Genomic DNA, 57,997 nt, shown 5'->3' with positions numbered 1-57,997 from the left:
TCCTTCTCTGGAGTCTCACTCTTCAGGCAGGGCTTGGAGATCAAATCTGTAGAGAAAGAGCTGGCGCTGGCACCAAATCCAATTCTGCACGTGGCACAGGAGAAGACAGGAATTGTGTTGGAGGCAAAAATGGTCATAACTCACTTTCCCAGATAGGAGAGAGCAGGCAGAGGATGCTTCTGGGCCCAGGTACTCTCTGCAACGGTATACGTGTAACTCGGAGGGAGGGGCCGTTCTCCTGGTTCATTTGCTCATTCATTTATTTATTCATTTAACCCTTCAATCTGGGAGTTTACTTATTTATTTGCTTGTTCACTGAAAACCAAGCAGCCAACCCCCAGTGAATATTTCTGTAGCTTCTCCTGTGTGCCTGGCCCTATGCCCAGACCCAGGGATGCGAGTGCCAACCCATATGCCCTTCTGGACATTGCAGGGGTTCTGCTACACATGTCTCTGTGTGAGCCCGGCCACCGTGACTCTGGCCAGTGCCCTGCAGGTCAGGGGTGAAGCTCTGACAGAGGAGGAAATCTGGTCCCTCTTGTTCCTGGCTGTGGAGCAGCTCCTAGAAGACATTTGTGATGGTAAGAGAGGGTGTTTGGGGCAGCTGAATCATGGGGAGTTGAATGTGAAGCTTCTGAAAGACATTTCTGGCTGCAGCTTCTTAATCAGTTATCAGTCTGGGGTGTTAGACCAAGTAGGCAAATGACACCCACCCATCAAGCCACAGGCCTGTCTCCTGGGCCCAGGGCATAGAGTAGAGATGAAAGAAAGGCCTTGCTTCTGCCTTGACGTTGCACCTTCCCAGGCATGATGGTTACAGAGAGAGTGGCTGCAGCTTTATGGGCCTCTCCCAACACCCGAGCAGCCTGGGAACAAGGAGGCAGGAGGCAGGGGGCAGCCACCTGGACAGCAGACACCTGCAGGCTGTCCCTTGTCAGATGATGTATCAGCTTGTGTCCTGTCAGGAGAACCCACACTCTTGGTGGTCTAAAGGGAAGAGGTGGGGATTAATATAAAACATTATTGAACTCCAACAGAAGAGTGACTGTAAGACACAAGACAACTTTACATGGTTCTCTAGGACTGAGGGCAGTAATCAGAGAAGGACAAACTTTGAATGGAAGCCCCCTTCCCAAGATGGGGTTCAGACCTGTTGGAGTTGCTGTGCTTGCAGCCAGCAGTGGCAGTGTCGCTGCTTAGCCCCGCCATGGGTGGTAGGCAGTCGTCACTGGGCTAGCGAGGCGCAGGAATCCTCCGCAGGGGCGTGGTGATCCTCTGGGGTCGCACGTAGGCAAGCTACAGCTTAGGGAGCTAGTGCGGCCAGGAGGCCTGGAGCCCGCTGCGTCTGTGTAGACGGGGCCGCGAGAAGGTGATCTCATGGCCAGGCCGGCTGCGAAGTGGCCGAGGGGCGGTGCGTGCCCGACGTGCGTGTGGAAGAGCGTCCCCGGGCGTCTTCAAGTGCACAGCGGGGACAGCCCGAGAAACCGCCGCAGAACCCCTCCTGCAGTGCCTCTCCAGCGCCCTCTATTGAGAAAGCTGAGTGTCGCGCTCGCTGTAAAGCAATGATGCTAAAAGGAGCAGGTGTTGAAAGATGAATTTGGAACTGCTAGGCATTAAACTGGTAGCTGGAGCAAACACTGGGTGCTCACATTCAGATGTCAACTGAGACGTCAAGTGTGCTTGGGGGAATGCCAGCCTGGAGTGAACGCTTCCCACGTGTGGGATCACACGTGCACAGTCAGGGTGGCAGTCCCACTGTGGGCAGATGAGGGGAGGATGTGCACTTGTACCTTCAGCTTCAGCTTCCCCCTCAAGTCTGCTCCCTTTCCTGCCCTGAAGGCTCTGATGAGCATCTACAGTGCACCAAGAAGACCAGGAGCTTGGTCCCTAGCTTGGCCCCAGAGAATTCTGACTTGGGCTAACTTTCAGGTGGACCTGACCTCTGTACCTTGAGACTCTTGGGCCACTGATGGATTTGGATGCAGGTGCTAGTTTCCCCACCTCTGCCACCATTGCCCTGCTGCATAACATATGCTCCTGTGTGCCCATGAATCAGGGTTCAAGTCAATTTGTTCCAGTCCGTGTTTCCCTTAAGTCTTGCTCACAGTTCATTCCAGAGGGAGGTGATGCAAGGCCCCTGGCAGGCACAGCTCCCCTGCAGAGAGGGCAACCCCACCTCTGCACCCCCATTACTGCCCTGGTTTCAGATTCCTTGGACTATGTCGTCTGTCCCTGTGCAGCCCTGCTTTCTGCAGCTGGAAGTCTTTCTTTCCAGGACCAGGTTTCTCACATAGAGGCTGCTCCTTTCCAAGGCCCCTGAACTGCTATAAGGACAAAGCGACGATGAGCAAGCCTGGTGTTTCTCAGGTGAGGTGTGTGGCATCTCCGCAGCACCCTCCAGCCTGTCCCTGGGACAGGCTTGGTTAGGGCCTCACGCTTGTCCTGATGGTGGCATCCCCAGCTCCCAGCTCAGCCCCGAGGAGCACTGAGGCAGAATAGGTTTAAAGAATTTTATTCCCAGGCTTTCTTGCCAGCAAGTTATTAGCTCTTAGATGAGGACAGGTCAACTTCTCTGAGGCCCAGTTTTTATATCCTTAAAGTGGTTAATATATCCAAATCTACCAGCTTACTAAAAATATTCAAAAAGAAGTGCTGGAAAAGCTGTGGGTAAATAGTCTGGGACACTGGTACTGCTGGAAGCATGTAGCAAAAACCCTAAAGATGACCCAAGGAGGCCCAAACCAGGAGGTTATTCTAAGGCATGAGTAAAGATTGATTTAGCTGCAGCAATGTTCATTGTTATATTGTTGACATTAGTGATAAATGGGAAACACAATAAATGTGCAGTGAGAGTGCACATGAAATAAGACAGCATTAAAATGAGGCTGTAGGAACTTGTTTAGTGACTTGAAATTAAATACATGTATGTACAATACAATCCTATTGGATAGACACACACACACACACACAATTCTAAAAATATAAATACCAAGGTGTCTACAGCGGTTATTCCTGGATGGCAGTGACAGTGGTGGTTTTAGCTTTTCCATGAATGTGTTTTGCTTCTTAATAGCAAAAGGTCTGTGGACATTATTTTCAAATTTAAAAAGAAGAAAATTTAAGGAGAGAATAATGTAAGGCAGGCAAAAAACCCTGGGCTGGGCTGAGTGGGCATTTAATCACAAGTTCTCTTTCTTCTTCCTTGTGCTTTCATGGAAAAAGTACAGGTCTGGAAATTCTGCTTCTCTCATTAGCCATCTGGAACAGGGGCTGCTTTTCCTTTGGGCTCAGGAAATAGGCCTTGGTGACGGCCGGGGATGGTTTGTCTGGGTGCATGTGTCTCCAAGTCAGATCACAACAGTGAAGGCATCAGAGTCCCGGTCCCAGTGGCCCTGCCTCCATTACCTACAGGCAGGTGCCCCAGGACTCCAGGCCCATACACCCTTTCCTACCCTACCAGGATCCCAGGGCTGAATCACTGGACTCCTGTGTTAGACACAGACATGAGTACCTCTCAGATTCCCTCTGTTTGGGTATCTCTGCCATGCTCCACCCACATCAAATTGCCTCCTACACTCCTGGACTCAGCTAAGATGCCGCATCCTGAGCCATGGGATTTGACATTCTGAGCAATCACTAGAGGAGCCTGCTGATGCAACCTGGAAGTGTAGGAGACCTAGTTTCCTAGGGGTGAATGGTGAACCTTAACCAATGGCAAATGAGAGTTGGGAGGGAACTGAGAAGATTAATTTTCTCTTCTTCCTTTCCTCATGGACTTCTTTGAGATGGGCAAGTCTTGAGTGCTAGGAAGCCATGTCTGCTGCACTTCCTGTTGTGCTCTGTGGCTAGTTGCAAGGAGGTGGCCAGCATAGTGACTTCACACATCACATCTGTCCTTGCCTCCTTTCCTCTTTTCTCTTCACCCTCATTGCCCCTGGCTTATAGCTCCTCAGTGAAGTGTCAGTACTTAATTTTTGCCTCAGGCTCTGCTTTCCATAAGACCTGAGCTAAGACATATCTTGAATGCTTCTGGGGTGCTTCCCCATCTCTTCCAGCATCACTGGTGAGGAACAGACATCACCCTCCCTACTGCAAGTTGGCCTCCACTGAGCATCTTGTGAAGGTCTAATCACTCCTCTACATAGAGTATCCTAAGCTGAGCTGAGCAGGAGAGTAACATCCTCCTCCCTCCTGCACATGTTCCTCCATGCAGAGAAGTACGGGCTCTAAGAATTCCAATGCTAAAGGAATAGGCCAAGTTAAGAACTGGGGAGGTATGTTGCTAAAAGTCTAGGTCAAGGATGAGTTAGAGCTGGAAGAGCTTTAAAAAAATTTTTTTTAAATCCAATATTTACTGAATTGTGAGCCATTGCTAACATTGCTGAAAATCCAAGACTCCTTTGTCTGGATCTCTCTCTCAGATCCACCTTGAGATTGAAGCCTGGAGCAGGACTACACTAAATGCCAGAGGGTACCAGGAAGACAAGGGGGATGCAGGGAGATGGCAAAAGGTGGGGCAGAGGAAGGAGCAGGGTCAGAGTGCAAACATGGACCCCTGGGGGCCACCCCCCCACACCCCCCCACACAGGCAAAGACCAGGGATGTAGGTCTCTGTGCACCTGGTGGCCACGAGGACATTACAAAAAGACCAGGCATCCACGAGACATTTCAGTCCTTCTGGTCATGAAGCATCTGCTGACTAGGGCTGGGCCATGATTGCTGACTCTGCCTTCAGGGCACATTAGCCCTGAGCCAAGGTGGCTTTGATGGTGACTACCAGCTTCAGAAACTTGCTTTCTGTGTCCACATAGCCACGATCCACATCAGTGTGGGGAGAGACTGAGTCCTGAATGAACCTAACAGCCATTTTTGTTGGTGGCTTAACTTGCTATGGTTCTGAAGCATGGCATATGACAGTGTGGTTTATGGGGCAAAGCACCAGCCCTGAACCCTGTTTATTAGGCCAGGAGGCAGGGTTACCTGGCCATTCTCTCTCTTATAGCATTCCTACCACACAGTTCTGTTAATTGCTATTCTCCATTCATTTCAGTCCCTTCTCTTCATCCAGCTTCACCCTGGCCCTGTGGGAGGTGGGATGAACAATCAGAAAAATGGTCTCAGGAGAGGAGAGGCTATGCTCAGAATCCTCCTCCAGCCTTGGGCCCCATTCTGAATTTTGAAGGGTGTACCCTGACTCCTTTCCTCAGGCCAACATCAAGCTCTAACCAGCATGGTGAGACATTTCCACACTGCTTAGAGGGTTAGTCCCAGTGCAGGTGGAAAGTGTGTGCAGAAATCATGCTGCCATCATCCCACCCCATGTGCACAGCAGACATCACCAATTGATCATGGTGTTCTTTCCCACTGAGCCAAGAGTTGCCTTCAAAACCCTTCTCACACCTTCTCCAGGTGCATTTACAGTGGGTTGGATTTGGGACTGGGATGAAGCTTGTTGTCACTTTGGCCTTGGGTCTCATTTTAGGACACGTTTGACAGAGCCCTTGGGATCCAGGTAAATTCCAAGGTGTGGATGGTGCCTCTGAAAGGACTCAGGACACTTGTCCAACATCAGCTCTAGGGTCATTTCTCTGGAAATGAGGATGCAGCTTGTGAACTTCCCTGTAGGTGTCTGGTCCCATTCATCAGAGAGGTGATTGGCTAGTTTAGGGGTAAAATTGAAGACAAAGAAGAGAGCTAGTTGACACCTGTGACACATGTCTTTGACCTAAGAGATATAACTCAAACCCCTTGTATAAAACTCAGTAGATTGCTCAGGTGACCTTGCATACCATGTTTTGCTAATTCAGTATATCCTTTCCAATGTCCCAAAAGTCATTTCCTGAAGATAGGTCTTAAGGGGAATAAATGTACCTTGTCAGCTATAATAGAAGCCCCACAGTAATAATACACTGACATTTACTGAGGACTTGGTAGATCCACAGGTGATGTAGGCAAGGGGTCAGGGCAGGGGCTCTGGCAATTGGGTTCAAGTTTAGGCTACAGGTCTTATTTGGGCAAGTTCCATCAGTTGCCTTTGCTTGGCCTCCTCAATAAAATAAGATAATTAAAACACTTACCTCAAGGGACTGTGGTGAGGACTAAATAAGTTAATATTAGTAAAAGACTTAGAGCAAGGCTTGGCATATTATAAACACTTTATATGTCCAATAATAATTATTATTATTACCATTTCCAGGTTTTTACTCAGCCCTCATGAGTCTTCAGAGAGAATACTCACTTTAAAGATGAGGAAAGTGAGACTCAGAAAAGTCAGATAATGCCCTTGCATTACACCACATTGCTTTCTGACAATGTATGATGCTTCTAAATCAGGCTGAGCCATAGTGTGTTGTATACAGATGGCTTTACAGATGGCTTTGGCTACAAACCACAGAAAGCCTAAAGTATAGTAGCTGGAACCACAGGTACAGTTATTATTTACTTAACAAGAAGTCTGGGGATTGGAAATGTCATCAAGGATCCAGGCTATATGTTTACATTCTACCCTCCTTAGCTTTGTTCTTATGCTTGTGGCCTCATGGTCACAAGATGGTTGCTGTGTTCAAAGCAAGAATAAGGAGGAAAGGGTGGAACCAGCTACATGTGTTCCTATTGTTAGTAAAGTAAAAGTTTTCTAAGAACACCCAACAGTGTCTGCCACACATGGAAATGGAACTGTGTTTTGTTTGTGGGACCACAGAATAACAGAGGTGACTGATATCTAATCACATGCTTTTTCTCTTGCACAGATGCACTTCTGTTCATTAAGAATGACCCTCTACTGGTCAGAAGGATTTCATGTTCCACCAGATCAGGTCTGTTAACAAGATACTCAAAGTCTTACTAGTTCATGCCTTTGGATTTGGTGGTTTTCCCTATGACAGGTACCACATCTATTGAGCTGTGTGCCACCATCCTGCCATTCTAGGTTCTTGGAAGACATTTCCAACTAATTACAGAATTCCTCCTATTAAGTCCAGAAACAACCTTAGACTCTTACTCAACATGGCACTCCAGGCAGCTACAATTTGGAATTGGCAAGCAACATGAAACTTAACTGCTTACCTCTGCTCAGACCAAGTAGCAAGCTAGTGGATTTTATAGTTACAGAAGGCACAGATGTTCAAAACAGGCTTCAAAGCAGACCTTCCTGAAGTGAGATGCTTCCCTGAAAATGGTTCTGTGCTCAATCGATTTGGGAAAATTCTCCCTACAATATCTTCCTCTCAAAGAGTTTTCAGAATAGTTTGTTTAAGACTCTTAGAAGGCTTAAATCATAGAAAACTTAAAACTTTATCATAGCATTTTACAAAAATGATTTGCTGTATGAATGCAGGACTTTCTGTAGCCTGGTTACAAGTGAAGACAAGAACTCCCAACTGATGCTCCATGGCAAGAAATGGCAGAGCAGCCCTAATGGGAAATGACTTACAGGGTGGGTGGGCATGAGAAAAAGCTTGAGTTTGAGTCAGAATTTGAGGCTTTCCCCATATAAATTGTGGCCATTTAAATGCATGAAGGAAGCACTTAATAAAATATCTATTATTTCTCTTGTTTGATGTGTACGTGACTTAAAGTTCAACCAATGATTATTGACCTTGTGCTGACCTCTGGAGGTTCTGAAGTGAAAAGGCCACAGTTCTGATGTTCCTGGAGCTCACATTCTAGGGGAAAGGCCCAATGAGACCCTGGTAAATAATTTGAGAAAATGACAGGCTGCCCAGAAGAATGTGAGCTAAAGGCTGATCCCTGGTTTGATCTGGGCATGTGGCATAGGTAGAAATCCATTTTGCCAAGCTCCTGTTTTCCATAAATATTCCAAGCACATGTTTGGACTCTCCAGGCAACGAAGGACATCCCAGATTAGAATGCAGCAAACTTCTCCCAACTGGCACAAAGATAATTGCTCTGCATCTCAGTGACATATCTTAGATCCTGTCCCTAAACTCTCCAGGAGCAGGCATTTGTCTAGATGCAATGAGAACTACTAGACAAATGGTTTCCATTATTTCCCACTGCACACCTGCCTGACAAGGCACTGTGCTCAGTGGTAGCAGCACACAGGCTTCTCACGCAGCCCCTCTGTTCTCCAGCCTCCGCCACTTCATGAGTGTCTGCACTCCCTTCTGCTGACCATGTGTGAAGACCAGCCTCGCAGGTGACTGCCATTGCGGTTGGTTCTGGAAATGTGTTGGGCTCACTGGGAAGAAGGGGCTGTATACGGGGCCTCTGCCAGTCTCCATGTCAGGCGGCTGGTTGGCTTGGTTCTGGGCACCATCTCAGGTCAGTATAGATCTGTGCTTTCCAACCCAAGAGTCACTAGCCATGTGGGCTGTTGACATTTAAATTAGCTAAATATAGTTAATTGAAATGAAATAAAATAAGCAATGCAATTCCTCAGTCACACCTATCACATTCCAAGTGCTCAGTAGACACTTGTAGCTGGTGATGACTGTACTGTTTGGGGCAGATCTAGAACATCCCCATCACTGCGGTCCTGCTGGCCAGCACTGGCAAAGACCCAGATTTCTAAAGTGGCTTAGACCCTTGGGATCTTTGAAAGAGCCTCTTTACATGAAAATGATCATGTTTTTAACCCGAGTCAGTTCACCTATGAAAATTCAACTATAGCTTTCCCTGATTGCACTTACACAGTCCCTGGCTGCTCACTCCCCTCTGCCACGTTGTACCTGCAGAGCATCCCCTTGTTGTGCCTGTCACACTGTACTGCTTGCTGCCCTGTACATTCCCCACTGCCTAACGAGAGGCCTGGCCCATAGTAGGCCTTTTAATTAGATTGGGTTTCCCTGAAGCAAAGCCAGAGACAGGATGCTTATGCATGTTATTTATTGGGGAAGTGCTCCCTGGAGGCAGGAATTGATGATGGAGGACAGGATGGGGGACAAGCTGAGCAAAGAGGTAGTGTCAGATGGAGACAGCCTCAGCCTGATCCCATGGGGATGCCTGGGGCAGGCATTGCACCAGCATTGGCCCCTCAAGGCCAGGGCGGCCCTGGGACTAGGGTGAGTCATGTGGGGTGCCTGGGGTACAGATGCCAGGAGGCCTGCAAGTTAGAGGAAGCAGAGGGAGGTGAGGCCAGAGCCTGGCTGCATGGCTGCTGCACTTGTCCAGAGGGTAGGTCGGGGAACTGAGACCAAGGCTAGTGCAGGGGCCTGTAGGTGAAGTGGAGGAGAGAGCTGGGGTGGGGGAGCTGTCCACAGTCATCAGAAAAGGCCTGTCCCCCTGTCCTCTTTCTTGGATCCCTTCTCCCTTGGTGTGGAAACATGTTACTCCCATTCATTGAGCTAGAGAATTTGGTGGGCAAGAAGGCATCTATTTATTTGAATGACACTAGAGCCTACCATCCACTGATATATTGTTGTCCCCTGATAAACACTATGGTGATCTGCAGTGTCAGGGACCCACAAAGTAGATTTGGATCACTTATTTGACATTCACTGGGGCACTGGACTATGTGAGCTACAGTGATAAACAAAGAACACAGCAAGGCTGGGGAGACAGATGAAGAAGGAAACATGATATAAGGTGGTGTCAGGGAGGGAGCATGAGTACTGTGATGGGGGAAGGTGACTAGAGGACACATATCTGTCTAGAGGGCAGTAGTGCAGAGATTTGGAAGTAGGGAACTCATAGCTCTTGGGTCTTGGCAGCACAGAGGAGCTTACCAGGGGGACCCTAGACAGTAGGGGGCACATGAGCAAAGGCACAGATGGGCATATACAGGTAGTGGGTAGGGATGAATTACCTCTATGGTGCATATGGGTAAAGGGTACAGAACATGTTCTGGTTGCTAGAGAATGCATCGGTGGGCTCTCACTGTGCAGAATGGACACTTCTACCCTGACTTAAACTGACAGCCATGTATGTGTTTATATAAATACCCCTGCTCACCTTTGGGATGTGGATGTATTATGCACTTGCCCTTCAGGTAGAAAGGAGAGTTGTGGAAGAAAGCTCCTCTGTGCAGCAGGACAGAAGGTACGTGAGTTTTGGGCGAGCTGTGAGAGCCTAGCACACGGGCCCTGGAGGGTCTGCCCCCCTGCAGGGTTGGTTCTGCACCCTGACCAGTCCCTGGATGCCCCTGTGGCACCCCTTCTATTTTCTGCCCTGTGGGGGCCAGGTGTCCACTCTGCAGTGGCAGAGAAAGCCTGTGCAGGCTCCACTCTTCCAAAAAGCCCTTGAAGAGAAGGGGCTGGGCTTAGGACTTGTCTCTGTCCTGAGGAAAGCTTCATTTGGACACAGTTTAATGGAGTTACTTATATCAAGCATAAACTCTTTTTATTGAGTTTTAACTGTCTAAGTTGACAAAACAAATGTACACAAATAAAATAAAAGAGAAAATTTTCTCTGATTAGTTTCTAGGTGGTATGAAGGAAATGCAATTTATAAAAGATTGTTTTTGTTGTTCTAGCTGTGTGTTAAAATAATGGCATTTAGAATAATCTTCAAACCTACTGTTCTCTCCTTTTCAACTGAATCTAAGGGTTTTTTATTTCTTTTTATCAATGTTATTATTTGTTGTCCCTAAAACAAGGTACCCTTTGCCATTAGGTCTTATTTCCCTCCTAAACCCTCTCCCAGCTGTCTGTAACCAACATTTCCATTTTCATTTTTTATATGAGGAAACAGACTCAAAGAGAGTAAGTAATTCTTCCAAGGTCACACAGCTAGTAAGTTATGATGTTGATATCCAGACTGCAGGCTGCTTGATTCAAGAAAGCCATGCCCTTTGCCTCTGCCTGTGCCCTCCACTTTGCTTTTTGGTTAGTTTCAGAGAGAAGCACAGAGCCCCAGAACCCCCTGGAGCCAAACCTGAGTGCCCCAGCACACAGTTGTTGCAGCCTCCCTGTTAACAGGTAAGTCACAAGGTGTTCAGAACTGTGAACTTGGTGTGAGATATTGGCATGGGGGTTGCTGTATCCTATTTCTTTGCTGATTACTGATGACAAGCTTCTTGCTTCTCCAGAAGAAGGTGACCCTATTCTATTGGCGGTGACAAAGCCACATTTAAACAGATATGAAGCCAAGGTGATGAGGGGCCTTATGGTAGCTGTGTGTTAGGGTGTGCCATCTCCTCTGGGATCCAAGTTCAGGCTCAGTTGTGGAATAGCAACATGTTTCCATATTGTTGGGATTATCTATTGCCCCATGAGGCTGTGTAACAAACAACCACTAAACACAGTGGCTAAAAACAATGATTTATTTAGCTCTTGATTCTGTGAGTTGGGATTTTTTGGCTGTTCTCTGCTGGGAGGTTCTGTATGGCTGGACGCCCTTGTGGCTCTGTTATCAGCTGCAGCTCAGTTAGGCAGCTTTGTGTCCAGGGAGTGGCTGGCTATTGTCTGGGGGAGTCCTGGCTCTTCACCAGCAGACTAGCCTGGGATTGCTATCATGGGAAAGGCAGAGTTGAGAGAGAGAGGGAGGGAGGCAGGGAACTAGAGAGAGACAGAGACTGTGCAGACAGAGATCCACTGAACCCCCAGTCCTAGCCCTCCACCATTTCCACCACATTCCATTGACCAAAGCAAGCCACAGGCCATCTCAGATTCAAGGGGTGGGGAACAGACTCCACCTCCTGATGGGAGGTGGGGTGGGATAGGCAGTCATGCTGTGAAGGGCATGGATCAGGGAGAAGAATTGAGAATTGTGGCTATCTTTGGAGTCAGTCTACCACAGATATTTAAATCTACTCAAACCTCACATGAGCCCATAGATTCCTGGACCTGGAACATTAGGCATTTTGAAACTTGGGTATTTATTTATGTATGTATTGATCTGTGGTCACTCCACAGTTCAGTCAACAGCTGTGGCCATATTTGATGTCAAATACACAGCTGGGGCCTTGATGGCATCCTGCGGAGTTCACCTCAAAACGATTTATCTTGCTATTTAAAACTCTATTTTCTATTTTCCCAATGAAGATAGCTTATTTTTTTTCAGACCCCATAAATTATGTAAGTTTATTGCTAAAGTATTTTGAACAATATATAACATTCTAAGAAGGAAAGTCAGAAGCCCCTGTGATCCCCTTCACATGCTCTAGGATGTTCAGAACCTGCCTGAACGCAGTGAGGAGAGTGGGATTGTGGGGTGGGAAGTGATGGACTTAAAACCCGCCCCACCCCTGTGGCCATGCAGCCTTAGCTGCCTCACTGGAAAGATGGATATGATAACTCCCCCATGGGCCTGGGGTGAAGATGAAGTAGTGGGCACACCCTGTCCACTGAGTACCTGCATGCGGTGGGTTTTACTAGATGGAAGCAGCTCCCCCTATTAATCATCCTCCCTTTTCTGACTATGGGCCAGCACTCTTCCAGCAGAGACGCCCCAGGATCTCCAGGACGGCCGGCGGCTCAGTTCCAGTTCCGCTTTCTCTGTGGCAGTGGAAAACTCATGGCTCACAACTCCTTCTCAAAGGGGTTTCCTGCAAAGAAAGGGAAAGGTGAGCAAAAGAGGACAAAGGACACTCACAAGGAAGTCTGAGTGGGGAACTGTGTGCCGCTGACACAGCTGGAAAACGGCCTGGGTTCTCTTGGGATGCTGGGCTCCCTCAGCTGAGATTTACAGAATTAGACTTAAATAAACCTGAGATTTGCAATTCAGGGAAAGATTTGTTTATTGAATGGCCTGGCTATGGAAAATGCTGTGTAGGATACAAAGTTGAAGATACCTGGTCCCACCCTTAAGGAAGTTGACAGCTGTTGGTGTGGGGTGATGACACCCCATAAGGTGTATGTATGGTAAGATAGCTGACAAGGCCAAGTGTCCTTGGAAGCAGCCTTCTGAACAGATGAAATGCAGGAGCACAGGGAGGCACATGGGGTAATAGGGTTTGGACAAGTGTGGGAAGTTGAGGCTTGAGAGTAGCTAGGCCAGCCTGTCTTGCCTTGATGTCCGGACTGATGGGAGGGGTGGATGTTGGGTGGCCCCAGCGGTGTACTCAGGCCTCTGGGGTGCTTGATGCCTCGCAGGCAGGCTGGTTTCTGCTGAGGGGCCAGCTTGCTAAGTCTGCGCTAGAGGGGGGGCAGTCAGGGGTGATCACAGATGCATCTTCTGCCAGAAATAGACCTAGCATCAGAGTCACTTCCGGTGTTGAGAAAAAAGCACCCCTTCCTCAAATACACAATACTGCCACTGGCTGTCTTAAAACTCTCTTAACAGCCACACAAGCCTGCAGTGACCACTGGGGTACCGGTGTCCCCTGGAGCTGTGACAAGCTCCTCCTAGGGAGGGCTGTTCACTGAGGAGGCTGCGTCTGCCTGGCCTTCCGTCTGAGCATCCAGAACCCTTTGGGAACATAAGACCCAGATGCCCCCAGAAGGCCTCTGTCTGTCTGTCACAGATTTGCTTTAAAGCTCCTCAACACATTACAGATGAGTTGAGCCTGGAGTTGCTTCAGGACATCCTCTTCCTGTGTGGCCTTGGGCTCCCACACACACCGGCCCAGTCCTTGCTTCCCTCCAAGGCCACTCTCAGGTCCTGGTGAGCGTGGGGTGAGGAAATGAAATGGGGTCACGGAGGCCTTGTTCACCTTCTTTGGCTTTTTTTTTGTGATCACGCACTAAAGCTTCTTCTATTGGAGATTCTCTCAGGACACAAATCACTCCCTTCGATTTTTTGCCTCTTGAGACAGGAGTTTTGCCTGGCACCCATGGGGGCACATTAGAAGGCCCACCCTATCCTTTCACTCACTGGTGTTAGATTTGGATGACTTTCTTAACCTCTTAGAGCCACAGTTTCCTGCAAAATGGGCTGAAAATACACAGGGTGATAGCTGGGTTTAAATAATGATGAGCATTAAAGTATTTCCCAGACCACACTTGTGATACTAATATGAGATATTGTGAAATTGAGAAGAGTTGCCCTCTGCATGCTATTGATTCAACATTCAGAGCTAGAATGGTGGCTAGATTTAATTTCATCTATAAAGCTAAAGGGATTTTTGTTTTCCACAAATCTCATTATACATAACATATATTTGTACTGTATAATGTGTACTATAATTTTGATACATACAAAAGATTATGTAACTATGCATGAATTACAAAACTTATAATGGGGTGAACACCCTTAAGAGCTAGAACTTTACACAAAGTGCTGTATGCACTGTAAGCCATCTGTGTTGAGACGTGCAGCCTAGCTTCCTGCTGGCTCCGGGGAAAGGAGTGTTGGTAAGAGGTGTGGGGAGTTGAGATGGTGGGGGAGGCATAGTCCCAAAGCTGGGGATCCAGCTCCCTGGAATGTGACTTCTCTTCTCTACCATGAATGACACCGAGTGTTTTCCCCCAGTTCTCCAGGCCGGAATTCATCTGCTGGCTGGAGAGGCCCCAGTAACTTTGCATCTGCCTGGATCAATTGTGGTAACTGCCTGGTCAGACTGGGCAGGGTGGAGGATACTGAGGGGTCTGGGCCCTGCTTAGCAGGACTGAGAGGCTGACTGAGCTGTGACTGGGGTCTCAGGCTAGGAGCCATGGGGGTGCTCATTCTGTCCTCAGACTCTTACCAGAGCCCTCTGCCAAGCCACCCTGCTGATTCTGGCCCTTCAGTACTTCCTTCTTCCCTTTAAAAGGGAACCTCTGTGACTTCTGGTGAAGTCCCTCTTGCCTTCCAGACTCAGCCCAGCCTTATTGGGTCATCCATCAGGAAATAGTATTAAAGTGTTCAGTAGGTGCCAGGCTCTACTCCAGACCCCAGATCTATCATGGGGACACAGCAGAGTCCTCTTCACAAGGAGCTTCCATTCTATCATGTATGTGTCTGTGTTCTCTTAGCTCTGCTGCCCCAGCCCAGGCAGACCACGGACCCCCAAGGGGTTCAGCTTCTATGAAGAAGCACTGGGCATCTGGACAGGGGTTGAGTGAGAGGTTTGTCCCCTCTGAGTCACAGGAAGAGTCTTGGTGCTGCAGGCTCGGAGTGCGGACAGCACCTGCCTTGCCCTGCTCCTCTGAGATGTCTTGCAGTGTGTCTTGAATGGGACCCTTCCTGATCTGGCTCCCTGCAATGGACAGGAATGACAGTGGAATATAACCCTGGGTGGAGCATGGCAGAGGTCATAGGTAGGGAAGGGTGGCCCCCACTTCTCTCTCAGAGGTGGCCTCTGCATATGCATGTTGAACATGCCCATCAGGTGACTCAGGTGTGTAGCAGGGGTGGGAGCCAGGGTGGCTCAGAGTGTGCTATGTGATCAGCCTTGCCCAGGATCATGTGGGAACCCCTCCCACAGTGTCAACAGAGCTGCGCTGGCCTCTGGGCTGTGGAGGCTGCCCTTGGGTATCAGGAAGGTGTGGCTGCAGGCATGGTCTCAATGGGACAAAGCCACACATGCCAGTGTCCATCCATGACTGTCCTCTAAGGAAGACTTTTCTGGGGTGGTCTGGGCCAGGTCCTAGCCTGGGCTTTGTGGCTTAAGGTGCCATAGGAGTAGAGAAAGGAGTAGGCAAGAAGCGTCTTAAGCCTGATATAGAAGACTCAGAGCAATTTTCTGTGCGGAGAAGGAGGGGAAGAGTGCTCCACGCACTGGGTGGTGTGGGCAGAGACGCAGGCAGACAAGCCTGTGTGGCTGTGGAATGGTGGGTCGTTCTGGGCTGCTGAGCAGAGGTAACAGTAGCCTGGGTGGGTGGTGAGGATGAGTCTGAAACTAATCTGAGTAGGCTGAAGAGGCAGAAGGCAGACTGCTACTCATCTTTGAATATGGCTCTGCTAACCTATTTGGTATTTCTCCATTTGAAGTAATCCCCTTAGCTCTAGACCTCTTTCTTCATTAGATCTGTGCCAGCCCAAATTATCTCTGCTGTGCTCTGCAGGGATCTGGGGGACAGCATGAGGTTGACTGACACCTCCAGAAATGTATGATTCATTGATGAGGGCCCTGGGCAGTCTTTCTGGGAAGCAGACCCCAAGGGGCAGCTGGGATTTCTGCAGGAGAGAAATGTCATTATACCTACCACCCCAGCCTTCGTGGCGCCCACACAGCCTGGCAGGCAATGGAGGTTTGAGTTTGGTTCTGGACAGAGTTTACTAACTGTGCAACATGGATAAGTCCCTTACCATCTCTGAGAGTTGTTTCTCTTCTGATGAATAGGAATCATACACATATTTCTCTATTAGGGTTGTTTGTCAGTTAAATGAGACAATGCACATGAATTGCTTAGCTTGGTAGCTAGCCAAAATAAAGACTCCATGTCTCTTATTGTTAAAATCAATACTGTTATTGCTTTTAGACCAAGAAAGGAAAATCCTATTTAGCTCTCAGGGACCTCTGTGTGAGGCTTCTGAATGGGCGGTGTCTGGAGGTGAAATGTGACATTGCCTCAACAGTGGGGACTGTCTTCCATGCTGTTCTGGCCTTCATCAACCTTGGGGAGCTTGCCTACTTTGGCTTGGCTTACATGAAAGGTAAATGTCTCCAGAGTAGGGCACAGCTGGCCTGATGCCGCAGGTAACCCAGGTATCTAGGTACCAGAGTGCTATTCCTTCTAAAAAACAACTGCCCTAGACTGGAACACCTAGCCTTACACATTTAGACATTAGCATGGTGAAGGCTTCAAGTGCTTATGTGCAAAATGACAAGTAAGTGCAGAAGATTGTAATGAAATACCACATATAAGATGCACCACCTGAGTCCGGTGCTCTGGGGTGAGGCTGCTGAGCTGGAGTTCTTGAGGGTAAGGCCTTTTGAGAGGAGGTGTTGGTGTTCAGAGGTGTGCATCCAGTACTCCCTTCTGGAACTTTCTCTGGGGGTGGGGGGTGCTAGATGTGCTCAGACTCATGAGGAGGTATGAGCAAAGGACTTGAGATTTGGGGAGGAAGGAAGCTCCATTGCCCTGTGGGACAAGGAAAAGCTTCTGGAAGCTGGTTGCACTGGAAATGGTTCCCAAAAGAGTAGGATTTAGAGGCAGGGGTGGGTATGGCAAGGGCCTTTATTCAACCTTAGGGCTCAAAGTTGCTTTTCTGTAGGCAGGGAGATCCACATTTCTCACAGAGACATAGGGGACAGCTAAAGTGCAAAGGGTATGTGCCAAAAGAAAAGCCATTGGAAGACCCCAAATTTGCAGCCTTCCAGACAACTGTCTTCAGCACAGCACAGATGGTGTGGCCACTCTCTCTGTGGCCCTTCAGCAAAAGCAGCAGTATTTGAGTCCCCCATGTTTGTGGGCACACACAGAGCCTGCAATGAACAGCCTTTGCACACCCTACAACTTACATCCACTGTGGGCCAGGCACTGTGGGGAATGGAGACAGAAAGGACACACTCCTTGTACCCAGGGAATCCCAAATCTCAAGGGGAGGGCAAAGAGGCACCCAGAGGCATGCACACTGTGACAACTGCTGGATGAAAACAATAACCAGTTAGTCTATATCATGTAGGAGCAAGTGGCCACTTTGCCCATGCAGATGGAGCTGGGGGGTGGGGGTCACAGGGGAGGAAGTCTCCCCTGGCTTTCTCAGGAGAGTATACCTAGCTGGGTCTTTAAATTTGGGGAGCAGTTTCAAAAGGAAACTCAGATTTATACATTTCTCTGTACAAAAGTTACTCTTAACAGAGAAATATTCTGTCCTTGTTTTTCTGCCTTGAACAGAGACAGGTGTTTGAAAGCAGAACTGCCAAGTCTGGCCTTTTCTTTTTCATCTGTCACTTGGCAGAACTGTCTGCAACACCTGGCACAGGGTAAGCCCGCCAGCATTTCATTTGTGAAGCCCTGGCAGAAAGGTGCTTGCTGTGTTCCCTAGTCCAGCCACTGTGCACGTTTCTTGTCAAGAGGATGCAGCATTCCCTTGTTGAGGGACAGGTGGGGACTTCAAAACCATTGCACACATCTGATGGAGGGTGGCCATGGAACCACAGAGCCAGCAGAGAGACCAAGGACTCAGGCCTGCAGAGGCTCCTGCAGGACCCATTAAGCCCGCCTGCTTTTCTCCCAGGCTCACTGTGTCTCTCTCCCTTAGTTGAATGATGAAAAATAATTGTGAAGGAAGGCACCATATCAGAAGCAAAAATGCACGAGACTTTTTTTAGTCTTTGAAAGAAAACACTGAATAGATTTGATTTTATTTGCATGTGATCTTATCAGTTTAAAGAAACACTGGTTTGTACAGCTCCAGTGCTGCCTGGTCAGGCTTACTAATCCTGGTATTGTCCATGGTACATGAAACATGAGGGGGCTTTGCTACCCCTAGAGAACACTGTGACCCTTATCCTTAGGGTGAGCATTGGTTAAACAAAATCTTTCCCCCCAGGATGATAATAAAAGTAACCATTGGCTCATGATTCTGCCTCCTGGAGAGAGCACACTTAGGTCTGGCATATTCAGCCTTCTCTCTTTGTTCTCTGTATTCATATATATATATAATTTGCTTTATAGTATATATGCACTTTGGGGCATTTTTTATAATCTCATCTACTAAATGTTAAAGCTTTATTATAAATCAACAAATGGTGTACCCTAAATTCTTCTCAATACTCTGTTGTTTGGGACATCAATTGTTATGGGGCTATTTTAACAATACTGAGATGAACACTTCTTCTACATAAGTCTTTAACTGCTTTTCTGCATAATATTTTAAGGATAGGATCTTCTCATGAGTGGAGCTATGGGTGGAAGGTTATAAACATTTTAGACAGTGTTGCTAAGCCACTATTTGCAGTCATTTCTGTACATTTCTTGTCCCTTGTACCAGGTTGTAAATGTCCCGAGGACCCAGAATCTGCAGAGTTCATCACAGAGCCCAGCTATTCCATAAACAGTCACTGGGTTATTTAATTACACCTCGAACCTTCTCTTTTTTTCCATTATCAGGTGGTGTCTGTTGGCCTCCAGTTTGCTGATGACTAACTCTGCTAGTTCATCATCTCACAGTAGAGAGACTTGGCTGAAATCCAGTTTGAGTAACACTGAATGACATATTCGGTCTGGGCAGTTCACAGCTACATTATCATATTAATCCCAGAACAGCCTGTTCAAGGTTAACTCAGTGTTTTCCAAACTTCTTTAATCACAGGACCATTTTTTTTCACATAAATAGTGGATGTGATATGCTATTAAAACATTTCCTTTCTTTTTTTTAATTTTGGTTGTTGAAATAATACCAGTTGTGCCTGTATTTTTCCTCACTTAGTGTTATAACATATGTACTTCCCAAATAATTACAAGTGCTTTGTAAATATCCTTTGTAAAGTCTGCCTGATAATCCCCCCCCTTTTTTTTGATAATCCCCTTTAAGGTGTTAGTGCTTTAAGGAAATCGTTGATCTCCAGGAGGTAGTACTCTGAAACCAACCCTATAAATCTGCCCTGAACATCACTATGAGAAGAGTTTGTCTTGATTGTTCAGTATATTTTCTTTGGGCTGATTCCCAGGAGTGGAATTTGGGAGCAAAGGCTATGAGTTGTAGTGGATCTCTTGGTGAGTATCTGGGAACAACCCATTTGTTACAACAGTTTTCACTACAGCAGGAGGGCTACACAGGCCAGGAGCCAGGAGAGCCTGGGTCTGGTCTAAACCTTGCTGCCCATAGTGAGATGGCTCTAAGCATGTGGACATAAAGTGACCCTCTGAGAGGAAAACCAGCAATGGCAACGCAGAATGGCCCCTGAGAGGTGTTGCAGAAGAGATTCCTTAGCACAGCATGGAGACATAGAGAATATTATTTACATTTTTACAGATTGAAGCTGCGCTTAATGACATTATGTATATTCACCTCTGTTTCTGGTAAAGAAAATATTTAACACAGCCGACAAGGTCAGCAGAAAACCCACTGCCCACCCCTGCTTCTCTTACTGCCCTGGGCTCCTCTTTCACCAACAAGGTCAGCAGAAAACTCCCGGCCCCCTCCCCTTCTCTCTCTCCGCTGGGCTTCTCTTTCCCTGCCTTCTATGCACGCCGAAATGCCACATATACGGAAGCAGAAAAAAAGTATAAATCGCTTTCCTTGATTGTGCTTGGGGCTCAGACCTTGGGAGATTTCTCCCTTTGAGCCCACCAGTGTGAAATAAACCTCCACCCTCCAAGACCTCCGAGTGCTCCTTGGTTCTTCTGTCAGTGATCCAGTACACGTTTTCCATAACATTTCCACACTTTTTGGAAACTCTGTATTTTAATTGTTAAGAGTGAAGGCTCTGAAGCAAACGGGCTCATATTTCCATTCCTGGCTCCTAAGTGGGGACTTTGACAGATTACTTAGCCCTTCTGTGCCTCCATTTCCTCACTTGAAAAGCAATAGCTATACCACTTTCTTAATTGCTGTGAAGATTATGTGAAATAATGCATGGGAAATGTTTAGAATGCTGCTTTACTATTTTAAGAATTTTGTGGCTCCAAATACTTCAGTATCATATATCTCTGTATATAGTTCAACAATAAAATTTTAAAAATCAAAATAAATGCTAAATAGTTAAGAAATGTAAGCCAAACCAACAAAGGCATCTTTGTTCTAGTGAAAACTACTTTAATACTTCAGAATTTTAAAAAATCACATCAAGTTCCTTAAAAGAATTTACTGAATTGTTTTGGGATGGCCCTGCCTTGTCATACCTTCAGCCCACACTTTGTCTGGTCACTGGATCATCCAGCAATGGTGCTCAATAAATATTGTTTCAGATGATGATGGAGATGGTGAGGTGACAATGATGGTGATGACAGGGTCTCTCTGAGGTTAGAAGAAGTGAGCTGAGGGTCCAGAAATTCATGCAAGAGCATGTGAAGAGCTGTAGGCTCTGCAGGCCGTGTAACATATGTGCAGAGATTATGTATCAATAGAAGGAGAAAGGTCAGCAAGGAGCCAGAGAAAGGTGCTCTCAAAAGCCATAATTTGTCCATTTTTGTGACTCTGCCTGGGGGTAAGAGAGACTGAAGAGGACACAGTGTTCCTGCTGAAGCATAGAGATGGGATCTCACCAACAAAACTCTTCTGAGAGGGCTTCAAATGTCTGGAGCAAGATGTCCCAGCTGTGAGACCAGGTGCATCAATCTTCTGATGAGGGCTGGAGTCTTCCAGGTAAAGGTGAAGTTGGTAGAGACCAAGATAGAGACATACCATTCAGACATAAGACATACCATTCAGATGTACCATTCAGTTAGATTTATACTCCAGTCTTAGGAATTTGGTTGGATGGGGAATTTTCAGTCCCCATCTCTGGCTGACCTTCAGGCCCCTGGCAAAATTCAGTGTCCTGGTGAACTGAAGACAGCCTTGGGCTGTGGGGTCCCCACCATGACACTGCCACATGGTGAGAAACGCCAGTGATAGGTCATTTTCTCTGCAGGATGCTCATGGCCATCTTCCTTCAACAGTGATCCTAATCATCTGGAAGGTCACTTTCTGTGCCTGGACCTCAGCTTTTCCATCTGTGAAATGAACTGGTTGTTCCAGATACTATCACAGTAGACTTTGATTGACACAGTTGGGAAAAGGAATCCCTTACCTTGAGATGACCCAGAAGAATCTGAATTGTAAACACTTGTGCATAATATTATTACTTTATTGTACCATCTTCATAATATCTGTGTTCCAGGTGTTGTTTGAGGAACTCCATGGAAAAAGGATTCCCTGAGTTAATAAAACAGAAAAATACTACCATATTGGAAGTGTGGAGAAATTCTATAGTAAGATCTGTCTAGCTCAGTGCTTCCTGAATGTACTTGGCAATGTTATTATTTTTTTGTTTTTCAGAACATGTGGTAAGGAGTTTTTCATGGAATGGTTTTGAACCCCATTATTTTAGAACAGTGTGACTGTCTTTTCTAAATTCCTTTTTCTTGCTGCAGGTCACTCAGCAGTTCCCAGAATATGGTGTGCTGGCTCACCGAGTTCTCCTGCAGAAGACAAGGCCAGAAGGGGAGATGGCCTTAGGGATCTGTGCCAAGGTCTCATAGTATATGAAGTGAAAAACAATAGCAGAATTGCAACTTTATGGTTTCAGTGGAGAGAAATTGGGAAGATCTCGAGTTGTGTGAGTGTAGCTCAGTTGATAAATGGCCTGTGCTTCATTTTCCTCTTATCTGTGGCCCCTTTAAGGGAGCAATGGGTCATGTGATCTTCTCCTGACCAGATAAGCTCATAGCCTGTCAGCTAATCTGTACTCTGATGCATATTTGGAGGACATCTACCAGACCATTGGAAAGTCCCAGGAGGCCGTTTCTTCCCTACCACCTCTCGCCCAGTGCCCCACTCCAGCCATGGCCTGAAGGGCTACACTTTCTCTCTGGCTAAAGTTCTCTGAATTTGGAGAGTCTACTGATAAGAGAGCAAGGTTGGAGGTGGGAGATGGGAGAGGGGAATATACTGTAGGTGGCGTGGAGTCTGCAAAGTTTTGAAACATTTCACTGTTTTAATTTTCCTGTTGCACACAGTATGCGAGGACATCTGGCCTGTCTCCCATGGACTTCAGATTTCCTACAGTACCCTGGGGACTACAAACCTTTAATGTCTGTTGAGAATTTAAAAGTCCTTTTTAAAAAAAAATTAAAAATCCCTATTAAATGTGTAACACTTGAAATTGCATTTGAACACCATTTGCATGAGTATTTTTACTTCCTGAATTTAGTGACAAGAAATTCAGGACCAAAAATGTGTGTCCCCACAGCAGAGAGTCCTCTGGTACCTAATACACCTGCTCGTCTTGGAGGTCATCCCAGTCAGCATGCCATTATTTCAGCAATGATTTCACTTAAAACATGAAGTTCTTTGTCTTGTGGTCCATTTAAAAATTTAGTTTTTCTTGCTATTTAGTTTTCTCTCATAGTTCTTAAATTTTCTCTACTACTAGATTGCTGTTTGTTATCCTTATCTGATATTAGAGTTTTCTGAGTAGAATGTAATTAGTTTTATTCATTTTCAAAAGGAAAATGTTTTAAAAGGAAACATCTTTTCTTTCTTCCATTTTGGCTGTTGAAATTAACATATTGTTAAAATGTGATTCTTGATAGAATTTCATAATAAATTATTGCCTGTCTTTAGGCAAAAAAGCTTACCTCTGAAAGTAAATCATAACTAAGCATAATTTAAATGAGTTCATTAAAGTGACCTCTATGCTCTCAGGAAACTGACATCTTCCCAACTATTTTTGACCATATGTAAAAGTAAATGATATTTGTTTGTGAATTTTTCAAAATTTAATGACTTGAATTACTTTAAGTCACTTGAAAGATTACTTGAAGAATGTTCATTATTAAATCAGTACTATTGCATCATTTTCCTTACATCATGTTTAAGTGTTCAAATTTTTCATTGTAATTTATTTTAAAAAAACTGTAAAAGTGCAGATAACCTAAAAAGTAATTTTGAAAAATAGAAGTTTTTGAAGTTGTAAAGTTTAACAATCCTCTTAAGTATATACTTTATATTTAAGTTGGTTTAATTTTTACAGATAGTTATTTTCCCCATGACCAGGGTCACTTTCACAGTTGGAAAGTCATCAAGTTCACAAGACAGACTCAGTAGCTTAAAATATACTCTTGCCACTAATTGGGACTTCCATGTCCTGATGACCATCCTCTTCCTTAGAATGAATGTCTTTTTTTATGGAAAAGTCATCACATGAAGTAATGTCACCAGCTGCTTGCCACAAACCGGGCATCTTCCCCAGCCAATGACTTGAATGCCACATGCTTTGGCAAAAATGAAATGGGGAACCCGGTGAACAATACAAGAATGAACCCAGGAAGCTAGTTTGGAGTTTGCCTAATTAATAGAGGAAGCCAAAATGTTCCAAACAATCATAGATCATTCATCCTGTCAGCCTTCAGGGAAGTAACAAAGGAAATAGAGAAAAATGCCATTTTTAAAGAATATGATTCACAAGTTTGTTGGCAGCCTGTCTGTGACAGAGACAACATCAGTTCAGAAGATTACTCAATTGAGAAACTACTCATTGTAGAATGATAAACCTACTCATGTTAGTAACTGTTCCTGGTTATTAGCAATAGCTAGAATGTCTGAAGACAAATGCAGAAAAGCAGGGAGGATACAGGCTTTGTAGGGCTCTCTTTAAGAAAAGTAATACAAAGTCCCAAATACAAACCACGATGGAAAGTGAGGAGAGAAAATGAGAGAAATTACCACTTGTGAATTTTAAAAAAGCTGAACAAAATACTGCAAAAATCACAAAAGCCCCCCAATAATATTTTTATTATTGAATTCCCTAAGAAACTATAACTCTTTCGCCTTTCAAATTTTGGGAAATACATTCTGATTATATTTCCATATGTTGACACTTTTGTAGTATCATTTTCTCTAGGGAAAATACAAACATAATTCAGTCTTTCTTCTCACACGGCTGATAGAAAGTTGTTCTTAAGATGCATAAAACATATAGCTTTGCACAGAGACCTATTAGCTCTTTGTAGTGCTACTGCAGGGCTTCTGTGCTACAAACATAGGAAATCTAATGAATGAACTCTATTTCATGTGATTTCCATTAAAAAACTGTGTGATGTATTGATGATGCAGTATATATACAATCATACAGAAGATCTCTGATAGGACGGAACTTCCACTTGATTGGGTGTTTTTGAGAATTAAATGACCGTTTTCCATTCTCAACAATTGAAAATTTTCCTGGCCTCTAACTTTGTGTATTTCAAACCTTGTGCCCCTCCAGTGCTGACTCCACATACTTCTGGTACTAAGTACTGTAGGAAACAGGTAACTTCATGCAGTCACTGGCCCTCTTATCTTTATGCTGAGACTTTGGGTGAGTTGGCCCAGTGGAAGTCTTCTGGGATAGCTGGCAATAAACTATTGCAGAGGACTCTGCAAACCACATAAATAAATCCTACTGAATCTACATACAGTAAGTGTATCACCGTCTCAACTTTTCCTTAGTGGGGAAAGTTTTCCTGTAGTAAGGGGAAGTGGGAAGAGTTGGAGTGGAAAGAAGAATCAGTGATCTAAACTGATTGTGATGAAAGCAGCCTGCCTTCCTCATTTTATAAGAACACGAAAAGACTCTGCCAGGGTCCCTCCCAGGAAATGGTCCACCCAAGAGAGGGCCCTGGAGCCTCAGCTCTGTTAGCTTCATGGCAAATCTGTCTCTGTCTGGAAGTATGCTTCTGTTCTGCAAAGATGTATCAAACTAAAGAAAAAACTACCTTGCCAACAAACAGCAACCTCAGTCCAATCACTGCAGATGAAATACACCAAATGGTAAACCAATGTCTTGAAATAAACATAATATACCAAAGAACCAAGCATATTTACATTGCAACAACAGGGGTGTAAATAAATTTTTTGTTTGGCATAAAACCCTACAATTCAAGTTATAGTACCTCATCTTATGCACAGAGCAGCTCACTGTGTGAAAGTTTCCCTGCAGATGTGAATTTCCCATTAAATTATGTTATCAGAATGGAAAAAAAAATCTCAACTACTACAGTTAAGACTGTTTTCAGCTTTATGCCAAGAAATGGGATAAAAAATCCACTCCTTGTGGTGTTTCATGTCTTAGAGCATTGTTGTCCAAAAAGAGTTTTGCTGAGTTTATGAGAGAAAAATTGGTGTGTGTGTGTGTGTGTGAATGGTTCTCTTTTCAGATTTGTTAAAGAATAATTATTAGATTTCAAAGGTGACTTATCTAAAATTTTCTAATACCTGAGTGAACTAAATATAGAATTGTCAATGTATGCTAACAAAGTGAATGGGTTCCAAGCAAATATTCAACTTTGAAACAGTGCGGTTAAAATGATCAAGGAGTGAAATCTAGGCATTATTATAATTTGAATACTAAGAAAGAATGATTAAGGCTAGTAGGGCAGCATCTATGAATGTTAGAGAAAATACATTATTTAAAAAATACTTGGTATAGTTCAACTGGATTCAAAATCCATTCACAGTATAAGAAAGTTCAACATTACATGTATCAATAAAAAAATGTTTGGAAAGTGCTCAAATTTTCTGAAATTAGGTTAATGATAAAAAGCAGTTTCTCAGAGAAAAAGCAATGAGTTATCTGCCTTTTGTTAATGTCTGACCATGTGAACAAAGTTTCTTGGAAATGGTGACTATCATGAATTAAAAGGGATCACCATTAATGAGGATCAGGAGTTTCAGGGAGCGCTTTCAAGCATAAACCCCCCATTTATAAAGTTATCTTTATATATGGGCAAACTCAAGACTCATTGAAATATCTAGAATAGAGATTTTACTTGGAAATTATATGTAAATTCTTATTCATATCATTCCTATTGCTTTATATGGTATTGTTCTTAGGACTATATATTTAAAAAAATCCCACAAAGCTCCATATAAATGACCCCATAAAATCCTCTCCAGTTTACCCTAGTGAATGGTACAAATTTATCACTTGGTATGTGGGTCTTAAAGGAATAAATGTGAAGCATTTCTTGGTGATGTGCCCACAGTTCCTCTGCATTCTGAGGACCCTGAGTCTCTTTCCTCATCTGTAAAATAAGGATAATGGTTTGACTTCCCTCATTCTGTAGCTTTGAGGATGAAATGAATTAATACCCAAAAAGCACTTAAAACAGACCCTGGCACATATTAGCAAGAAATATGAGAATATGGGCAGTGCTTTAATCTTTTCTAAAACCCTGCTACCTGAGATTTTGCCTGAAACTTCTGGGAGTTTGTGCAATGAAAACTATAGGTAAACCTAATGATATTTCAAAACACACACTGAGGATTATGTTCACTCTGTGTGGATGGCCAAGTGTGTAGCTACTCATGTCATGCTCTTTCCACCTAGCATACTACTTAGCAGATAGCAATTGACAGATAAACATTCATCTTATAAATGAAGAAAAAAAATAAAAAGAGGGATTTTTTTTAATCTAAGAAAAAATACTGGGCCATAGACAACATCTGCTATGTACTTTGGAGGCCTAGTACATGGAATTGAACTGAGAGTTCTGGTGTTTGATTCCTCGCTGGACCGTTGTGCCTCAATAGATGGGTAAGGATGATAGATTATTAAAATCTGTGTTTGCTTCCTTCAGCGAAAGAAGTTCACCATCACAAGCAGCACCACTGGGAAAAAGCATGCATTTGTCACTGATTTGGCCAACACCTGTGAATATTTAGTGCGCCTCTGCTCTGCCCAGCATGAGTTTAATGCTCGGGTGCGCTCTCCCCGAGCTGTAACTGGTAAGTAGACACTAGTTTCTCCACCGCCACTCTGGCAAGTTTGTTACATCATAAAATAATTTGTATAAATATGTACAGATTGACCCAGAATCCTCTAAAAAGTTTAAAATCTTCCTAAGAGCTAGAGGAATACAATAAAAAACTATACTTTTTTTCTTAGTCTGGTAAACACAAAAATTAATAGCATTTGCGAGGGTAAATTGATACATCTTTCTAGAGCTCAATTGGGAATATGTATAAAAAGCCTTAAAAAACTCCCTGTCATTTGGCTCTATGTTATTACTTATAAATACTTATCTAAAGGTAATAAATATAGAAATACATGAAAGCTTATGCTCATGGGTGTTCACTAGAACATTACATATAACAGCAACCATTTGGAAGTAATCTAAGGAAACCAAAAGCAGAAGACTAGTCAAATAAATCACAGAACTTCTCTGTAACTTAGACAGTAGAATGTGTTTTGAGGGAATGATGATGTGAACATGTACATGAGATATGGTACTAAGTGAAGAAAAGCAGGATATGAAACCATATCTATTACTAACAGACGGGATTTTCTGAGATAATGGAAATACCTACTCTGTTCGGTACGGGGTCACTACCAATATGTGTCTATCGACCACTTGCGAGGTGGCAAGTACAGCTATGGATAATATATGTAAAAAAACCTATTTTTAATTTTTAAAATTGTAATTAACTTATATTTAAATGTAAATAGCTATCTGTTCCTCCAGTATTGAATGCACAGGTATAGTATTGGACACCATGATAATAATTTGGTGATCTTTAGCATGCAAATGAGAGGGAAGGAATATGCAAATGAACTGTACCAAAATGCCTTTGTGCCTTTGTTATTTGTGTAATAAACAAAAATTTGTTTTCTCTTCCATATATTTTTCAGTATTTATCAACTTTCAACAATAAACATATAGTATTGATATAATTGGGAAGGGGACCGTTAGTTAAAATGAGGCCACATGCCACATAAGACATTAATATTTATTGAGTATTTAGGAAATGCTGTGGATCTACTTACTATTGTTACTAGTGTTTTTCCCAGGCACTATGCTGTCCTTGCATGAATGATCTAATTTATGCTCATAATATGCTGGTTTCTCAATCTACAATTGTCAGGCAGCCCAGTGAGGCGGGTGCCAGCATTATTGGAGGAGCAAACTGAGGCTTGGAGTAACATGCCTCCTGGTTGGTGATGGGGCTGAGATTTGAACTTGCAGTTCTCTGAGCCTGGTGCCTGCACCCTTTACTCCTGCAGTATGATATGACCTTTCATCCCCTGCCAGAACTGGGTCTTTAGGGTCAGGGAGATTTGGCTTTGAGTGCCGGACTTACCATGCTTGCTATTGATCTCTGAGCATTATTTCTTCATTGGTTCTAACAGGGAACCATATAGGGGCTTCACCCTTCATATTCATAGAGTGATCTCTGCATGTACATCACTTGGGAGCTTGCTAGGGATGCAGAATCCCAGGCCCCACACAGACCTACTGAATCAGGGTCTGCATTTGGAAAAGAACCCAGGTGGCTTGGATGCACATAGATGTTTGAGAACCTCTGGCTTGGAATGTGGGCCTGGAGTCCAGTAGTCTCAGGGCAGTGCCACTTACTAGCTGTATTACGTTGGCACCTCACTTGCCCTCTCTGAGCCTTTTTTTAGATTCTCAGTGAAACACACTGGCCATCTGGAAGGTTTGTGCTGTGCTCTGGAGGGATAGTAAGTATGATGTGTCTAAATCCATGTCTGGTATTTATTGCTCCATGTGAGTAGTACTGGCAGCTCCTGCCTGTGGGAGTTTTGTTCAGTGCCAGCCAATTCATGTGGAGCTGTGTCACTGGGTCCTGGGGTCCCAGGGTAGGGAATTAATCAGGAAACAAAATCACTGAGCATTTGGATGGAGATTCAAACACAAAAAACATAGATGGCACATTCTTTGCAGCAAAGCTAAATAAATACATTTCACTGAAATCATTGAGTGACAATTCCAGATGTTTCCAGGAAGTTGAAATAATGAATGTAAATTTAATTTTATCTTACCTGCTATTGTTGAGATAGTGTGAAATACTATCAGTATTGCTTTTATTGCTTGATACCAGTGAATATAAAATTTTACAAAGATTCCACAGGCACACTTGTGTTATTATTCCTTTTAAGCCTATTTTCTCATAATATATTGTTTTCTCAACCTGCAAATTCTACCATCGTAGGAGTTCTCAGGAATCTACCATTTGCATTAAAAGGATTATTTCAGATAATTTTCCTTTTTTTCTTTTTTGCTGGGTTGATGTTTATTTTATTTTTCCAGACATATTGAAATATTATCGACATAAAAATATGTTAGTTCAACATGCACAATGTGATGATTTTATACTCATGCATATTGCAAAATTATTACCAAAATAAGGTAGTTAACGCCTCCATCCACTCACAAAATTACCATTTTTTTTGTGGTAATAATATTTAAGAGTTATTCTCTTACCAACTTTGAAAGAAATAACATAGTATTATTAACATAGTTACCATGCCATAGGTTAGATCCCCAGAACTTGTCCTTCTTATAGTTGGGAGTCTGTACTTTTTGACAAGTACCTCCCCATTTCCCCCAGCCCTAGCCCTTGGCAACCACTGTATTCTCTATTTCTATGAGTTCAGCTTTTTTTAGATTCTGCATGTAAGTGAAATATACAATATTTGTCTTTCTTTGTCTGACTTAGTTCACTCACCATAATGCCCTCAAGGTCTGTCCATATTGTCTCAAGTTGCAGGATTTCCTTCTTTTCATGGCTGAATAATATTCCAGTATATATGTAGATATGTTTACATCTATCTGTGTGTGTATGTGTGTATACATACACATACATACCACAACTTCTTTATCCTCTCATCCACCAGTGGACACTTAGGTTGTTTCCATGTCTTGGCTATTCACATTGTGAATAAAGTTGCAGTGAACATGGGGTAGATATCTCTCCAAGGTAGCATTTTTATTTCCTTCAGGTATATACCCATAAGTAGGATTGCTGGATCATATGCTAATTCTATTTTTAATTTTTTGAGGAACCTTCAAGCTTTTTTCCATAGTGGCCGCACCAACTGACATTCCCACCAAGAGTGTACAAGGGTTCCCTTTCCTCCATATCCTCATCAATATTTATTTCTTGTCTTTTTGATGATAGCCATTTTAACAAGCCTGAGGTGGTATCTTATTGTGGTTTTGATTTGCACTTCCCCAATGATTACTGATGTTGAACACCTTTTCATGTACCTGATGGCCACCTGTATGTCTTCTTTGGAAAATTCAGACAATTCTTTTTTTGCCTTTAAAATATTTCTTCATATTAGAAACTTTGCACACACCATTTTCAGTGATCGCATGCAGCTGAGAACTGGCCATCTCCATCTGATTACTTCAGCCTCAAACTCAGCATGTCCACAGTTGATCTCACTTTCCCATTTGACTCCCTCCACTCAGTTGTCTTGTTCAAATGAGACCACCCACCCATTCTGCAAGAAACTGGGGGTTGTGGGGTGGGTCTGGACCTATGCTCTCTCCTCAGGCCCCACCTGTCACTAAGTGCTCTGAAATGGGCTTGCTGGTGTCATGGCCCCTCTAATTTGTCCTGCTCTCAGCCTTCAAAGTGGCTTTTCAAAAACACCAATACAATCATGTAAATCCACACCCAGCATTTGTCAATGGCGCTCTGCTGTCTGCAGGGACAAGCCCAGACTTCTTAGGATGGCATGTCAGACTCTTCCCAACCTGGCCCCAACCTTGACTGATTTCTTACTGTGAGTCCTCTGCTCTGCTCTCCTGCTACACTGCATGCCAACTTGCAGGTTGCTGAACACACAAGGTTCACAATTAGCCTGAGTTCACTTTCCCCTTGGGTTCTGGCAATCAAGACCCAAGACTGGGCATGCCTCAGATGAATCTCCCATGTTGCTGGTTTTATCTCTGTGTCCTTGGCGTCTCCACTTTCTGGTGTGGACTGTGAAGTCAGTCAACCTGAAGGTAGTTCCTGCTCTGCCATTTACTAGCCTTGGGACCTTGAGAAAGTTATGAATGCTTCATTAGCCTCAAGTTTCCTCATCTATAAAATAGGTATAATAATACCCCCACTGAGGTATTGTGAGGATTAAGTGAGACAATGCAGATGCCATGCTTACTACTGTGCCTGGCCTATAAGTTGTGTGTCTTACGTGCCTGGCACATAGCATCATGAGTTGTTGGTGGTATTACTGGTGTTGGAATGTGTGTGAAGAGGTCCAAACTCTGGAGTAAGAAACTATGAAATTTGTCCAAAGCTGCAGGTTACACTCAAATTGCTTGTATTCCTCCATTCTTTCTAGCCCATTGCATGTGGGTGATGACATCAAATGCCATATAGACACAGAAAGTTCCCAAAGTATATTTTTTAAAGCCTACCTTTCTCAGTGGGCACAGCCCTGGCAATAAACTAAACACCACTGTAGAAAAGGGGGTGGGATTGCTTGAGGCAATAAATGCCCACAGACACCCTAGCAGTGGAGGTACTCTGTGTACTTTAGATATGTGCACAGACACACAGTCACACACACCCACATGCACATACACAGCTGGAGCCACACAAGCGCTGTGTGCCTGAGTATGCTCCCCTTTCTGCTTTTAACAGGAAGCAGATAGCCAGAATATAGTCATCATTTTCTTTCAAAATACAAACTGGGCTTGGTATAAAGCCCAGTTAATTTAAGGGATCAATCTAGCAAATTCCAGTTTCTTATCAGCAACGTGAATAGTGAAGTAGGGAGAGTCACTCACACCCATCATCTCAAGGTAGGGACTTCATTCATTAGTCATTTATCACATCTTTCTGCATGAAGGAGAAAGGGAAATGTCAAACCTGGGAGACTCAACGTTTCTGGTATGTATTCGTATTTCAGGAAATTAGATCTTCAATATTATTACTGGGGAAACCAAGCTGTGTAGAGATTAACAATTTTATTCCACAGGGTAGAACCTAATCTTGGGAGGCCAGGTTATTTGAAGTCCCATATTTTACAACAGTGTTTTGTGAGGACGGTTTTGTGAAGGCAAAGAGCAGAATGGAGGGTGGCAGTTAATTTTACCCAAGGCTCCGAAGGCGCTGGGACTTTGCTGTGGATGTTAACACCCGTCAGAACCTTGGCTCCGAGACCTGTCATCTAGAGGGGGAGGGAGAGCATCTCATATCTTCCTTCTCATGTGTCTGAGGTTTCTTTCGTTAGTGAGTGCTAATGAGGAAAACTTGGCATGCTTAGGATGAGCCACCAGAACCCCACGAGTTAGCAGAGGAAAAACAGGAAAAGGAAAGTAAGGACAGAAACTCGGGCTGTAATGTATTGCTGCCACAGAAGAGATGGATCCAGCATCATTCTCATGTGTATTTATATTCATCTTTTTCTCCCAAATTTCAGACCATGCTAAGTGCGTGCCAATGGCCAATATGAGTCTGGTCCAGTCCAAGCCCCTCTCTTGGATTCAGAGATTGTCATACTCAGAAAATGCACTGTTCACACCCAGACTGGAGGATACCACAGGAGGCCTGCTGCACTTGTCACTGGATAACTTCAATGTGGAAACCAGCAAAGAGACTGGGACAGAAGGAACCTGAGGCAGGTGGGTTTGACACATCTGTTCTTGGGGCGCAAACCGCCATGTTCTCGGCATGCTGGAATAAACCCTACCTGAAGAATCTATTTAAAGGATGTCAGATACTTAAGGGAAGTATACACATAAATTCAACTATCAACTAATTCCACAAAGATTTTCTAAAGTCTGGCCCCAGGCAAAGTCTGTCCTTAAACACTATTGGACAGACAGCCCCTCCCCCTACTGCATTGCTCTATCTTCTTTGCAGGAAGAACTAAGTGATAATATGAAATTGGAGAGGACAAAATAAACAAGTTGTGATGTGCCAGGTCCTGTTTTAATCACTCGTACACATCAACTAACTGCACTCACAACCCCATGAAGTAGTTTCTACTGTGTCCTAGCTCTACAGGGAAAGAAATGGCAAGTCTGCGATTTGAACAAACGCAGCTGGCCCTGGAGTCCAAACTCTCAACTGCTACACTGAGCTACTTCCTCTATTGATGGATTTCTTGTAATTTAATTTGAAAGTGAAAATAATGAGCTATACACAACTTCACATTATAATGTGATCCATAGATTTAAAAACCACCTAGAAATTGGACTGAACTCACAGTGCAAGCTATATAAATGGCACGATAAACAGGCAGCACATGACCACTGAAGGTTGCTGTAGGAACTGTTTTTGGAATGAGTTATATATACATCTGCTTCAGCCAGAGGGTAGGGATGATGCATTTGAACTGAGATACATATATACATATATCCTGAAGTAATTCTCAGCTTATTGCCCCCAATTCTGTTGATGCAGAAATGCATCACTGGGCACTGCAAACTAAATCAATAGCGATGAAGCCAAGCTGTCGGTGTGTTGATTGCTATGGAACAAACTACTCCAAAGCACAGAGGCTTAAAACAGTGACCATTTTGCTGAGTTTACAGTTTCTGGGCTGGAAATTCTACTTCACAGTTTTCTGGGCTTGAAATTCAGGCAAGGCTTAGCTGGGTGATCTTATGCTTCACAAGGTTATCACCCAGGGTCACGGTATGGTCTTCAGCAGGCCTTGTCTAGAGGCTCCAAGATGGCTTGACTCACATGTGTGGCCCCTTGCTTAGGGCTGGGTGGGACGTGAGCTCAGCTGGGCCCTGCTCACTCCCCATGCAGTCTCGGGCCCTCCACATGGTGCCTCCAGTCAGACAGCCAGGCTTCAGCATGGCAGCTCATGGCTCCAGGGGCCTAAAGCAGGGCTTCCAGCCTTCTTAAAAACTGGGCCTGGGACTGCACAGGGTCCCTTCTGCCAAACACTTTTAGTCCAAGTAGTGACAGGTCAACACAGATTCAAGGGCAGCAGACAGGGACTCTACCTTTTGAGGCAAGAGTGTTGAAAGATTTGTGGCCATCTTTAATCTGTCATCAATTGGATAGTACTTTACAGCACTTTATAAATTAAAAGCTTGAAGAACCTGTGACTGACTCAAGGCCACCTTGAAAAGGTGTTGACTGCAAAGTATACTTTCTGAGGACCATGGGCTTTCAATGCCCTGCAGTGGGCACACGCACAGTAGGGTCTGGGCCACACTGCATGGCAGCCAGCCTTCTCAGTAGAAAGCTGAATTAGTGTCCTTGGTAAACTCTGGTACTGCTGCAATTTTAGTTTATGAATGTCAATTTGTCATAACCCTTAATAACTCATTTTAGAGATCACTGGCAACCCTTACATGAAAATGGCTGTTGGCCATCTGGATGGCCCCAGAGGTAGAGCCTGATACAACGATTTGGCTGCAGATGATTTTTGTGGGGGCAATGCCAGGAAGCAGCAGTGAGCAGGGACAGTGAGACAGGGAAGGCAGGGGAAGTAAAAAACTGAAGTGGTGTCATCGAGGTGACTGTTGTTGGCAACCAGGGCTTAGTTCTAATGAGCAGTGTGCATTCCTTCCAGAATTGTTCATCTGAAGGACAGGAGGAAGGATATCTGTATACTGGCTCCTTCTCCACTCTCATGGAATGTTATCTGTGGGAGGTATTAACTCTTCTATACTTTTGAGCAAAATGGGAGTAGTGGGGGAGGAGATACCCAAAACACAAGAAGCTAGGATGGAAAGAGGACCTCAACTGAGGTAGGATGTTGTCAGCATGAGCTGAGCCTGAGTGCACATGGAACTGCCCACCACTGCTGTGGCTGAAGTTTGAGTGGGTGCAAGGGCTGCCATCCACCTGGCTCTGTCCGTCTCTGTGGCAGGATTGAGATGTTCAGCATAGCTGCAGTGGCTGGTGCACAGGTGACTTGGCCAAGGGTTCCCTTCAGACATGGTTCTGGAGCAAGCTCAGTGTCCTGAAGCTGATTACTGATACCTACCTAGCCATCTACCTGTGTGAGATCTTGAGCAAGTTGTTTAACAGGCCTGTGTCTCAGTTTACACATTTGCCTGGTGGTGATAACAGTAATACCAGCCCCCTGATGGTGGTGGGAGTTAAACGGTGTTACCCAGCACAGGACACAGGCTGAGTGTGTGGTGAGTGCCCTAATGTTGGTGCTGTGGCCCTCGCCTCTAGAGGAGCAGGTGGAACACGCACACTGTTAAGAGAGTGGAGCAGGTAAATGTTAAAGGCAGGCACAGATACAGTGTGATGGTTCTCTTGAGGCCAAGGTTATTTCCAACTAAGGGGGTTGGGGAAGGCTGCACTGGGAACTTGAGAGCAGGTCTTGACTGACTGGTAGGTTTGGGCACTGTGAGGGGTGTGCAGAGGAGCAGGAATGCCATGAGCAGGGCCATGACCAGGAATGCCAGCTGGTCTTGTTAGGAAAGTTGGTTGAGCACCTGCATGTCAACCCTCACTATGTGCTGAGTATTCAGCAATGAGCAGGACAGACACAGTGCTGCCCTGTGGCGCTCATAGAGCAGAAGCAAGCTGTGGTGTTGGCCTGGAGCCCAGGGTATGTGACTTGGGGAGCTGGAGCCATGATGGGAAGGGTGGGGCTGCATGCAGGCATTTACACTGAGTTGGACCTGGTTCCCAGGGCCATTCCTGAGGCTTCCTCAGCACCCCTCACGGAAGGGGACCAGGTGGGTGCCGACCCTGATGTATAACTCCTGCCCCACTCTGCCTCACAGAGAAATCAGCCACCTGCTTCATGCCACCTTTTTTGCAAAGCCTTTCCAACTACCCCTGCAAAGGGTTAGCTCCTTGGCATTGCTGGCTCCATCAGAGCAGCCCCCCTGTCCTCCACCTGACATCCACTTGCATTTACCCTCTGTGCTGTTAGGCAGGAACCTTCCTGAGAACAGAAGTGTGCCTGTGTTTTCCTCAGCTCTGAGGAGACCAGCATGTGGAGGCTTTCAATAAATGGCTTTTTGTCCCCTTTAGGTTTGCACTTGTAAAAATTATTTTAATTGTGGTAAAATACACATAACATAAAGTTCACCATCTTCATCATTTTTAAGGGTACAGTGTAGTGTGTTAAGTATATCTACATTGTGCAACCAGTCTTCAGAATTCTTTTTCATCTAGCAAAAATGAAACTTTATCCATTAGACATCAGTTCCCCATCAGCCTCCATTGTGTCCTTGAGAGGCTCTGCCCTATTTTCTGCCTCTGTGAATTTGACTACTCTAAGCACCTTGTGAGAGTGGAATCCTGCAGCGTTTGTCCTTCTGTGACTGGCAGTAAATGACGGTCCTTATCCTTTCTAAATAGTAGACTTGCCTGTGTGGCTTGAATTGAATGGACCATAGAAAAGCCCTCCTTTTCTCCAAACACCCTCCTGTCACCTTGTCCTCATAGCCTCTCTTGGCCCCTTTAGGACTGGCGCATCTCCTTCCTTTAAACTCAGCAGTGCTCTGCCAGTCTTCCTCCCCAGACATTTTGGTCAGCACAGATGGCGTAAAAGGCACCCATCCCAAGCCCCACCATGGGCTGGGACCAGAAAGCAGAGCCCAGCCTGATTCCCTTGTTCCTCAGAGCCTTGCCAGCCCAGGGCCTGACACCCAGCAGGATGGACTTGCTGAAATGCACAGTACAAACATGGGCCAAGTCAGAACGAGGCCTCATCTCTAATTTATGAAGGATGACTTTGTGCTTCCTTCTTGCCTCTGTACCCACCTTCTCTCTGTCATCTCCCTTGTATTTCCCTTTCTAGCTCTGGCCCCTCTGAGCTGTGCTCCATGGCAGAGTACTTGGCACCACTGACCAAGGATATAATGAGAAGTTTTGTGGGCACCACCTGCAGCAGCATGCCCACCTTGGTCTGGCAGCCTGACACAGTGGAGTGGTGGGGGTGCACTAGGGTTGGGGATGGTTCTGGCTTTTGCCAGGACTCTGAGCAAAGCTCTTTCAGGACTTCACATCTATTTTTCCTTCTCAAACTCTACTTTGCTTATTCGTGAATGTAGCTTATCTTGTATGGAGCTGACCCTGGGAGGAGGTGGGGGGCAGGAGGTCCCACTTAGTTCATCACTCTTTGAGGTCCTAGAACATTCTTTGTTATTAGAATGCTTGCTAAGCAAAGGCCAGTTGAATGCCTGAAGGTTCTTGTCCTTGTCCTGGCATTATTAGCGGGTAGCCAACCCAAATGCCTGCAAGGATCAAGCAGGTACGTTGCTATGCGGAGCCCTCGGGGGCACATCATAGGTGAATGTGTTGGAGCATGCCTGGCCCAACTAAAAATAAAAATGAACAACAAAAATCAAGATACATTAAAGGCATCAGTGCTTTATACTTTGTACCTTGTTTAGGAACCATCACAAGTCTAGGAAATAGGAATATTAATCTTACTTTATGGTTAAGGAAATAGAGGTTTGGAAGGGCTGCATATCTAAATCAAAGGAAAGATAGTAGGAGCTTCATAGGAGGCCCAGGTGACTCTGGGGTTCCCTCTAAGATAGGCTCCACAGCCCTTCTTCTTGGTGCATTCCTGATAACCAGGTCAGCTCTTGATGGGGTCTGTCTACCAAACCTGCCTACTGCTGATCAGGCATGGGGCTACCTTCCCCAGGCCACCATCCATGCTCTGAAATGCCAGGAAGTTGCCTCCTAGGGACATCTTATCTCACCTTGTGGCCTTTCCCTGCAGCCCCTGCACTGACCAGGAGCAGCTGGAGAGCATCTGTTTGATCCAGAAGCCAGTGACATGTGACTCTCTCTCTCTGGACTGCCTGTTCAGAGTGTGCACATGGGTATGGGCCAGGTTTGGGGTAAAGGAAACCTTACAGTGATATTTGTTGTAAATCTTTTGCCTCTGCTTCATTTTGCTTCCCCTGTAATGTTTACAATCTTTCATCTTTTCATTTCAAACTACATGTGGTTGGGAAGAACCCTTGCCATCTACCTTTAGCTTGGGTTGGGCATGTGTATCTGAAATGTATTAGTGTTGGTAAAGATTCCCAGTGCTCTGGTCCAGCATGAGGAATACCTGCTGTGGAGCAATGTGGCTGGAAAAATACATCATCCATGTTAGTAGGACATCCTCATGCAGGCCCAGATTATCACCTCCCACTGTTCATCAGAAAACATACAGAATAGGCAGCATTCTCTACAGTATGTTCTCTGGGCAAGAACCCGATAGAATGTAGAGACAAAAAGATTCTAGAACTAGAGAAAATATTTAAACTTGACATTCAGCCGGGGGATTGGATCAGGGCTATCATCAGGCAGCTTTTTGCCATGAATAGTCTGGAAGTTTCCACCATAGTCCTTGGGAGAAGGAGAGGTGTGGGAAGCCCTGGGTGGTGGGTCAACATTTGGATATTTTCCCACATGCCCTTGTAGTCAGTGTCCCAACCACCCAAGGACTCAAGATAACTCAGAACAACCACAGGGCTCTGCTTTGGATCCCCTCCAAGACCCAAGATGGGGAAAGCCCTTCAGGGTGCCTTCACTGGGCTGTGGGGCCCTGTCAACCCTGATTGTTAGAGGCCCAAGAGGGGAAGGCTTTGCTGTCTCACCTCGTACTCTAACTTCAGTTTTAGTTTTCACTGCTAGCAAGTACATATCTGCTCAAATTTTTTCTTGTCTCAAGACTAATGCAGAAAAAGTTAGCTATAGTAAGTAGTACAGAAAGCATGCACCATGACTCACCCTACCCTTATCTCTGCTCTTGATGAGCCAACGCTGACCTAGTGAGGCTCACCAGTAGTGTGTGTTCAGTGATCCGTTCCCAGTATTGTGTGCGTACTTGTGTGTGTGTGAAATATGTCCATACCTTTTCTATTAGGTCTCAGATAATTCAGGGAAAAGCATGACGTGGGGCTTTGTTTCCACCTCTAGGGACCCAAAGTAACAGAAAAAAGAGCTTTATAGCTGAACCGGAAGGAGAAATTGTGCATGTGACACTGACTCGGGATCCACATCATGGTTTTGGTAAGAGGGCTCCCAGCAGGTGAGACCCGGTGTTTCCCTAAGCGTAGAGGGGAGGTGTGTGCCAGCTTCCCCTGGACTTTTCTGCTCCCCTTTCCTGCCTCTCCTCTCCCAGATGGCCTTTTGCAGTGGTCACTTCTTTTTCTTCCCTTTAAGTGTCCCAAATGAGCAATGGGACTTTTTCATCAAAGTTTTCCTTTTAGACCTGATAAAGCTTAGGGGTGAATATCTTGAGACTCTAAATACAAGAGAAAAGTAGACTTTTATTCCCCAAATGCCACCTAACAACCTTCCCATAGTGTATTTAGATTCTTAGTGATGGTGAGGAATTTTTTTTGTTTTATTATGCAGTACGTTTGAAGACCCTTAAAAACGACAGAAGAAACGAGACACTGAGACAATATACTTGATGAAAAATTTTCTCTTTCCTGTCTCTAATTATCTATTGGAGCAAAATCCAGTGCACATTGATGGGCGGTGTTTCTAGCTTTAGCTGTGCTTCTTAAAGGGGGGTTATCCACGTTTCTCCATGTGACATGGCAGAGCAAAAAGAACCCTTTGAGATGCAGAGGCCCTAGGTACAAATATCAGCAGTGCCACTCAACAGCTGCATGATCTCAAGCAAATGACCTAACATCTCTGAGCTGCACAACCTTTCAGTTTCATGTTATTAAGTATCATTGCATTACAGGTTTTGTCATTAATGAGAGAGAAGATGTAGGCAAAGCTGATCCTGGCATCTTTATGTCTTCTATTATATCTGGAGGGCCAGCTGAAAAAGCTAAGAAGATCAAACCAGGTGTGTCTTTTTAAGTTGCCAGAGATGCTGCTTTAAGGAACTGGTCTTTCTTATTTCCTTGATGGCATTATTTTATGATGTTTTATTTTTCTAGGAGGGCAGCTACTAGCCTTGAATCACATCGGTCTGGAGGGGTTCACATTCGACATGGCTGTTAGAATGATTCAGAATTCTCCTGATAACATAGAATTATTTCTCAGTCAAAAAGTACGTCTTCACTTGCATTTAGTAGCTAGAGAGCCTCTTCTGTTTTCAGAAGCACATTATTCCCACGGGGGACTGGAGCTTTAAGCACGTGCAGGTCTTCTGTGTTGCTTTCCTCATGGGAGTGGCTGGCAAAGAGGCAATGGAGTGGCACAAATCGATAAGCCCTGCAAGTTCATGGGCAGAATGGGTTCTGCTGTTGCTTGTCCTGTTGAACAGGAGCAGACTTTTCTAGTTCTTTATTAGGCATACACAATATAGTCAGTGTGTTTTTCTGCCCGCTCTTCTTGCATGATGTGGGGGACATTCTTTATGTCACCAAAGTCCTTTCTGAATGTGGCTGATCCAGACTTTCTGCATGGTTGGAGCCTGGGTGTGCCAGCTTAAGTGAATCTCCTAGGTGGGAAGGAGGCTGGGAAACGTTTATTGAAGTTGAATTTGCATTGCAACCATGCTCTTATATTTTATTAAAAAATTTTTTTTATTAACGTATTATTGATATACACTCTTATGAAGGTTTCACATGATAAAACAATGTGGTTACTACATTTACCCATATTATCAAGTTCCCACCCATAACCCAATGCAGTCACTGTCCGTCAGTGTAGTAAGATGCCACAGATTCACTATTTGCCTTCTCTGTGCTACACTGTTTTCCCTATGATCCCCCACACCTTGTGTACAAACATAATACAATACCCCTCAATCCCCTTCTCCCTCCCTCCCCATCTGCCCTCCCACAACCCTCTCCTTTGGTAACCACTAGTTCCTTCTTGGAGTCTCTGAGTATGCTGCTATTTTGTTCCTTCAGTTTTGCTTCATTGTTATACTCCACAAATGAGGGAAATCATTTGGCACTTGTCTTTCTCTGCCTGGCTTATGTCACTGAGCATAATACCCTCCAGCTCCATCCATGTTGTTGCAAATGGTAAGATTTGTTTCTTTCTTATGGCTGAATAGTATTTCATTGTGTATATGTACCACATCTTCTTTATCCATTCATCTACTGATGGACACTTAGGTTGCTTCTGTATCTTAGCTATTGTAGAAAGTGCTGCAATAAACATAGGGGTGCATATGTCTTTTTGAATCTGAGAAGTTGTATTCTTTGGATAAATTCCAAGGAGTGGGATTCCTGGGTCAAATGGTATTTCTATTTTTAGTTTTTTGAGGAACATCCATATTGCTTTCCACAATGGTTGAACTGGTTTACATTCCTACCAGCAGTGTAGAAGGGTTCCCTTTTCTCTGCATCCTTGCCAGCATTTGTTGTTCTTAGCCTTTTCAATGCTGGCCATCCCTGCTGGTGTGAGGTGATACCTCATTGTGGTTTTAATTTGCATTTTCTTGATGATTAGTGATGTGGAGCATCTTTTCATGTGTCTGTTGGCCATCTGAATTTCCTCTTTGGAGAACTGTCTCTTCATATCCTCTGCCCATTTTTTAAATGGGTTATTTGCTTTCTGGGTGTTGAGGCATGTAAGTTCTTTATATATTCTGGATGTTAACCCTTTGTTGGATATGTCACTTACAAATATATTCTCCCATACTGTAGGATGCCTTTTTGTTCTGTTGATGGTGTCCTTTGCCATGCAGAAACTTTTTAGTTTGATGTAGTCCCATGAGTTCTTTGGCTTTTGTTTCCCTTGCTCGAGGAGATGCGTTCAGGAAGAAGTTGCTCCAGATATTCAGGAGATATTTGCCTATGTTGTCTTCTAAGAGTTTTATGGTTTTATGACTTACATTCAGGTCTTTGATCCATTTCAAGTATACTTTGGTGTATGGACTTAAACAATAATCCAGTTTCATTCTCTTACATGTAGCTGTCCAGTTTTGCCAATACCAGTTGTTGAAGTGGCTGTCATTTCCCCATTGTATGTCCATGGCTCCTTTATCATATGTTAATTGACCATATATGGTTGGTTTTATATCAGGGCTCTCCAGTCTGTTCCATTGGTCTATGGGTCTGTTCTGGTGCCAGTACCAAATTGTCTTGATTACTGTGGCTTTGTAGTAGACCTTGAAGTTGGGGAGCATAATCCCCCCAGCTTTATTCTTCCTTCTCAAGATTGCTTTGGCTATTCAGGGTCTTTCATGGTTCCATATGAATTTTAGAATGATTTTCTCTAGTTTGTTGAATAATGCTGTTTGTATATTGATAGGAATTGCACTGAATCTATAGATTGCTTTAGGCAGGATGTCACGGGTCCCAGGGGAGAAGTGTTGGTGCCAGGGGGGAGGAAAGAGCTGTTTCCTGCTTCCTGGCTGCTATGCCTGTCTCCACTGCCAGAACCAGTGGGCTAAACACACAGGTGTGAGCCTCTATGCTTTGTGTTTGTACCTGCTGTAGGTGGGCCTTCCCTCTGGCTGGCTGGACACCAGGGCAAGGGCTGCTGATTTGTGAGCCAGTTGAAGGCTACCCAGGAGGAAGACAAAGCAGGCTGTGTATCATCATGAGGGGCTTTGGAGCTGCATAGCCAGCCAGGGGGATGGAGGGCCTGAAGATCGTTTAGGTTCCCAACCTGCTGGGCAGACTGCACCTGGACAATTTTGTCTACCTGTCCTTTCTCCTGAGCAGTAAGCTCTGTGCAATCCTTGCCCCTTTAGCAGCCCTCTCCCTGTTAGGAAGTCTCTCAGACTGCCCCCTCACCCTAGGTCAGCCAGATATGAATTCCTATTTTCCACAAGCAGCTGTAATCTCTGTCTCTCCAGGTATTCTGCCTGTCTTAGCTATCCAACCCCACTGATCACCAGAGCACCATGCAATGTAGGTTTGTGTTCCCAGAACAGATCTCCAGACCTAGGTGTTCAGCAGTCCCAGGCCTCCACTCCCTCCCCACTCTGTTTCTCTTCCTCCTGCTGGTGAGCGGGGATGGAGGAAGGGCTTGGGTCTCTCCAGGTCACAGCTTTGGTGCATTACCCTGTTCTCTGAGGTCCGCTCTTTTCTCCAGGTATATGCAGACCGGTGCATACCTCTTTCCTGTTGTTCTTTCAGAACTTTCACATTATATGTGGTTTTAGGAGGAGGTCTTTGTCTCACCTCTCATGCCACCATCTTTAATACAATCTCTGTTTTTGCTTACTTATTATTTCCAAATATTTGGCAATTTTCCACATAACTTTGTTACTGGTTTCTAGTTGAAATCGGCTGTGGTCATAGAATTTATTTTGTAATGATTTCACTTATTTTAAGATTGTCTTCTCGCCGGAAAATGGTGTTTCAGTGAGTATTCCATGAAAAGATGTGATCACTTTGTTAACATATTTCTAAGTATACTGAAAAGACAATGTGATTGTTTAGTATACAGAATAATCTTTTCTTTTTTACTGTCTCTGTAAACAATCCATTTAACTTCCACAGCTTCCTATTATGGCTGTACCAGAAATAAGTTCTTATTAGTCTCTTTTATCTGTTAGCTGTTATGTCTGGTTTGCTCTGTGCTTTTCTTTCTTGGTTTCTTTGCACTATATTCTACAATTTTCAAAACAGGTGAATAGTTTGTATGCTTTAAAAATCCTCATATTTATGAAAATATCCTTTTTTCCCCTTTATCCTTCAGTGATATTTTGGCATGGCATGGAACTTTAGCTTCACAATCTTTTCCACTGGAACTTTCTGGGCTTTCCTTATTTGTTTGGGTTCTGCATATGAGAAGTCACATGTCAATTTTATTCTTTTTCTCTCAGGTATTCTCTTCATTGCTGAAATGATACTGCTACACTGTAAGAAAACAGTACTTACAATTATTTTATCAGAAGTTTTACCTTGAAATAATCTGTTTTACAAAAGAATAAGAGGTCTCTGTTTGTGTTTGTGTGTGTGTGTATGTGTGTGTGTGTGTTTGTGTGTGTGTACCAACAAGTTTATGTTTCTCTTTTTTGGCTGTATTGTACCCATATTCAGAGTCCCTATTTTATTTCCTCTGCTTTATGTAGTGAGCTACTCTCATCTTTTGCTTTCTGATTGGATGGTCTTTGTTAAGCAAGACAAAACAAGGAATTATATAACCTTGATTTTGATTAATTTCCCACCCAAATCAGTCACTCTACTGTCCTTATCAAATTCCATCTCTTTCTACTCTGAGCATAGTTTCTGTGAGCTTTCAGGATGTTTTCCCAAAAGCTGGTTTCTTTTACCTGATTTTATGAATTTTATATCTGCCAAAAATTTCTCAAATTGTCTTGTTTACTGATTACAACTTTCACTCTTTTGCTGTTTTTATCAAGTTATTCAACTTGGACTTTTTACACTTGAGTTTTGAATTAGGACTGTTATTTGTGACTCTCTCCTTATTTGGTTTCCTAAACACTTTTCTACTGGCCTTGTCTTATATTTGGAGAAGTTTTTTCAGGCTTCATGGTCTTGGGCTATTCTCTCTTACTATCATCTCAAATATTGCTGCTCCCACATTTTTTTGTCAGACTCCTTTAAAACACTGGGTTTTAAAAATAGATATGAAAATATTATTTGTGGAAATTTACTTAGATGTATATCTGCTTAAATGGGTAGTTCCACCCACAGTCACTTCAAGCACATTGTGAACAAAATTCAATGCATTGACTCCTTCTTCCCAACTTATTTTCTTGTTTTCCCATTTTCTTTTATGGACTTCCTAGTTGCCATAGAATGTTAGTTGGTAAAATACAAATGTTTCCATATACCATAACCTGCTCCTACTGAGAGACAGGAAACTTCCATTTATGTGTAAGTTAGGAGATCTTTGTCAAAAGAACAGAAGCAGCTTGGAGCTCTCTTTAGAGCAGGAAATCAGGAGGGGATTGATGAGAGAGGTGGTGATGTCATAGCTGTAAAGGAACGTGAGATCAAGTAGGCATACTACCAGAAGCAGAGGTTTCTCACCCTGATTGGGGAAACTAGAGAAAAGCTCTGAGACCTATGGAATTCAAGCACTGGCCCTGGGCATAGAAAAGAAGGGACTTAGAATATGTGCAGGAACATAGATGGCAGCTTGGAGAAGGCAACAACTCAGAGGAAAAGAAGGAATCCCTTGTGTGGTTGGTGGAGCTTTTGAGCAAAGAACTAGGGTAACCCTTTCACTAATCCCACCATAAGATCAACTTCTATCTTCATTTTATCATGAACAAAGACTTACTCAACATCCATATAATAGCCAAATAAGAAGAAAGCAGAAAGTGTGAATTAATACTTTTTCAGTTGATGTAAATACTTCTCCCCCAGCAAACACCGAGTAGAGGGAAACACAAATGTCCAATATTAAGTAATTTAAGATAGGAAAGAACCTTAAAAACCAGATATTAAGGCTCAGAACTGGAAAAAAATATATAGGTGATTAACTCAGGAAAGAAATATAAGTCAAAAAATAATTTTAGCTAAAATGATTAAATTACTATATATAAGGGAGAAGAAATATGAATGAAAGTATATACATGACATGCAAGAGTGGAATGGAAAGAGACCCTAGTTGGGGGGGAACAAGAATGACAAGGATGAAGGAGAGAGAGTTAACAGAAGTAGAAGAAAGACAAAGTAGAACCCCTAAATAACAAAAACTAAACAGTGGAAGAGGACTAATATTTAAAACTAAAACCTAAGGAAACATTCTATCAAGAAAACAAAAACTGAACCTACATATTGAAAAGGCTCTTGTATATCAGATAGAATTGACCCAGTATGTAAATACCATGAGAGATTCTAATAAAACTGCTAGACTTACTTAAAAATAAAGAGAAAATAAGTCCTCTGGGTCTCGAAAAAAGTATAAGTCACTTAGCAAAGAAAGAGAGTAAAATTGACATAATTATGGTCAGCAACATATAAATATATAAAACAAGAGTAGTCGAACAATGTTTTAAAAAAACATGAAACAAGAACTTATATACAACTAAGATGTTCTTCAAGTGAAAATACTACATTTCAGATTCTATGGAATATAAATGAAGCAATGATAGAAAACTTCATATCCTGAAATGGTCCATAATCAGCATTATGACACTGATTTTTAATTTACAATTAATTACAAAGTTATGCTGCTTCCTCCCACAGCTGCTACTTACATGTAAATGTTTAATGCTCACATATCTCAACTTTCTAACAGTCTATCTTCCTAATGTGCCATTTACCTCATCTACTTTAGAGTTTTCTTCTAAACTACTTGTAAGGTTGGAGGCACTGGGGGGAGGGGGGAGCACGTCAGACGCTGATGACGTGCCAAAGTCCCCGGCTGCTGCCCCCTCCCAACCTGAAAAATGTGCCTTAGGCTAGCCAATCCTCATGCCGCTGTAAATCTAAGCTCTGCCTCCCCCTACCTTCTTTAAAAACTCACTGCCTGCCCTGCTGGGTGTGACTTCCCCGGCCTGTGATAGCCAGATGGGGGAATATCACCCGGGAATTGTGCTCAAATAAACTGCCCGGCCCTTTGTTGCCTCTCGTTGCCTGCTTATTTCAGCTAAAATTTATCTTACATTTGGTGCCAAAACCCAGGAAGGAGCATGAGCTCAGGGCCCTGACCAGCCACCAGTAGCCCTGCCCCCTCTTTCCCCGACCCAGGACCTCAGCTTGCTCTCTGCTGCATGAACTATTATCCAGTGGGACTCTCAGTTTCCCCTGGTCTGTTTCCTTTCCTAACTCTGTTTCACCTGGTCTGTCCGAAATCGTAGCTATGTCCAGGTTGGGGCATCCAGCCCCTGGGCATCCAACTGATCTGCTGTGGGCATCTGGGATACCTGCCCCTGGCCCTGCGGTGGGGGAGACATCCCTCTCCTAGGCTCCCAGGACATCTTCCCTGACTTGGTGCACTTGGGACGCTGGGCACTCCTCTCAGTGGGATTAGTTGGGAAGTGGCACAGGCATGGGGAACAAGCCCTCAAAAGCAGAGGCTCAGACCCCGCTGCGGTGTCTCATATCTAATTTGGCTACTCTATATTTGTCCCGGGAAGTTCGCAAACAGAAGCTAGTCCCTCTTTGCTCTCAGGCCGGGCCTCAATATCCCTTGGACAATCAATCTTGCTGGCCCCCTGAGGGAACTTTCGATTTTGGCCTCCTCACCGACTTAATTATTGCCACCAGAGCGTGGGGTGAAATCCCATATGTGCAGGCTTTTTGGACTTTGTGCTCCCACCCAGACCTTTACATTGTGTTCAATGACCCAGGTTCTCCTGGCCCGATCTCCAGTTAAAGATTGTCAGCCTCTTACTCTGCCCAGTCCTTCTTCCTTTTCAGATCCACCAGAGGATCTTAGTCTCCCACCTCTCTCAGCTCACTACCCCCACCCCTCTCCACCACCATCTTTAAGTTCTTTGTCCTCCCCTGTGTTGCTGCCCTCTTAAAGTCCTACATTCTCAACCATGCCTTTGTCCTGCTCCTCTCCTCTTCCAGTGGCTGCACCACCCCCTTCTCCTTCTGCCTTCACTGCCCTCTTCCCCCACTGGAACATGCTCCTCCAGCCCTCCAATTCCAGAAGCCACGGACAAGAAGCTAAAAAGAAAGAAAGCAATTGAATATCAGTAACTCAAATCTTTATATCCGTTTGTCTGTCTGTGCGTATGTTTTTATATGAAAAGTGTTGCTAACTATAGTCGTTATGTCTCAATTTGTATGTTTGTGTGTCTAAGTGTATAAATGAAAAATATTTTCCTACCTCCGGATGGTATTAATAAAAATTGATTTAAAAACAAGTGCTTGTGAAAATTGGGCATTCTAAAACTTTCATAAAATCTAATAAAAAACATTAAGCATTAATGATAATTTAAGTTTAACTGAAAGGGACATGTCCTTATGGTTATCAGCTGCCTAAGTTTACCTAAAGTCATTTAAGTTGATGTCTGCTAAATCTTTTAAGAATTAATTGCTTAAACACTTGGCTTTGTCTAATATTCAATAAAAGTCTTGTAAGTAATCTAGCATAGTTGTTAAGAATGAGTGAACTAAATAAGTGTGGCAAGTGAACACCTTAATAATTGTGTGTTACAGTGTGTATACCTACTTACAGCCTGAGAATCTTTGTGGTAACCTAAAACCTTAAAGTTTTGCTAAGTTAAGAAAATATACTTTGTGCTTAGTGAAAGATTGTGCTGTAAAGCTCATAGTTACAGAAATTATAAAATGTTCATGAATTTGTCAATCTAAGGAATGCTAGTGTAACAGTTTACAATAGTCTGCTTCTCAGTATTAACTAAAAGCTAAGGTACCTAATAGTTTTAAGTTCTGATTAAAACTACTTAAAGTAATAAGGAAAACTTTTCTGCATGCTAAAGAATGTGTCTTTTGATAAAAGAAGGTAATTGTTGTAAAGTACAGCTATTTATTTAAAGGGGGAAAACACTGAATGTAAATAAAAAGTTGTAGAAAGCTTGTAGAAAAATTGATATAGTCATGCTATGTAAAATTAAAGCAAGTGAGTCTTAATATCAAGTACACAGCAAAATTAGAATTTTGTTTTCAGTTAAAAAAACAAAGTGTTCTTAACTGTTAATCTGCTCTTAATATTAAAAGATTGCAAAAAGTTCTCTGTTTTATCAAAGTAGTTTCTCATGCTTAAAGTCTCAGTGAGTTGTCAGAGTATTTAAGAAAATAAGATCTTAATATTAAAAGGACTAAAAGCTAAACTTTGCTAACAACTGTGTAACCTTCTTTATTTGCCTTTGAGGTATTTTGCTGTCATTCTCGTTAAACGGATAAGTATTGCTTCATAGCAACCTATAATCCTATTTAAGCGCCAAATAAACTTTCTTCTGAAAACTTCCCAAAATCAAATTCAAAAAAGTACTTTTACCTCTAGTTAACTCTGATATTTTCCAGAGGGCCCCTGGAACATGTCAGAGGAACTTTTTCTCACTGGAGAAAGTATTTGGCTAATTTAGCTTATTTATCTGATATATAATTACCTGCTTAAATACCTGGAAAGCACTGTCAAAAGGAATAATGATAAACTTTGTTACTGAATGTTTTGTGTTACAGAATATCAGAATTTCCTTATGTCAACTGTCTTACAGTAAGCTCCCATCAGATCTTTAACCATTTGTCATTTGTAAGTCTTTTGTCATTTATATTCACTGTTTTATTACTCCTAAGCTAGTAAAGAACTAGATTTCAGCAGAACAGGTATTAGTTACATAGGATTAAGTAAACTAAGGAAGATGATTTTGTGGTTTTTTGTTTCAAATGTTGCTGATAAGGTGTTTTAAGCTTTTTCTCTTAAGCTGACAACAGTTTAGTAAATGACTGCCTTTATAAGCAGAATTGAAACTTTATCTTTCTCTCTACCTGATCCCTCCAGAATTTAAAAACTCTCAGTGACTGTTTTTATATTTCATGGTAATATGTTTATTTGCACAAGTTCAATAAGAATCTGCTTTTCTTGTAAGAGGACCAATTAAAAACACTGGTTATACTACCAAGGCTTTGACCGGAACGTCATACCTGAGAGACAAGTGCGTAAACTCAGATGTGAACAGACAACTTTAAGAAACTAAGATTGACTTTATAGAGCCAACAAAGCCCCTTGGAAGAACTGGCCTGGTACCTTGCTGACAGGGTTCCCAGCAGCCTTACCAGGTAAGTAAGGAAGGTCACTTCCTGGCAGGTGCAGGAACCTCAGGATGTCTTGCAGACCACGAGAAGAGAGAAATTCACCAAAATCTACAGGTACTGCAGGCAAAACCTGATGGCAAATCTGGCTGGGATTTCTGACTTCAAGAGGCCTTTAAAAGTTCAATCTGAAATTCCTTACAAAAGGTTCCAGCAAAGCACATTTAAAAGAGCCTATGTAATCAGTTGCTCTTCTTGCTGCACTTATGCAAAAAATCAAGCCAACTGTTAATTATTTTATTAATCTGGCTACTTCTAATAAAAATAAGGGTGATTTCAGAGAAAAGTATTGTTTCAATAATGTAGTCTTATCTATACTAAATCCTAATACTAGTCATTGAGATGTAAACTCGATCCAGAATTTTAGTTTCCCCATGATACCTGGCTATGATTCTCAATTAGACTCTTCATATTTCTAGTATTCAGCCATGCATTCTTAATGTCATCAAGTTTATCCTTCCAGAATAGAAGCGCCAATCTTCCAAGGCCCTCTCAACTGACCAGTAATAGAAACCTAGCTGCACCCTTTACTGATACCCTTCTCAGCATGAAGCAGCCTGAGTGGTCATCGCCCCTTTTCCCTGGCAGCAGCTAGAGTCTCTATCTGTAGAGAAGAAAATGAGATGGAGACCATAAGCTTAGACAGAATAAAGTAAGAGCCCCTAGAGAAAGCAAGGCAAGATATTTACAGTCAGAGCAATGTAAGTACATGTTACAACCCCCAACCACGACGCCCCTTGTTAGCCAGAAGTAGCCAAATCAAGTCATTGCCCATTATAACCAAAAGGCTGGAATGTAAGTTTGGAGGCACTGGGGGGAGGGGTGAGCATGTCAGACACTGATGACGAGCCAAAGTCCCTGGCTGCTGCCCCCTCCCAACCTAAAAAATGTGCCTTAGGCTAGCCAATCTTTGTGCTGCTGTAAATCTAAGCTCTGACTTCCCCTACCTTCTTTAAAAACTCACTGCCTGCCCTGCTGGGTGTGACTTCCCCGGCCTGTGATAGCCAGATGGGGGAATATCACCCAGGAATTGCACTCAAATAAACTGCCCAGCCCTTTGTTGCCTCTCATTGCCTGCTTATTTTGGCTAAAATTTATCTTACACTACTAATCTACTCATCTCTTTCTAGTACTTATATCTGTCTCTTAAGTGACTTCCCATTGTCTATGTTTGCATCTATAAAGTGAAGGCATGAATATCCCAAAGATGTAAAAGACTGCCCACATATGTGGGAAAGAATATCTATTCATATTTTTCTTTTATATAAATAGAAAAAAATCTTCTGATTTTCATTAAACAGACTAATAGATGTAAATATATATTAATAAACAGACATCAATTAACAGGTATACAAAGTATATTTTAATGTTCCAAAACAAATTCAGAATTACTCCATGTTGTCACCTGACTTACCACCTAAATAATCTTGCTCCTACCCTATTCTCATATCCTACTGTCTAATTTGTAGTTTTCCAAAACTTGCCATTTTTCATGCGTCCATGCTTGGCCAATTGTTTTCTGTATGTCTAGAGTTTACGTTGGTCAGTGTGACCACCTAATAGAACCTAACCTGAAAAAAAAACCGAACTTGATAACAATTTGCACATACCTATCCCTATTTGTGATCATCTTCCATCATGTATGTTCTTCTATCAGAGCACCTGCTATGCATATTCAATGTAAGCATTTACACCTTTGCCCCTTTTAGAATGTAAGCTACTTGAATTTTAAGTGAGTAGTTGTTTTCATTCATCTGTGTATCTCTGCAGAGTTCCAGGCATTGAGTGATATATCAGTAAATATATATTGAACAAGTATTTTATCTATATATAAAGCAGGGTAGTATATCTTAACTTTCCAGAATAAATTCTAGAATTAGCAAAGTAAGGGTTGTTTACACTTTTTTTTATGGTAGTCTGATCACTTAGCTTGAATTGGAATATGTTGTTGCAGGGACCAGTAACATTCAAGGACGTTACTGTGGAATTCACCCGGGAGGAGTGGAAGTTGCTGGACAATGCTCAGAGGACCCTGTACAGGGAGGTGATGCAGGAGAACTATGGTCACCTAATCTCAGTGGGTGAGAACAACTTCTCCATATGTAACTCCCAGTACCTTGCATTTCCTTCCCAGCTGCTGGAACATGTAAGGCCCCTGCAGGGTTTAATGATATCAACTTTGTTTCAGGGGTCAAAATTCATGAATCCATTTGGGTGACAAAAAAATATGTGTCCCCACCCTTCCCACTGCAAGAATCTAAATTTTCTGAGCCTAAGGAGGATTTTGTTTTGGCCCTAAAACTTCACTTACCCTTCAGAGTCCCTAAATTCCAAGCAATTTCTACCATTTTCTTTTCCATTAATAGGTTATTGTGTGAATAAGCCAAATGCAGTCTTCAAGTTGAAGCAAGGAAAAGAGCCATGGATATTAGAGGTAGAATTTCCACTTTGGAACTGCCCTGGTAAGTGAGAAATTACAGCCCATGGTATTAGTGTAGTGGTTGATGATATTTTTCAGGATTTTTAAATATACCCTATGCTTTTGGAAATGACTGAGGACAATTGATCTGCATACATAGGCAACATAAATCACACTTCCAATCTTTATTCTCTCCACCGAAATTGCCTCCTTTGTTTGCCCTTTTTAAAAACAGATTTACTTTTCTTTCCTATATAAAAAAAAATCTAATCCCTACAAAACCTTGTCTGAGTCTTAATTTATCATTTTTTCTAGTTTTCAGTTACTCCCTGCCATTCAAGTATGCAACTATAATCTTAAAGTGCTTATAAAACAGCAAAATTTATCTTCAAATGTCACTTCCCTCCTTTTATTAACGACAAAATGCCTTAGTTTTTCAACACCAGTTTCAACTTTCTATTCTCTCTTTAATTCTGAAATCAGATAACAAATCATTATGCCTTTGATCAGTTATATTATTTCAGAGTTGATACTTCTAGATGGTGCTTGTCTCTCACAGGATTATCCTCCCCCAAATCTGCACCTTATTTAGAGCTCTATAACATATAACACAGAGATTAAAAAACAAAACAGACTAAACAAACAAACTCACTAAAATAATCTCACTTGGCTTCTTTAAATGCTTTTCCTGTATTTTCTGGCATGTGCACTCATGTTGCCTACACCAGGAACAATGCCTGGTATATATTAGTTCACTAGGTACTTGTTGAGATTAGGTGACCATAGTTCTCCTGCATCACCTCCCTGTACAGGGTCCTCTGAGCATTGTCCAGCAACTTCCACTCCTCCCGGGTGAATTCCACAGTAACGTCCTTGAATGTTACTGGTCCCTGCAACAACATATTCCAATTCAATGAACTGAGTAATTTTGGACATAATCCTCATAGACTTATGTATAATATAGGTAGGAATATGGGTATCCAAAATATTTGGTTATTCTTCCATCTGGGAAAACTGTAAACTTCTTGTTGAAAAATTGAATTTCAATTAAGAAATCCTCAACCGCACATTAAAATCTGTAGATAATGGCACAACCATGGGCTCTCTTGCTCCCTCCTGGCATGAACCAGGAGCTCTGTCCTTTCACTTTATCTCTAAATAAAAGCTCTACCTTGCTCTCCTACCTTGAGTGTTTGTGAAGTTCATTCTTCGGCTCCATGAACAAGAACCCCGGCATCATCTTAATATAAGCTCCATGAGATCAGGAGCATTTAGTTCACTGATGTATTTCCAGATTCTAAAACTTGAGAGACACACATTAGGTACTCAATATTTGCTGAGTGAAAATATGAACACATGAGTAACAACTTGAGAACAAAAAGGATTTATACCATGTGATCTGGTGTCCACTGTTTACTGCATACTAACTCACCTGGGTAGTTCTGGCTTGGTAACTTTTCCTCTAATATCCATGGCTGCTCTTGGGCTTCAGGGCCTCTGGAGACAAAAATGAAGCTGCAGGGGCCAAAACTGCTATCTTTCATTGAAAATGGAAACATTTTTTATGGTGTATCAACAGTCCTTCTGCTTAATACCGTGAATCTCAAGACTAATACCATTAAACTCAACAAATCTTCCAAATGCTTCAGCAACTAAGGAAAGATGTGAACACCTTGAGTACAGAAGAAGAATCCCTACTCATTGAGATGAGGTGGCTGTAGGCTCCAGCATCACATCCCTATACAGGATCCTCTGAGCAGGGTCCAGGTGCTGCCATTCCTCCTAGGAGAAGTCTACAGTCACATCTGCAAGTGACAAAGATCCTTGAAACAAGCACATTTGTGTTCAAATATAAGTAATGAAAATTGGAAGATATAGGCAAGCTGTATGAGAACTGTTTTGATGTTCACTATTCAGAGTTATTTAGAAACATGTGCTATGAGATGTCTACTTTTGCACTGTACTTGGTTGGGGAAGGGAAATCATAATACAAATCCCCCACCACCATTATAAATTATTGGTGTCCAACTACATGCCCATATGCCAGTAAAGAACCTTCCTACTTTGAGAGAATTTGAAGACAAATGAAACAATGTTACTCTTCTCCAGGAGCATATAATCTGATAAACAGACACAAGCATTTAACAGTAAGATGTTAGAATAGTGAAAAGATGGGTGAAGTTGACTGAGGTTACAAGGGGCAAAAAGTTCAATTCCTGCTATTGGGGTGGGTTTCGCTGAGGAGGTAAAGCTCTAAGCTGTTAAACAGTAACAGAGTAACACTCATGAACCTGGGGCAACAAGACAACCAAGGATATATCTAAAATATGAATATATCTAAAATATAAGGTTAACAATTAGCACACAGGAGTACTGTTTGGGATTTATAAGATAAAGAGCTGTAGAGGTATTCAAGGAATAAGTTACTGAGTAATTTTGGACATAATCCTCATAGACTTATGTATAATATGGGTAGGAATATGGGTATCCAAAATATTTGGTTATTCTTCCATCTGGGAAAACTGTAAACTTCTATTGTCAATCCATATATTAAATTTCTTTTTTTCCTTTTTTATGTTACTCTTTTTTTTTCAAATTGGATAAGTCTGTCTTGTAACATTTGTGTAAGCTTAAGGGCACAGGCATGTTACTTTAATATTTATACATTGTAATTCAATTACAGATGGAACAATATTTATCACATTACATGATTTAATACAATGTTGTCTGTGTTCATTACATGGTGCATTCATTTCTTCATTCTTATTTTTTAGGTTGAAATAAATGTAGGTATTCATCTAAATATTTCCTTCCCATTACCAAATGGACTATCTAGTACAGTCCCTAGGTTATACACTCTTCACTTAGGAGATGACTATCCTGGATAATGATGAGCCAACAAATAGACATAAGCAAGCAGAAGTATTCCCACATTATCAAAACAAATAGCTGGTAAATACTCATAGCATATACTGAGAACTAGAAAACAGGAATAAATAGGTCAAACAGAGAATAAAAGTGAGCTAGTACAATAAAGAAAGGCTATAAAAGTTATAAGGATGAGAAAACAATAAATAAAGCTGTTATTTGAAGATATTGTAATTATGAAGAAAATGCAAAGGAATCTATAGATTATTAGAACTGACAAGTTAGTTTAGAAAGTTTTTGGATATAAGAACAGATAAACATAAAAATCAACAAGATTTCTATGTGCCAGCAACTAATTGATTGTGTAAAGCATCACTTACAGCAATGACAAAAACATGAAATACTTAGGAATAAAATTTAACAAAACATGCCTAAGACTGCTACACATAAAATTATAAAGCATTATTGATAAAAAATACCTAAATAAATAAAGGGATACACTATATGCATGGGTTGAATAACTCATTATGACAAAAATTTATTGATAAAAAATACCTAAATAAATAAAGGGATACACTATATGCATGGGTTGAATAACTCATTATGACAAAAATATCAATTCTCCCAAATTATCGACAAATTCAAGACAATCCTAATTAAAACCTCAGATGTTTTTGTACAAACTGACAAGTTGGTTATCAAATATATAGAGAAATTGTAAAGACCAAGAATGACCAAAGCAGTCTGGGAAAAGAACAAAGTGGGCAACTTAAACTAATTGTAGTAGGGAGAACTCTGAAATGACCTCCATTAAACACATTCCTTTATATAATCTCCTACTCTTAAATGTGGGAGCAACTTGTGTTCCTGTAATTATGTTACATTCTGTGGCAAAATAGATTTTGCAGGTATAATTAAGACACCTTAATCAATCGTGACTGTGTTAAGAGAGAGATGGCTTGGGTGGATCTGACCTAATCAGGTGAGTATTTAAAAAGAAGGTAAAATATCAGAGAGACACTTCTGGTTTCAAAGAATAAGCAAACTACTGTCGAGTTCTATAGATAAACAGAAAAGAATTCTGCCACATGTGTATGGAAGGGATCTCAAGCTTCAAATAAGGAGTCCCAAGTGACACATCGATTATAGCCTTATGCCTAAGCAGAGGACCTAGACAACCTATTCTCAGACTCCTGATCCATAGAACCTGTAAGATAGTAAAATTTGTGTTCTTTTAAGCTGCAAAATTCATGGTAGCTTATTATGAAGTAGTAGAAAATGATATGCTATTTATTGTATGTGAGGACTTCTTCTAAAGTTAGAATAATTTAAGAGACTGTGGTTATTACTGAAAGAATAAACTGAAAGACCAGTGGAACTAAATTTATATGAAAATCAATTCCAGATGCACTGTAGTTGAAATGTGATCAGTGAACTAGAACTTTCAGAAGATAACACAAAACTATCTTCATGACCTTTAGACAAGCAAAAAAAATTTAAGCAAGACACCGAAAACACTAACCATAAAGGAAACTGAAATAAATTGGACCACATTAAAATTAAGAACTTATATTAATCAAAAGAAGCCATTAATTTAAAAAGTAAATAAGATACTAGGAAATTTGGGCAACATACTGAACTGATAAAGGGATTATATCCAGAAAATATAATATACTCCTAAAACCAATAAAAACAAGATGACCTAAAGGAAAAATAGGAAAGGACTTGAAAGTCACTTCACAAGTGATATCCACACAGCCAATAAACATGCTAAAAGGTGCTCAACCTTAACAGTGAACCAGTGTGTGAAAGGTTATAGGGAAACAGGGTGTTCACATAGTCTCAATGCTCCACCTGACAGATTATTAATTTACAAAAGGGAAAAGAAGGTCTACCTTTGAAATGGAGAAGCTTTGTGGCATTGCTGATAATGGTACAATTAGACCTTACAAAAAGTATATAATAAATGGATATAATAAAAATACATAATCTGAACTTAATAATGAGGGAAAACATACAGTCAAATAGAGATGTGGGGGCATTCCACAAAAGTGTTTCTCACATGGTAGCACACTGCCTGGGTGTCACCCCCAGAATTTCTGACTTATTGATACAGACCCTGGCCTGGGTATAGAAATACTTTAAAAGCTCCAGATAATTCTAAAGCATAGTTAAATTCAAGAACAACTACTCAACAAGACAGATGACAAGGCCTTTTAAGAAATGCCCATAATATGAAAGAATACAGAGACATGATATTTGATTGGATCTTGAACCAATAAAGTTATAAAATACGTTTTGGGGAAAAATGATAACATAAAAATAGAACTATGTGGGATAATGCTTATAACAGTTAATCTCAGTAAATGAGTATTTGGTGTAATTTTTTAATTTTGGGAAATATAAAGCATAATAAAGAAATCACTATCAAATCACTCCTTAAAAATACTATTAGAAGAAACCAAAAGCTAGCCCATGATCTCTGACAGGAAATCTTAGCATTAAAAGGAGTTCAGGAGGAGCCAAGATGGCGGCATGAGTAGGGCAGTGGAAATCGCCTTCCAAAACCATATATATATTTGAAAATATAACAAATACAACTATTCCCAAAAGAGAGTGGATACAGTACAACAGCCAGGCTACATCTACATCTGCAAGAACCCAGTGCCTCACAGAGGGGGTAAGACACAAGCCACAGCCTGGCAGGACCTGAGCACTCCCCCTACCCCAGCTCCCCGGCACAAGGAGAGGAGTCAGCATGGGGAGGGAGTGAAAGCCCAGGACTGCTAAACAACCAGCTCTAGTAATCCGCACCAGGAGCACAGACACACGCTGCAAGGTTTGCTGGAATTAGAGAGAAGGAAAAGGAAAATCTCCAAGCGGGTCCCAGCAACTGGCTCCCCTGGGACAAAAGAAAAGCATGTGCTTTTTGAAAGTCTTAAAGGGACAGGGGCCTAACAGCTGTATGGAAGCGTCCTGGCACACAGCCCAGCAGGCTGGGAATCCCGGGGAACCTCAGGCACCCTAGTCAACTGGG

The 57,997-nt window shown here is 42.8% G+C and overlaps 1 protein-coding gene across 1 annotated transcript; it reads left to right on the top strand.

The window, feature by feature from the left end:
• Positions 1 to 394: 394 nt before the first annotated feature.
• FRMPD2 (FERM and PDZ domain containing 2) lies at positions 395 to 52,684 on the top strand. Its single transcript, XM_057505364.1, is given in 23 exon segments — positions 395 to 581; positions 2,208 to 2,308; positions 2,310 to 2,372; positions 6,750 to 6,815; positions 8,094 to 8,283; positions 10,790 to 10,877; positions 12,328 to 12,463; positions 14,311 to 14,326; positions 14,329 to 14,381; positions 16,242 to 16,416; positions 21,691 to 21,698; positions 21,786 to 21,879; positions 21,882 to 21,970; positions 26,973 to 27,097; positions 32,325 to 32,362; positions 32,573 to 32,774; positions 37,820 to 37,883; positions 37,886 to 37,922; positions 39,013 to 39,105; positions 39,794 to 39,901; positions 39,996 to 40,108; positions 51,628 to 51,819; positions 52,652 to 52,684. Coding segments are annotated over 23 exon segments (2,271 nt in total).
• Positions 52,685 to 57,997: the final 5,313 nt, after the last annotated feature.

The sequence above is a fragment of the Manis pentadactyla genome, chromosome 8 (assembly GCF_030020395.1).
Source record: "Manis pentadactyla isolate mManPen7 chromosome 8, mManPen7.hap1, whole genome shotgun sequence".
Taxonomy (NCBI): Eukaryota; Metazoa; Chordata; class Mammalia; order Pholidota; family Manidae; genus Manis; species Manis pentadactyla.
The sequence above is the reverse complement of the archived record's forward strand: the minus strand, read 5'-3'. Positions and strand labels throughout refer to the sequence as shown.